At 35.1% G+C, this 64,067-nt stretch overlaps 1 protein-coding gene and 1 long non-coding RNA gene across 2 annotated transcripts in view; both read right to left on the reverse strand.

Annotated features, from left to right (window-relative positions):
* Window positions 1-20,071, reverse strand: part of LOC132154425 (leucine-rich repeat and immunoglobulin-like domain-containing nogo receptor-interacting protein 3) — a 51,829-nt gene extending 31,758 nt beyond the window's left edge. The window contains exon 1 of the mRNA XM_059562968.1: window positions 19,626-20,071. The gene's annotated coding sequence lies outside the window, so the exon portion shown is untranslated. The remainder of the gene's footprint in view (window positions 1-19,625) is intronic.
* An 11,356-nt stretch (window positions 20,072-31,427) lies between these two features.
* On the reverse strand, window positions 31,428-59,225 carry LOC132154094 (uncharacterized). The gene is made up of 3 exons (XR_009437061.1): window positions 59,154-59,225; window positions 39,710-39,917; window positions 31,428-31,724 (listed from the first exon to the last, which is right to left on the reverse strand). It is a non-coding gene; the product is annotated as an uncharacterized LOC132154094 (long non-coding RNA).
* Window positions 59,226-64,067: the final 4,842 nt, after the last annotated feature.

Consider the following 64,067-nt stretch of genomic DNA (forward strand, 5'->3'; position numbering starts at 1 on the left):
TTCAGACAGGATCTGTTTCTTGAAGACTGCCTTGTCACTGCGCTGTCCGTTCGTAGATTGGCATTTGGGAATGAGATGGTAATGTCAGCATGAACTTTGATCTGAAGCGCTCCGTCTGTCTGATTCATGCAGAGACGGCTGAGGTCAAAGGTCAATCGTTTAGAGTACTGACATCAGTGTTGGATAAAGCATTGCATTTTTATGCACAACATTTGCTACACGTGTAATTTTTCAACACATCTACTTTTGTTTGATGTTACTCAAGACCGTCTAAACACAAAAACTGCTTCTCAGAGTAAATGCATGACATTTAGTCACAAACAAACACATTTAGAATCACGCAAAAAGTTTTGCATTTAGAAGCTGAATGCAAAATTAAGTGAGTGATTCCTGAAACCATTCATGACGATGCTATATGAGGAGAAACTATTAAAAAAATTAAAAAACTTAAAAAAAGATTCAGCAACTAGAATTAAGCTCAAATAAAAGGAAAAAAATATATATATAAAAAACTAAAACTTAGAAAAACACTAACTAAAATAGAAATGTTGCCTTGGCAAATAACTAAAATAATTGAGTTTAAGTGATAAAATCGCTAAAACTAAAAAATGCTACTTAAAATAAAATATTTAATAAATAGAAAAACAATTTTTAAATTACAAAAGCACATAATATAAATACTAAAACCTAAGATTAAAAAATAAAAGATGAAAATAACATTTTCAAATTAGTTCAAAATAATATTGGTAAAAAAAATAAAAATGAATATGAGATGAAAAACTTTAAATTAAACTTAAATCTTGCCTTGGCGACTAAATAAAATAAAGAAGTTAAAGTCATAGCACTTAAATTACTAAAACTAAAACTGAAATTAAAAAATAATATATATATCAAATAAGTAAATAAATGACGGAAGAAAAACTAAAATACTAAAATCTGAAATACAAAAAAAAACTGAAAACAGAAAAATAAAAGCTCATTCAAATTAATACAGGTATATGATGAAAATATAACATAAATGTTCATTAAAATATCAAAATGAATCAGTGTTGACCTTCCACTTTAGCAGGGATTCCCAAAAAAAGCTAATAATTCATGCAATTCTAAAAATCGAAATTAAAATAAATAATGCTTAAGTGAAAAATCAAAATGAAACACTTACTGAAAAAATTATATTTGATTTGTTATCTGCATTAATATTAACATGGATCAGAAAACCATGTTCATGTTTTGAAATATGAACTTTTTTTTTTACCATGTTACAAAACAGAAACAAATACCACAATAAACTCAAACCAGACTGAGGAGATAAACATTTGAAATAAAGATTTGAAAATAAAAAAAACTATAATATAATACAGCATGTGTCTTCTAAAGCCCAGGCTAATATTAGATTTTTAATATTTTTTAAAATATGAGGTTGGACAAAACCCATGTGTGCTTTTTCAATGCTTTTAAAGGATCTCTGCATAGACTTCACAAGCACATCTTTAAGTATCAATGCATGACTTGCATCTAAATGAATAAAACTCCATCTCCAGCAACAGATGCCAGAGTCGAAACGGCTCTCATCTACATGCTAGCGATGAGCAGCTAGAACCGCTCGAATCCTTCATCAGAGCATCAACAGATGGAGTTTAGAGATACGTCTGATTCCATCTTCAGCGCTGGAGATAAACTCCGATCCCATATCTGGATAACGTCCAGTGCACTACAGCTGCTGCACAAAAAGACCATTAGCCTTACAGCGTTTAGCCGTCCGTGCTGTTTGTGCTGAAACCTAATTAAATGCTGTAAACGAGCACTTATTTAAATGATGGGGTGGGCAGCAGAAAGCAGCACAAAGAAAGACTTCATTACCCGGGCATGTTGACAGGGGTCGTTTATCACCAAAGCAGTTCATTACCACTCGCAAACATGACTTTTAATCAAAAGAAATGATTTTAGAATAAATTAAAGAAAAATACTGGCTAATTATTCGCCATATAAACATGACACAGACATAAATAATGTTTATGCAACAAAGAAAGGCTGTTATGTTACAAAACGTAAGAAAAGACAGAATGCAATTAAAAAAAAGGGTTTGGATTTACTTGGAAATGACTTGCTGGCAATTTAAAATTGAATTAATTGAATTAAGCATGAAATTTGAAAGATATTTTTAATGCTTTAGTTACGTCTTGTATTGCACCTTATTATCTAAATGAAATACATTATAATAATTATAAATTCATTGTTACACCTTTAGAAAGTATAATGCAATAAAATGCATAACAAACAAACAATTTCAGATGTGCATTTTAGAAAAAGATGTAATGCATTACAACATACATTATGAAGAAGAGCTTAATAATGCATTACACATAACGGCATCAAGTAAATGCTTATGTTGGATGTACGTTTGTGCACAGACTGATAAAGAAAACGAATGCAAGAGGCTTGCATGAAAAAAAACTACATTTCCCATCATTCTCTGGCTGCATGATGCACTAGACTGCTCAAATACAGATAAAGCATCAAATGAGTCATCTATGTGCTTCATTCTGTTGCATTAGCAGCAAAGGGCCTCTTGATAAGAACTTGAACACTCAAGCAGAGCTTAAAAGAACAAATTTCCTGAGGATTTAAAGGCAGAAAAACTCACAGGAGCAACAACCTCACTAGAAACACAGCCATAGCTGAGGTCACACAGCGAGTGTTCAGGACTGACAGACTAACTAACTGATACAACAGATTTCATACAGCAGTTTACAGGAGGATTGGATACTGTCTGTATGAACGAATAACTAAAGTCAAAGCCCATTTTCGGTTCGGTTCGTCACTCTCGTTTGAAAACAAACTGAATCTGAACATGATAGAAGCTTGTTTCCAGCATGGAATAAAAAAATAAATTAAATTAAATAAAAAGTTAACTGCATCTTTTTATTTCTCATAATTCTGAGTTTATATCTTGTAATTCTGAGTTTATATCAGGATTCTGAATTAATATTATGATACTGAATTTATATCTTACAATTCTAAGTTTATATCTTGATTCTGAGCTTATATCTCTTAATTCTGAGTTTATATCTCATGATTCTGAGCTTATATCTCACGATTCTGAGCTTATATCTCACGATTCTGAGCTTATATCTCATGATTCTGAGCTTATATCTCATGATTCTGAGCTTATATCTCATGATTCTGAGCTTATATCTCACGATTCTGAGCTTATATCTCACGATTCTGAGCTTATATCTCACGATTCTGAGCTTATATCTCACGATTCTGAGCTTATATCTCACGATTCTGAGCTTATATCTCACGATTCTGAGCTTATATCTCACGATTCTGAGCTTATATCTCACGATTCTGAGCTTATATCTGACGATTCTGAGCTTATATCTCACGATTCTGAGTTTATATCTCATAATTCTGAGCTTATATCTCATAATTCTGAGCTTATATCTCACGATTCTGAGCTTATATCTCACGATTCTGAGCTTATATCTCACGATTCTGAGCTTATATCTCACGATTCTGAGCTTATATCTCATAATTCTGAGCTTATATCTCACGATTCTGATCTTATATCTCACGATTCTGAGCTTATATCTCACGATTCTGAGCTTATATCTCACGATTCTGAGCTTATATCTCACGATTCTGAGCTTATATCTCACGATTCTGAGCTTATATCTCACGATTCTGAGCTTATATCTCACGATTCTGAGCTTATATCTCACGATTCTGAGCTTATATCTCATAATTCTGAGCTTATATCTCATAATTCTGAGCTTATATCTCACGATTCTGAGCTTATATCTCACGATTCTGAGCTTATATCTCACGATTCTGAGCTTATATCTCATAATTCTGAGCTTATATCTCATGAGTCTGATCTTATATCTCACGATTCTGAGTTTATATCTCAAAATTCTGAGCTTATATCTCATGAGTCTGATCTTATATCTCATGATTCTGAGTATATATCTCATGATTCTGAGATTATATCTCACGATTCTGAGCTTATATCTCATGATTCTGAGTTTATATCTCAAAATTCTGAGCTTATATCTCATGAGTCTGATCTTATATCTCATGATTCTGAGTATATATCTCATGATTCTGAGCTTATATCTCACGATTCTGAGCTTATATCTCACGATTCTGAGCTTATATCTCATGATTCTGAGCTTATATCTCACGATTCTGAGATTATATCATGATTCTGAGTTTATATCTCAAAATTCTGAGCTTATATCTCATGATTCTGAGTATATATCTCATGATTCTGAGCTTATATCTCACGATTCTGAGTTTATATCTCATGATTCTGAGTTTATATCTCACGATTCTGAGTTTATATCATGATTCTGAGCTTATATCTCATGATTCTGAGCTTATATCTCACGATTCTGAGCGTATATCTCACGATTCTGAGCTTATATCTCATGATTCTGAGCTTATATCTCACGATTCTGAGTTTATATCATGATTCTGAGCTTATATCTCACGATTCTGAGTTTATATCATGATTCTGAGCTTATATCTCATGATTCTGAGTTTATATCATGATTCTGAGTATATATCCCATGATTCTGATCTTATATCTCATGAGTCTGATCTTATATCATAATTCTGAGCTTATATCTCATGATTCTGAGCTTATATCTCATGATTCTGAGCTTATATCTCATGAGTCTGATCTTATATCTCATGATTCTGAGTTTATATCATAATTCTGAGCTTATATCCCATGATTCTGATCTTATATCTCATGAGTCTGATCTTATATCTCATGATTCTGAGTTTATATCATAATTCTGAGCTTATATCACATGATTCTGATCTTATATCTCATGATTCTGAGTTTATATCATGATTTTGGGTTTATATCTCTTAATTCTGAGTTTATATCATGATTTTGGGTTTATATCATGATTCTGAGCTTATATCTCACGATTCTGAGTTTATATCATGATTCTGAGCTTATATCATGATTCTGAGCTTATATCTCATGATTCTGAGTATATATCTCAAGACTCTGAGCTTATATCTCATGATTCTGAGTTTATATCATGATTCTGAGTATATATCTCATGATTCTGAGCTTATATCTCATGATTCTGAGCTTATATCTCATGATTCTGAGCTTATATCTCATGAGTCTGATCTTATATCTCATGAGTCTGATCTTATATCTCATGAGTCTGATCTTATATCTCATGATTCTGAGTTTATATCTCATGATTCTGAGCTTATATCTCATGAGTCTGATCTTATATCTCATGATTCTGAGTTTATATCATAATTCTGAGCTTATATCTCATGATTCTGAGCTTATATCTCACGATTCTGAGCTTATATCTCACGATTCTGAGCTTATATCTCACGATTCTGAGCTTATATCTCACGATTCTGAGCTTATATCTCATGATTCTGAGTTTATATCATAATTCTGATCTTAAATCTCATGAGTCTGATCTTATATCTCATGATTCTGAGTTTATATCATAATTCTGAGCTTATATCCCATGAGTCTGATCTTATATCTCATGATTCTGAGTTTATATCATAATTCTGAGCTTATATCTCATGATTCTGAGCTTATATCTCATGATTCTGAGCTTATATCTCATGAGTCTGATCTTATATCTCATGAGTCTGATCTTATATCTCATGATTCTGAGTTTATATCTCATGATTCTGAGCTTATATCTCAAGATTCTGAGTTTATATCTCATGATTCTGAGCTTATATCTCATGATTCTGATCTTATATCTCATGAGTCTGATCTTATATCTCATGATTCTGAGTTTATATCATAATTCTGAGCTTATATCCCATGATTCTGATCTTATATCCCATGATTCTGATCTTATATCTCATGAGTCTGATCTTATATCTCTTAATTCTGAGTTTATATCATGATTTTGGGTTTATATCTCTTAATTCTGAGTTTATATCATGATTCTGAGTTTATATTCTGATTCTGATTCTGTTTATATCTCACAATTATAAATTTATATCTTGCAAAAAAATAACTCATGCTCATAATAATTTGGGATTCTGAAATAGAACTGACAGCCGTCTTCTGCTGCTGTGTGAATGCAGTACAAGAAAATCACAGAAATGTATGAAGCTCAAGGCCAAGAAAACAACAGATGGGAAACACAATAATGCAATCCGTTTGACTGGGTTAAAGACGACAGTGCTGCGATTGTCATCGGACAGCTCTGAGGAAAAAACAATGCATCTGCCGAAGCTAATTTACTGCTCAGCACAAAACTCATAAAGAGGAACAGGCTGGAAGAGAGATGGACTGATTGAAAGACGAGAAGAGAAAATGAGCAGATTCACAGAGAGATGGAGAGGAGCGGGCTGAGAAACAGAAAGCGTGAATCAGAGAATTAAAGCCGCTCGTCTCTTATTGAAACAATACAAGCTCAGCATCATTGATTACATCAGAGCTTCCCAAACTGTGGTTTGTGAGGGAACTGCCAGACTTTGTGAGTTACTGAAAAGCTAATACTGAATCAAATGATAAAAATGTCAAATCAAAAGAATTAATTCTAATATAAGAGCAAATCAAAAAATAAAACTTAAAAAAATACTTAATAAATGTTTATAAATAATAAAAATTAATAATAATTAATAAAAATACATAAAATTAATAAATAATAATAATATACTTTAAAATAAAAAACAATTAAAAATGAATACAAGTAAAACATTTAATAAACTACTTTTAAAACATTAGATACCTAAAAAAAATATAAACTAAAAATATATAATAAATAAACATAAAATAACTTAGCAAAATAAAACTTACAAAAAAGAATGAAGTCAAATTTAAATAAATGTTACGATTAAAACACTACAAATTTATTAAATACACAACATAAAATTTACAAATGATTTTAAAATAAAACTAAAATTGTTTTAATACTTTGTAATGTTTACAGTAATAACTAAAAATCCTTAAATTGTAAATGCAATTGAAAATAAAAAAAAAGTCCACAGTATTATAAATAAAACAAGAATACATACATAAATTCAAGATATACTAAGATATAAAGAGACTTAGATATTTTTACTGAAAAACAAGAGAAAAAGTCTGATTAGGAAATTAGAAATCCTTAGAACTGTTGTCTAGAACAAAACACTATTATAAAAACCCCATAGTGTCTATAAACAGCACAGAAGTGTCAATGTCTTGGGTTTGAGCTCATACTGTTCTCTTAAAGTTCCCGTTCTTCGTGATCCCATGTTTTAAACTTTAGTTAGTGTGCAATGTTGTTGTTAGAGTATAAATAATATCTGTAAAATTCTAAAGCTCAAAGTTCAATGCCAAGCGAGATATTTTATTTAACAGAATTCGCCTACAAAAAAACGACCCATTTGGACTACATCCCTCTAGTTCCTGCAGTAATGACGTCACTAAAACAGTTTTTTGACTAAGCTCCGCCCACATGAATACACAAACAGGGGGCGTGGTCTTGTTGCGCTCCGACGGAGAAGAGGAAGAGCTGCGTTTGTGTTTGTCGCCATGTCGTCGAAACGCTGTTATTTTCATCTCGGAGTCCAATCACCTTTGTTTGGGCTTCCCAGGGACGCTGTACTTAGAGATCAATGGTTACAATTTATGTTTAACTCGGTTCCCGAAAATTATAATCCACATGTGCAGCACATTTTGCTGAGGACAGCTTCCTCAATCTCAGTTTAATGCCGGATTCGCACAAAGATTATTCTTGAAAGATGGAGCAGTTCCCTCTTTGTCTGGAGAAGGTGTTGTTTATGGACCACTACAGGTAAGTGTATTTTATTATTTAAGTTGGTGCATTTAACAGTTTCTGTAACTTATTACACAAAGGGCAACGCTGTTTAGCTTTGTTAACTAGATGTTAGGGCTGTGCAAAAAAACGAATGCGATTTTCATGCGCATCTCGTCGTCAGTAAAATGAAGAGACATGCCTGAATTCGACCGGAGTTTACAAACACACAGCGAGAGGAGACACTCGAAAACCACACAGCGGTCGTCAGCGATCGTGAGTCAGAATCAAATCGTCCTCCATCACTGGGTCACACAAAAGGCCACTTCCTGTCACAGACAACACGTTCACTCCTGACACGACCGTCACACAGTTCCAGCAGGTTCAGGATTCAAATGCACAAATCCCAGTTCCATTACAGCTGGAATAACTTTCCTATCCTTTCCGATCTCACAAATCCTTCACAGCCGGGATGAAACCTGCTCTGCCTCTGGAGGTGACAGGCAGAACCATCATGTGCATCAGCGCTGGCTTTGTTCTATTATTCAAAGCATATGCATCACATCAATACAGAAACTTCTTCATCAGACCCAATCTAGCAGAAGATCCAGGGACTCCCAAAGCTATTTCTTTGAATAAACACTCATAAATATTTAAGCGTGCATGCCGACACTTTAAATAAAGACAGAGTTTGAGTAAATAACACGGATGCCTCTTTAGTCTTTAGTAGAGTCGTCAGGCGTGTGACTGAACCTCACATACAAGCAGAGATGCATGAACACACACGCTCACACATGACAGGAGCCAAACCACATCAGTCAGAGAGAGAAACACACAGTTAGAGGAGGAAAACACACACACTGCTGCATGGATGAACCTTGCATCATGAGTTGCATCATGTGCTCGAATGTGCATTAAAGCAGACTCACACTCAGATCTGCTCCGGCTCTGATATAAACTCATGAATGCAAAAAATATCCCAGTATAGATTCAATGCACATGCACTGAAAATTACACTGGTGCAGGATTTACATCGAAAAATTTTCACTTAGAAATGACTACTATATTTCACAAAGTAGTAATGCATTAAATAAATGAGACCTTATGAAGTAGAAAGACTGAAATAATATTTAAACATAAACGTAAAACATACTGCAATAATAAAAAGTGATAATTAAGAAACAGTAAGATACTATTATATAGTTTAATCGGCTAATTATGCCGACTGATTTCATGATAAGTAACGTTTATTTTTATTTTCGTTATTTTAGTTCATCAAATTAAAAAAAAAATGCAAATGAGATTTTGTTTCCCTCTTTATAGAATTTGTTTAGAAATAGAAAAAGTGGAATCAATCCCTGATTTGAATAGTTTTATTTTTAATTCATGTAATTGTCTTGTTACTTTATTACTAATTTAGTAATAAATTTATTCAATTACTGTGTTTATATTGTGGATATACGTGCATGTACATGGATTCTTTGACAAATGTTATACATTTTTTATATATTTTATTTTAGTTCAATTTTATTTTATTTCAAGCAATGGAAAGATTTTAAATTTTATTTTTTAAACTAATACTGAATTACATTTTTTGTATTTTTATTCATTTATTTCAGTTTTTTATTTTTTATAACATATGACTTTTTCTTTCAGTTAAAGTTTATTTTATTTCAAGTAATATTTTATGGTTTTAGCTTCAGTTAACCAAAAACACACACACACAGACACACACACACACAGACACACACACACACAGACACACACACACACAGACACACACACAGACACACACACACACACACACACACACACAGACACACACACACACACACACACAGACACACACACACACACAGACACACAGACACACAGACACACAGACACACAGACACACAGACACACACACACACACACACACACAGACACACACACTCTTCTCTTTCCCAGGGAAACACCAGTCTGCTCCAGATCCTCTCTTCCTTCTTCTGTGAGTCATGAAATTATGATGGGACTCAAAACCAAAATCTGATTCGTCCCCTTCATGCATGAATACTTCAGTGCTTTTCCTCTCAAAATTATAATCATGGAGTCCGTTCATCGTGCCATTTGGGATATTTCAGTGCAGAGAGCGTCACATCTGCCCTCTTCCCAAAGCATGTCTAATTCTATATCTTTATCAAGGCTGCATTTATTTGAATAAAAATACAGTAAAAACAGTGAAATTGTGAAATATTATTATAATTTAAAATACCTGCTTTCTGTGTGAATATATTGAAAAAAATAATTTATTTCTGTGATGCGCAGCTGTATTTTCAGCTTCATTACTCCAGTTTCATGATCTTCAGAAATCATTAACATATTTAAACTACCACCACATCCAAGTTTGGGGTAAAAATAAGTAAATAATAAAAAATAAACTTACATTGATCAAAAGTGAAAGACATTTATAATGTCACAGAATATTTCTATTTCAAATAAATGTTGTTATTTTGAACTTTCTATTCATCTGTGAATCATGAAAAATAAAATGCATCACAGTTTCCACACAAATATTGTGCAGCACGACTGTTTTCAACACTGATAATAATCAGAAATGTTTCTTGAGCAGTAAATCATCATATTATTCTGATTTCTGAAGATCATGTGACACTGAAGATGGAGGAATGATGCTGAAAATACAGCGGAGCATCACAGAAATAAATTACACTTTAACACAGATTCACACAGAAAACAGCTGATATAGATTATAATAATATTTCACAATTTTTACTGTATTTTTGATCAAACAAAAGCAGCCTGTGTGAGCAGACTTCTGCAAACTGCAAAAAGTTTTCATTTTGATTAATTTTGAATCGATTCATTGAAACGGGCAGTTTGAACTGACTCAATCAATGAATCAATTACCAACTCTAACACTGCAAAACAATTAAGGATCATGAAACTAGTATAACGACACACACCTTAGGAAAATTAACAGGCAAAAATAAAAAACATAATCAAATTGATACATTATTAACAGTGTTGCTTCATTTTGCAAATGCATGATGAGATGCACAATCCGACCTCAATGTCCCGCTCTGGTTCTTCTGAGCTCGTCTCACGAGTGTAAAAGTATAAAACACAGCCTTATTTTAGATTTTAAAAGAGACCTTTCACTCTAATGTGCTTAAAGGAGAAAACCAGCGCCCATAAATCATTCTGTCATTATTGAGTCACTCTCACATCTTTCCAGACCGGTGTGACTTTCTTCCCTCAGCGAACATACAATGAAATTCAATGCAGTCTGGAGTGATTTAAAGACTTAAATAAATAAACAAACAATGCAATAGTGTCAGGGAATGTTGCAATATATAAAAGTACAAATCATGCAATAAATAAGGCATGCAATACATTCACTTATTTTTACATGTAACATTAATAAAATACCACCTACACCTTAAAATGAAATACGAAATGAAACCCACCTTGAAATAAACTAAGGGAGACAATATAAAACAAATGTATATATAATGAAATGTTGGAATCAATAAATGTAAACCTTATGAAAAGTGGGTACAGATAAGTAAACTGGATGTGAAATGTATTTATTAATGTAACATTATAAATGAACAGATATACGCCTTGAAATGAAAAGCGTCGCTGCCTCGAGGGATATGAAGATATGAAAGCATCTGCAGCTCCAAAAAAACTTCAGAGAACGAGTTAAAAGGAAGAAATTGCGACAGAAAACTTTTAAAAATTTAATGCATCTCATGCCTAATATATTTCATCTTACAATTCATTGTGCTCTTTCATATTCAATTATAGTATTACTATTATATTGTTTAAAGAGTATTTCAAGATGTATTTTACATGCTTAAAAATATATTTCATGTCTTACGTATGGATGGGTAGAATGAATGGAAAGATAGATGATGGATAGAACGATGTATAGATGGATGGTAGAACAATAGATGGATAAATGCATGGATAGAATGATGGCTGGATGGATAAACTTCATGTCCCAGAATGCATTGCTCTTCTGCTCTAAACCTCATCATGAACCCTGAACATCTGATTCAGATCTAAATCACATTTCATCCCATCAGATGCACAGAATCCAACGCTGCCATTAAATCATTCTCTGCACAAGTATTACATCTTTTTAAAGATGCATGTGAGAGATGAAGTTTCTTTGCATATTCTTAGAGATTCTGTCTCATTTATTAAATATCAGGGTTTTTTAGATTCTGAAACAGATGTGAGGCGTACAGTAAATGACCCTCTTCCTCTGCCCGGCTGTAAATCTGCACACAATCTCACTCTGTTATATGACTCTTATCAATATTGCATTTTAATTAATGAGTTGCAGATCAAAAGCGCAGCTGGCGTGCAGAACTCGATCGATGCAGAGGAAATTACAGACCCGTGTTCACGTATGGCTTAAATCCAGGGTTTATGTCTGCAAGATTTATTAAATTGATTAAAGTTTGATTACTGTCCTAAAATAGCTCGGACAGTGTTCAAATGGCTGGTATTTTGGGCTCATTTCAAAATGACTTGCCATTTTTTCATGAGACTGTACCGAATATGTCTGGTATCTCGAGACTCCGTGTTATTTTTTGGATGCTGTGATTGTTTTGTTGAGCTTCTGGGATGTTGCAAACTATATTTGGAGAGGAGCATTTTGCTAAATTTATGCACCAGCATATTCACTATTCTTCAATATGTAATTGAATCCGTCAAGTTTGAATGACAACCAGCATATTAATATTGAAGTTGAGATAACATTTAACATTTGTAAAATTTTAAGAACATTTTTATTGTTGTGCAAACAAAAAAAACTGAATTGCAAGACCTAAACTTAGAATTGTGAGAAAAATATGGAAATATTAAAACAGCGAGAAAGTCTGCATATCTAGCAATTCTGACTTTTTTCTCGCAATTCTGATTTTTAAGATATTCAGAATTGCGACTTACAGTGAATTCAGGCTATCAATTTTTACCTATCATGTGTTCCCGGGGGGAATCGAACCCCCAACCTTGCGCTTGATATGGCAATGCTCTACCGCTTGAGCTACAGGAACACTATATACTTTACAGATATCATTGAATCTGTGAATCATGAAAAATCATGAAATCAAAAAAAATAAAATGCATCACAGTTTCCACAAAAATATTGTGCAGCACAACTGTTTTCAACATTGCTAATAATCAGAAATGTTCCTTGAGCAGTAAATCATCATATTATCCTGATTTCTGAAGATCATGTGACACTGAAGACTGGAGGAATGATGCTGAAAATACAGCGGAGCATCACAGAAATACATTACACTTTAACACAGATTCACACAGAAAACAGATGTTTTGAATGGAAAAAAAATATTGTTTTTCTGTTTTTACAGTATCTTTAATTAAATAAATGCAGCACTGGTTTCACCAAAAATGAATGCATATGCTGATTCTCTGCAGTTCTTGCTTGTAAAAAAAGCAGATGGGTGATATTTTAACAGTCATTGTTTGACTCATTAATCTGTCACTCAAAGTGGCTGTGAAGCATTTTGTCACGAATGTTTCTGCACTTTCTGAAGAGCTCTATGCATCTGTGCTGTGCTCTGAGAAATGCATGTGAGGGTCAAACCCTCAGCTAGAAGCTGTAGTGTAGACAATGAGTGTGTGTGTGTTGCACATGTTGTGAGTCGTTTTCGAGCTGTTTTAATAGAGATTCATCAAAGATGGCATACAGTGAATTACTATAGCAACAGAAGTGTTGGGTGTAATGAAAGCTGACTGGCACAGAGATCCTGGCGCCGCTCCATCATACAGAATAATCTTCTACAAGATACACTGTTACCTGCCTAACAGTGAGCATAGATTCAAGCTCCAGCTCAACCTTGACCCAATAAACATGATGACTGTCTGTATATAGTTCATATAAGGGATTTCAACCACAAAATTACTTTTTTTTCATACTTATGACTTATTTTTTCCTGCAGAGCACAATGCATAAAAACTAAACTAAATGTAATGGAATGATGCAATAAGTTAATAAAATGTTGCAACAAAATATAAAAAGTACACCGAAATGTAAGCATATTTCAATTTATCGTTCTATCCATCATCCATCATTCTATGTATGCATTTATCCATCTTTTGTTCTACCATCTATCCATGCATCCATCATTCTATCCATCCATCGTTCTATCCATTTATCGTTCTATCCATCATCCATCATTCTATGTATGCATTTATCCATCTATTGTTCTACCGTCTATCCATCCATCGTTCTATCCATTTATTGTTCTATCCATTACCCACCTTTCCATCCATCCATCCATCCATCATTCTATCTATGCATTTATACATCTTACATTCTATCATCTATCCATCCGTGCATTCAACCATCATTCTATCCATCATCTATCTTTCCATTCATTCTACACATCCATCGTTCTATCCATTTATCCTTCTATCCATCATCCATCATTCTATGTATGCATTTATCCATCTTTTGTTCTACCATCTATCCATGCATCCATCATTCTATCCATCATCTATCTTTCCACTCATTCTACCCATCCATCGTTCTATCCATTTATTGCTTTATCCATCATCTATTTTTTCATTCAATATACTCATCCATCATTCTATCCATTTATCAATCTATCCATCATCTATCTTTTCATTCATTCAACCCATCCATCATTGTATCCATTTATCGTTCTTTCCATCATCCAATGTATGCCATCTATTGTTCTACCGTCTATCTATCCATCGTTCTATCCATTTATTAATTTATCCATCATCTATTTTTTCATTCAATATACTCATCCATCGTTCTGTCCATTTATTGTTCTATCCATCTTCCACCTTTCCGATTCGCTAACCACTAGGCCACAACTTCCCCCTATCATTTATACATCCATGCATCCATCCATCCACCGTTCTATCCATTTATCGCTTTATCCATTATCCACCTTTCCATCCATCATTCTATGCATTTATACATCTAACATTCTATCATCTATCCATCCATGCATCCATGCATTTTTCTATCCATTTATCATTCTATCCATCATCTATCTTTCCATTCATTCTACCCATCCATCGTTCTATCTATTTATCATTCAATCCATCATCCAATGTATGCATTTATCCATCTATTGTTCTACCATCTATCCATCCATCGTTCTATCCATCATCTATCTTTCCATTCATTCTACCCATCCATCATTCTATCCATCTCTCCATCCATCCATCCATCCATCATTCTATAATCTATTCATCCATCATTCTATCCATCCATTTATATATCAATTGTTCTATACATTTATCCATCTACTGTTCTATCCATAACTCATCTTTCCATCCATCTATCATTCTATCTATCTATCGTTCTAAAATATCCATTAATCTACCATCTATAGTTCTATCATCCATCTATCCATCTAAGTATCTATTGTTCTATCAATCAATTTATTCATCAATCTATCATCCATCTCTCCAATCAACAGTCTATTCATCCATATATCCATCTATCAATCAATCTATATATCCATCTATCTAAAACACTTTGCTTATCTAGTTAAAATCTAGTGATATGAACTTCCTTACATTGTAATTCAGATTCAGAAGCTTTCTCAATTCAGTTCTGAACTCCAAACTGGCTGATGTACAGTAACTCATGAACAGAGACACAAAGTGACTCTAGATGACTTTGAGAGATGGATTGAAGTTAGCAGATCCAAACTAATTAGCTCAGAGAATTTCCTCAGCACTTAAACGAATCACTAATGTAATTAACTCATAAACAAGTACAGCCCAGAGACGAACGATGATTAGAGTTTTCACCCACAAGGTCAGTTCATATTTGTCCCCGGTTTTAGGGGGAAACCTGTTGGATTTCCTGCGTTAAACAGACATGCGTCTATATATATCTCCATAATGAAGTTAATCAGCTTTAGTCTACATTTATATGACTGCAATTCAATCCAGCCTTCAATAAAACATCTGTCTTTCTCTTTTTTCATCTTTCACATCTGCTGTGTTGAGCAAAAGATGGAAAACTTTCCTTTAAAGCAATGAGATCTCTACTGCTCTTCAAAGATGCATTTCTTTGAGAAAAATACAGTAAAAACGCAGTATTATTGTGAAATAGGAGTACAATTTAAAATAGCTGTTTTCTATGTGAATATACAGTGGATAGAGAATAGAATCTCTCCATTTGTGTGCCATTGAGAAGGTGTTTAGCCACACCTGATTGAATGTACAAGACATTTTTAGGAGGGACTGAACTTTTTTTTTGTTTGTTTTTTTTTCCTGACATGATGGTGTTAACTCTCGCTCTCGGATGCACTGAGTAAATACAGCTGGATAAAACTAAAACAGTGTCCGTCTTCATTTCAGGCTGCAAAGAAACATAATGTGGTTATTTTAAAAGGAGCTGGTTCTTTTCTATATCCTCTGTATGTTAGAATGTAATGTATTTCTGTGATGCACCGCTGTATTTTCAGCATCATTACTCCAGTCTTCAGTGCCACATGATCTTCAGAAATCATGAAAATAGTTTTTTCAAAATGACTTATGATTCACAAAGCCGGTCTCTCTTCGTCTCATCAGTCAGATATCAGACAGTCTTTGTCTCATAATAGAAATCTCATAATTCTACATGTCTGTTTTATTATTCTGGCATGAATTCTAATGGGAGGAGGATGTCAGAAGTGCAGTTTAACACTGCAGTAGCTACAGAATCACAATCATTTACAAGCAGTTTTTAATATTTTTTAATAAATTATAATAAAAAAAGAGAATTTTTTTTAATAAAAATGGAAAATTAAAATGAATGAATCAATAAATTAACTAAAAAGTTGTTTAAAATATTTAACAAATATTATTTAAAAAATAAAATACTTTATTCATTTACATGCATGTCATCGGAAAACAACTGACATTAGAGAAATATTATCATGTGAATGTGTTAATAAAATAAATAATAAAATTAAAAAAAATGTAAAATACATTTTAAAATTTTACTAAAACAATTTACAATACTTAAATATTATTTAAAAAATAAAATAAAATATTTGATTTGTTAACATGCATGTCATCTGACAAAAACTGACATTAGAGAAATATTATCATATGAATGTGCTGTAAATTATTGAAATATCAGTGGGACATTTTAGCTTGAAGAGGTTTGGTTGCCAAAAATGTTTTGGGAATCCCTGTTCTAGAGCAAAACAAGACCTCATGTGTTCTTGCAAGATCTCAACAAAGTCTCAAACTGTTCTCAGATTTGCCAAGCTACTGAAGTTTGCAATCAAAAGCCATCAAACTCAAACATTTCTCTCAATCAAATGATCTGAGCAGCTCTCCTTATTAATGCTGTAGCACTATACTCTTATTTTAGAAACTATTGCCACATTTGGAACTGTTTTATTAGGAGAATCTTAACTAAGAACTCAATTAAGTTCCCTGAGCTTTAAAAAAGCAGCCAACAGCTCCCTCTGAGACCATTGAAAGAACCAAGACGAATAAAACCACTACTGTTTGCTCTGATTATGTCAACAGGGTACTAATGAAAGAGGAAACCACCAAAAACATTTCCTGTCGCTACTCTGTTTCTTTGTCAAACGAGTTCTTCCTCATCATGCTATAAAATCAAACTGTATAAACAGATGGCAGCGCCACTTTGGGTTCATTAGAGGAAACGTTAGAGAAGCTTTCATTAGCGCTGATGCCAAACGGGCGAACCGTTGGATACAGGAACCCTGCCTTTCCGTTTTAGGACGCCAAGACGGGGGAAATACATCAGAAATGGACAAGATGCACAACATTAAAGATGTAAAATGTGTGATAAGTGTGTTTTATCACTTATTTGAGGAATCATTGATGGTGTTGTTTAGGGTTTGTGGTTTGTTTGTTTGAGCAACTGTAGATAACACGCTCATTTAGATTCAACAGGCGCCTATAACGTATGCAAATGAGCGCTTAATCAAAAGCAAGCATCCGACTGAAAATCCTCTGAAGACTAATCAGCACAAACAATGCATTTATTAGAATTCGCTGGTTTTAGTCATAATCGCCAACCTGGTGGACCGGCTCAATCAGTAATAATCAAGATAATTCTGTTCGATTCCTTTGGTATGTCGCTTGATTACGGCATTAATTAACTGTCTAGTGTGAACGAACAAACCTCGTCTGATCCACCTTCAAATGCACACAGAAACAGACAGGCTAACATGCATGCCATGTATATTATTCTAGCTTGACTTCTCTTTCTATCTCTCCGTCCCCCATCTTTCTCGCGCTCTCGATTAGAGATTGTAGGCTGTTTAAAACCCTCATGGCCCTGGGCAACACGGTAACGCGCCTGTCAAAAACACTATCCATTAAAATGACCGGGCTTGTGAATGGGAAAGGCAGATAACACGTTGCACACACACACACACACACACATACACATACATAAGCACACATATCTGTGTTGGCATGATTTTAATGCACAGAATAGGCATGCACATATTTCTGTGAATCATTGATTGCAACTTTTTGCATAAAGTGCACACATATTGAAAGCTACTGTATGGTCCTAAATCTAGTATTGCACACGTAATTCATGGAGAACTCAAATCGAGATCTGCTAGTGACTAAAGACTTTTTCTGATTCTATAAAATAAATAGACTCCGGTAACCTCATATGCATTAGAGCTGCACGATAACGGTTAAATCAGAATCAGAATCAGTTAATTACAATTATGTTTAAATGGTTATTCACAATTATTTTGTGAATGGTAATTCCGATTAATAATTAAAATGTTGTTATTACATTTTATTTATAAGTATTATTGCTGTCACACAAACTCAAATTAAGAGATGGTAACTTGCATGATTTGTTTGCAGGTTTAAGAGGCATCAATTTGACTTAAATTAAAATTTCTATGCGTTTTGGTCACCCATTCACATGGAGGCATGAAAATGCAAACTTTTTAAAAGGGGGTTTCAAAGATCAAGTTGTGCGTCTGTGTAAACTTCAAAAACTGGTGTTTATCTTTTATTACTCTCTGTAAATCAGAGCAAAAATGATGCAAGGCCCTTCCTCCGCATTATTTGTTGCTGTCAATGCATTGCCATTTACACAATACAATCTGGTCATGTGCGCCAAGCAACGACCTTCAGTCTTGTAGCATGCATTTGGCTTTATTCATATTTCCAGAAATGAGTCAACCTGTTTGTATGATACAAATGCTACTTATCTTTTATCGTTGCAAATCAGTGCAAAACTGATGCAAATACCTTCCTACGCATTATTTCTTGCTGTCATTGCACTGCCATTTACACAGGTGAAATTTTGAGTCAATGCAATCTAATTATGAAATGTGCACAGGACGAGGACCTTTTGTCTTGTAGCATGCATTGGCTTTTATATCTAGAAATAGGATTTTTTTTTCGTGTGATACAAACCATACAGAAAACTGATTTCAAACACATTTACTAGCACACTCTTCTCAAACAAGACTGTAGTTCTATTCAAAAGCACAATAATGATGGTGGGACCGCAGACAGGACTGAAAGAGAGACAGATATTGATACAGAAAGACTATAAAGCAAGGAACACGAGTCCCTGGAGCTCAGCCCTTCAAAGTGCCTCGCGGATACAGTGTCTTAAAATAAAAAACGCTGGCTCACTTCATCCAAACTAAACTTTCAAAGCTTCCAGGGTTAAAGCGACGGGCTCCAGCAAAACTAACGTTACATAAGCGGAGTGCATGCAACCCACGCGCTCCACAGGTTGCGCGCGGCTCCAGGGTTGACCTGTTCCCGTGTGTGTGTGTGTGTGTGTGTGTGTGTGTGTGTGTGTGTGTGTGTGTGTGTGTGAAGTTCACTCACCCAGGTCTGGAGTGTGACGGCTGCGTCCTCATCTGTCTGTCCGTGAGCGTGCACGTCTCTCCTCGTCTCCTGCTCGCCGTCACCTCCTCGCGTCTGTCCATAAGTCACACGAGCGCGTCCATACGCGTCCTTAAGCCTGAGAGAGCGTGTGTGTGTGTGTGTGTGTGTGTATGTGTTTACCTCTCTGGCATCAGAAACGCCGACACACACACTCTCCTCCTTCTCCTCGCGCGCACGATCAGAGATGCTCTTCCAGAGAGTGTCGGCGCGTGCGCACTCGTTCGCTCGCGTGCATGTGTGTGTGTGTGAGAGACAGACAGAACACACACTGACGCTGTCTCGGGTCTCTCTGTGCTGTCCTCGTCTCTGTCTCCGTCTATCTGCTGAGTGCTCACGCTGCTGTTTGGTTTTTCAGCTCACCCCTCGGGGAGCGACGCGCAAGTGCGCACTGGAGCAAAAACGCAGCGTGGGTAAGGGATCGTGGACAATTCCATTCAACTCGATTCAACACTGATCTGTGAGGCGCTTTTCACGGTGCATATCGTTTCAAAGAAGCTTTAATGTGTTGCTAGGCCGTTGCTATGACATTATGGTTGTTTTTAGCATGCTGCTATGTTTTTTATACAGTAGGAAAATCAAAAGAGCCGATCCCTAAATCTAAAATCTACAATATTCTGGAATATGAGGGAAAGAAGACAGTGTGTTCAGTGTGTCCTGCTGTTTATGGGTTCAAGGTCACCCTCATTTTCACAACCCATGTTTTATTTTTATTTTTTTGGGGGTTGTAGCTGCTGTATTTTTTTAATGTCATTGGCATTGAATTAAATATGGTGTCAAAAGGGCTCATTACAGGGTCAAGGGAATTCCTTCTTATGCATGTTTCTGATATGATTGTGATTACCCACTGACTAACATTGTAATTTCTGTCCATATAATGTAAGACAATGTGAACTGAAACCATTCTTCAATATCATTTTTTTTTATGTTCAACAGAAGAAAGTAAGTCATACAGGTTCTGAACGACATAAGAGTGTGCAAATGATGACAGATTTTTAATTTTTGGGAGAAATATCACTTTAATGTTAACTAGTCAACTGTATTTAGCCATGGTTTTAGTCTATTGTTATGCAGATTTTTTTAAGTATTGCCAATAGTTAACAGCAATTTAATGCTGATTAACTTGATTAATCTAATAAAAGATGCAGAAAACTTCAAAATGAGGAAAATTTGCCAGCTTGACAATTCACTGCAGACTCTCATTCATTTTTGTCCTGTTTCAGACTGAAATGCATCACACCGCAGACACAGAATGGGTTGCAAATATTTTTTTCATGCTGAATTTAAAACGTTCTGTTGTTTTTCACCAGCATGCACATGAATGCATGTTTTGAAGGGGTCATAACGTGCTGTAAAAGTGTCAGGGATTGTGTAGGGAGAATGTGTGTGAGTGAGTGCATGTCTCAGATTTTGTGTATGTAACGGTGGCACAGAATGAGTCTCTGACGGAGGTGGACGAGCGCCGCTTCACTGTCTGCCTCTGTGTCTCGCTGTGTTAACATTGTAATTGCATTTCACTTCATCTGCCACTAAAAGCATGCTGTGTGTATGCGTGCGGCCCGATCCTCCTCTGTAACTCTATTCAAATCATTTCAAAAGGCAACCAAACGTTAAGTAAAAGCTTTAACTCTGTCTTCATCATTTACTGACCTGACTAGGTAAAGAAATAGTTCATGCAAAAATTAAAATGTATTTACCTTCATGCCATTCCTTCTTTCTTCTGTGGAACACAAAAGGAGATATTTAGCAGAATGTCAAAGCTGCTCTTTTTCAAAGTCATATTTCAGCCAATGTTTGTTTACATAGTGCTTTATAAGATAAGTAATAAACAGAAAAACACAATTGCTAAATTCTTTAGTTTCAAATGCAATTTCAGCTAAGATAATTTACTGTCATAAAGTTTCAGCACATTTTATGAAGGTAAACTTAAGATGTTTTTAGGATCAATTAAAGACAATTGAGGTAACAAATTGAATGTAATAATAAATTAACATGGTCTTGAAATGTTTTGTATGAGAAAATGCTTTAAAGAACAGATTTCTTTTTAATATGAAGTCTTGTTTTCTGAGAAATTAAAACAAGAACAGATACTAGTAGGCTCAGAAAAATACCTTTAATTCAAAGGGAAAGGGTTTTTTATTCATTCAATTTGCATCTCCAGTAAATATACATTGATTTAAGGAGGTTTGCATATTTGTATAAAACAAAATAATAAAAAAAAACAGGAAGCTATTGCATGCAACATCTTATGCCACGATTTTATGAATTTAAGACTTTCTGCTGTGATTTAAAATCTTTTAAGGACTTACCTTGTGAAAGCGGGAATTAAGACTTTTAGAAACCCTGTTTGAGTGCAATTATTTAACAACCTCGCTCAATATTTTTTAAAGTGCATCAGCTAAACAGAACTTTCCCTTAACTTTAGTAGAATAAGTCAAAAGCAGAATGAATGGTACAGTATTGTGCTTGCAACATAACATCATGGGTTCAAACTCACAAATTAATAAATGTAAAAATCTCCGTAAAAAATAAATGTAAAAGAAGAATGTAAAGTTCAGGTTTCATGAGTAAATCATGACAGATTTTGGATGAATTATTCTAGAGGCTCATCTCCTGCAGTTCCTCGATAACTCAAGTGTGTCGTATTAAAACATCTTTGTTTTCCTGAGTGCTTTATGAAGTGAATTAATGAATGCATTAAAGCCAATCTCCCCAAACAAGCCACCCATCAAACAGACAAACAACTCAATCGGGTTTGTGCAAACTAAATAAACTGTTCAACTGAGTGAAAGAATGAGCCAATTACAGATCTCGTTATTGTGCACATCATTTATCTTCTGTGCAACTTTCTAGTCAGATATTCTGCATCCTTGTTTCATCCCAGAATTTGTAGTTGCATGTGGCTTTCGATTTGCAATTGATTTTTTAAGAAACAAAACAATGTTTCTTTCAATGTTTTTTTCCTTTTGGATTTTGGGCTTTTTATAATGTTTTGTTTCAAACTAGTGGAAAGAAAACAACTAAAATATACATGTAAGTGTTTATTGTATATCTTTAAAGAGTTTTTTTTTTATCACGTAAACCAAAACTTATCCCCCCCCCCCCCTACATTCTGAAGGGTTTTACAGAGGGGTTTGTTCATATGACATTTTATTCCTAAATAAATAATATTTATTTTCTGTCTGTTGACAGAATGTGTGATTTACGGAGTGATAAAAACCAGCTAACGAAAACAAGAATATTTCCAGTTTTTAAAATGTTTTGGAAACACTTTTTTTATTACTTATGCAAATGTTAAGGGAATGTTCCATTGTATCATTTTGCAAACGTTATTGGAACGTTACATTATAATTTCCTCTGAACATTCTAAAAGACAACGTTACATTTAAAAAACCTTGGATGAACATTCAACGACTAAAATGTTTCAGGAAATGAACATTCTCTCTCAGCTGGGTATCCAAAATCCCCTCTGTAAAAACCTTTAATATGTCAGTGAAATCAAATTCTTACAAACACACAGCTTTAGTCTTCTCCAGATGTTCACTGATGGACTGGATTACTTGTGGATTATTGTGATGTTTTTATCAGCTCTCATTCTGACGGCACCCATTCACTGCAGAGCATCCATTGATGAGACACTGAAGCTATGCTACATTTCTACAAACCTGATGAAGAAACAAACTCATCCTAATCTTGGATGGTCTGAAGGTGAGTAAATTTGCACCTAATTTTCATTTTTGGGTGAGCTATTCCTTTAAATGCTTTACCCTATTCACCTGTAGTGTCTTGCCTGAAATAGGTTGACATAAAGTGCGCTTCATGTGTGTGTAATTGAGGTGAAGCCAGATGGCTCTGCTCAAGGCTCTCTCTCTCTCTCTCTCATCCGTGCCTCTCCATCCAGAATCTCTCTCAGCATAACAAGAGCGAAACGCACTCGAGCAGTAAATATAGGTCACGGTGGCATTGAAGCTTCTCTCTCAGCGCTGACACACAATAACAGCCGCACTATTGACTTCTCCATCCAGCACTGCTTTTATCCGTGTCCTCAGACATCTTGAACATTTCTGTGATAGAAAACTCGGGAAACAATGGGAAAACTCTGTAATACAGGGGTGTTACGGGTTAGAGAGATAGATACAGCCCAAAAAATATTTGACCTAAATTTAAGATTTATGTAGTTGAAATGCATATACAATTCCCATGCATTTGCACTGCACACAATTTTAACAAAACTAAGTAACATAAACGTAATATGATGCATATTTATCAGTCATGCATAAATTAAATTGCACTCCAAAAATTTTTTTTTTTTTAAATAATAATAATTAAATAAATTAATAAATAAATACAATTAATGGTATGGTTTATTTATATTATTTAAATAAGAATATATATTTTTTAAATGCATTTATCAGATTGCTTAGAATCGGCATTGTAAAAACAATTTAATTTATTTAGTTAAAAAGTATGAACAGATATCGCTAGATGTTGAACAAGCAATATTCAAGTAATTATGATAAATAAAACATTAATTTTATTAGTACTATTGTACAAATCTTACCTCTTTATGTTGTTTAGGTATGACAAATATTCATTACAATAAATGTATTAGTTTGTTTCAGTGTTATTTTAGTATCATTGAGATACTATTAGAATCATTAATATTGTGATTTTTTTTATATTATATTTTGGTATTTATTTTTATTAAGTTTTAGTAATTTTATTGTGTTTTTGTCATTTTTAGTAGTTTTTTTAGTTTTATATATATATATTTATATGTGTCTAAAGAGTTTAATCTATTTTTATTTCATCTTAAGTTTAGTCAAATTTAACTAAATTAAAATAAAAATGTTGCTTTGGCAAGTAGCTCAAATGAGTTTTCATATCTTAATTCATTTAAGTTTCAACATTTATTTTAAGTAATGTATTTTTCTTTGAACTGTTTTAATTTTAGTTTTAGTTAACTACAATAACCCTGATTTGTTCATGTTAAAACTGTTAAATCCAAGTGGACGAAAATGTTATCAAATATATAAATCTGAAACTTATGCATGGATAAATAAATAAATAAATATATATATTTTTTGAGTGTTAAGTCACCTTTTCTAGATGACAGCATAATATAGAATGCAGATATGAGGGTCTTTATAAGCCACTTTACAGAAAATTAAGTTTCTACAATATTTAGTAGTAGTTTATAAGTGGTGACTGTCAGTTTATGTAAATATGACAGGAATTTTCCTCTCAGGTGTTCTGGATTCAGACTGGAGCTTGTGTAAATCCCGTGGCAAAACAGAGAAAACAAATAGAGACATCATTAGCGTAGCTGCTATTCCAACCAAGTAAAATTAATTAGTTTAACCCAAGCTAAAGAATAAGAATGCACATTTGATCAGATAAAGAGAGATGTGTTTTTAATCTAGATTTAATCATAGAGAGTGTGTCTGAACCCCGAACATTATCAGGAAGGCTATTCTAGAGTTTGGGAGCCAAATGCAAAAAAGCTCTACCTCCTTTAGTGGACTTTGTTATCCTAGGAACTACCAAAAGTCCAGCAAACTGTGGTCTACTGGATTCTTTGTAGTGTTTTTTGGTCTAATAAGTGATATCTCTGTCTTATCTGAATTTAATAAGAGAAAATTATTGGTCATCCAATCTTTTACATTTTTAACACACTTTGTTAGTTTAGATAATTTAGAAGTTTCATCTGGTCTCGTTGAGATATATAGCTGAGTATCATCAGCATAACAGTGGAAACTAATCCCGTATTTTCTAATAATATTACCAAGGGGCAACATGTATACTGAAAATAGAAGGGGACCTAGGACGGATCCTTGTGGCACTCCATATTTTACTGATGATAAATGAGATGACATCCCATTTAAGTAAACAAAATGGTAGCGATCGGACAGGTAGGATCTAAACCATCTTAGAGCCTGCCCTTGAATACCTGTATAGTTTTGTTATCGATCTATGAGTATGTCATGATCTATGGTGTCGAACACAGCACTTAGATCAAGTAAGACTAGAAATGAGATGCAGCCTTGATCTGACGCAAGAAGCAGGTCATTTGTAATTTTAACAAGTGCAGTTTCTGTGCTATGGTGGGGCCTAAAACCTGACTGAAATTCTTCATACAGATCATTTTTATGCAGGAAGGTGCTCAATTGAGCAGACACAACTTTTTCTAAAATTTTAGACATAAATGGAAGATTTGAAATAGGCCTATAATTTGCCAGTTCACTTGGATCTATTTGTGGTTTCTTAATAAGAGGCTTGATAACCGCCAGCTTGAATGGTTTTGGGACGTGACCTAAAGATAACGAAGAGTTAATGATATTGAGAAGCGGTTCTTCGGCTACAGGTAACAGCTCTTTCAGTAATTTAGTGGGTACAGGATCTAATAAACATGTTGTTGGTTTAGATACAGTGATAAGTTTATTTAGCTCTTCCTGTCCTATATTTGTAAAGCACTGCAGTTTATCTTTGGGTGCGATGGATGAAACTGAAGTGTTAGACGCTGTAGAATCTACATTCGCTATTGTATTTCTAATGTTATCTATTTTATCAGTGAAGAAATTCATAAAGTCATTACTATTTAACGTTGGTGGAATATTTGAATCAGGTGGCGTCTGGTAATTTGTTAATTTAGCCACTGTGCTAAATAAAAACCTTGGATAGTTTTGGTTATTTTCAATGAGTTTGTGGATATGCTCTGCCCGAGCAGTTTTTAGAGCCTGTCTATAGCTGGACATACTGTTTTTCCATGCAATTTTAAAAACTTCCAAGTTAGTTTTTCTCCATTTGCGTTCAAGACTACGAGTTACTTTCTTGAGAGAGTGAGTATTACTGTTATACCATGGCACAGTACGTTTTCTCTAACTGAACTTAAAAAAAACTAAATAGATAGACAAAAAAATATGTATTCAACATAAATATCAAAAACTGAATTTATTAAAAATAATTTTCAATTATTAAAATGAACTGAAAATAAATGAACTGAAATAAAATATATAAATAGATGAAAAACATTAACAACTATCTGAGAAAAAGGTATATTACTTACTACTAAAACTACTAATACTGAAATAAAAAAACTAAATAATTTTTTATTTATTAAAATAAAGATAAAATGAAACATGAATATAACAGGAAAGCTTCAAAACTTTTGAATCTAACTGAAATAAAATAACCATTTACATATCAAACATTTATATTCATAACAGCTAAATAAACAGGAAGGACAAAACCCACATGGAAAAAACCTATATAAACATATATGTTTCAATATAGGTTTTGATATAGGTTTTTAATATATGTGACATATATAAAATTTGCCGGTTTCCTATATTATATGTACAGTACATATATGCACACATACATATATATATATACACATATATGTACACATATACATGTGCATACATATACCTATATAGGTACATATATGCACGTATATATGCACCTATATGTTCACCTATAATAGTCAAATTAAAATCCATAGCTGCTAGGCAACATAAATAAAAGTCCAAAATATAGAAATGTACATTATGTATTTACAAGAACAATCAAATAGTACAAGAACAAAAATAAGACAAAAAACTGAACAGAAAAAAAATGAATCCTTATTATTCTTTGAAGGTCTATCATGATGCGCCTCATCATCCTCCTCCTCCTCCCATAGACAGTAAAAGAAATGGACACAGCGACCCCCAGAGGTGGGTAGAGTACCCAAAAACTGTACTCAAGTAAAAGTACTTCTAGAAATATTTACTCAAGTAAAAGTAAAAGTACTAGTCTTGAATAGTTACTTGAGTAAGAGTAAAAGAGTATCGGATAAAAAATCTACTCTAGTAGTTAGTTACTAGTTACTTTGGGTCATATATACTGAGCCTATTTTTATTTAGATATATAGATAAAATGTATGTAATGTATGCATGCGTGTATAAATGTATATATTTCATCAGCCTTTACTCCAATTTATGTAATTTATTATAAAACCCAGTCTGTTTACTTAAGTAACAGATTTAGGTGTCATGCCATAACATATTTTTAATACGACTGACTTTACATTAAATGTGAATTTAACATCGAAAGTAAAGTGATATAAATATTGCTACTAATCTTTCATTGTTCAGAAAGAGAGCAAATAACATTTACATTATTAAAGATCATTTTCACTGACAGTCTAGATTTCAATCACTCTGAGAAACTCCCATTAAAATCACTGAAACTGTTAACACTGTGAAATCAATATCTTAATTAAAGATTCGTACACACATCTGCACTTTGTTGTTTCTGAAGAGAGAATTCGCCAGAAAGAGGTATTCAGTCAGTGAGCGAGTGAAGGAAGCACCGGCATTTTAGCGATGACTCATCGGAACACCTCTGATTGGTCAATGCGTTCCAGAGCTCAACAGAATCTTGTGTGATTGGTTATAATGCGCAGTGCTGTAAAAACGCATCTATCTTAGTGATGGGAAGTTCGATTCTTTTCCACAGAATCAGTTCAGAATCAAATACCAAAAGAATAAGTTCGGTTCAGACGCGCTGTGAGTCAGTCGGCTTCACGCTGAATCACGCATGCGCAGTATCATCAGCTCCTCTGTTCTCAAAACGGACACGTCCGAAAGAAACGGTTTTGGTTCAGTGTCTTGACTCGAGAACGAGAACTGCTCCAGCAGTGGGCGTGTTCGTTCGTCATCTGGCTCGGCTCGTGTTCATCTTGATCTTCAGTTCGGTCTACACAGCAGTTCAGTCAGTGTACTGTTTGAGTAAATGAATTACTCTGGGATATTGGTTTATTCTGACTCAGAGGGAGTGTCAGTCACGTTAAAAAAGTTAACATCTTAAGTAATTTGTGGATTAATGCTTATTGGAGACGTGAACCGTTTCAAACGATTTGGTGAACTGGTTCAACCGGTTCACTAAGAAGAGCCGGTTAAATTGAACGATTCGTTCACGAATCGGACATCACTAATCTATCTCTGGCAGCGCCAGCAAGCAAACACAGATCTGAATTTAGCAGCTGATGATATGACTTGCTGAACGTATTCGTACCGGTGTGACTGTATAAAAAAATAATAAAATCTTAATCGGCTATGTTTTGTCTTTTGGAAGCTGCATTGGAAGCTGCATTCAACTTGACTCCCCTCTGTTATAAGCCACACACGTACAACAAACTAATATCACAGTGGTATCGTGTACTGTAATCGAATGTAGCCCAAGTTATTACCTGTTAAACAGTAGACAGCACACGCGGTGTTCATCTAATAAGGATCTCCATCGCTAGCAAATAATAGCCTTTGCAGATTTGCTTTCAATTCAGTGCAGTTCCAGCCACGTTTTCAACGCTGCTGCTGTTCTTAAACGTTACAACTCCGAGTGAACCACTTCAGACGCTCAGCGCGTGCGGCAGGGAACTGAACGACTCATTCAAACTGATTCATGAACCAATTCACTCGTTTGCCAATTGGTTTGATCAAGCCTTTGAACAGAATTGACTCAAAAGAATGAATCATTCGCGAATGGGCAACGCTCATTGCCCAGAGAAAAGTAGACGGCGCGTTTGGAATAAACTGAAGCATTTATAACATTTATTGCATTAAGATAAAGTAACGAGAGGAGCGTCGCCCACAGTAACGAAGTAAAAGTACAGATTTTCCCCAAAAATTTACTCAAGTAAGAGTATAAAGTACCCATCTTTAAATATACTCCGAAAAGTATTAGTTACCCCAAAAAATTACTCAAGTAAATGTAACGAAGTAAATGTAACTCGTTACTACCCACCTCTGGAAATAAATAATGGACAAATGGAGTCTTTAAACGCCTCAGATGTAAAGTTATTCGCTGTCAAAGTGACGCCAAAATGAATGGGAGTCAATGGGATGCTAACACAAGTGAAGTTCTGCTACAAGATGGCAGCTCGCGGCCGACTTCAACTTCCGGTCGACTTCCTTCCCGCCTGCCTCCTCCTCTTCCTCTTCCTTCCTGCACTATCCAATGACGTTTGATAGGGTGTCCGAGATAGTAATTTTTTTCCTTTTTTGTCAGCGAACAAATCTTTTAGCATTTTCGTACATTTCGGCGAATCCGTACATTTTCTGAAAATATGGCGTCATCAGCCCACGTCTCGCCCCTAGTCAAACACCACTACATCACGTAACAGCAACAAAAACATGAACAAACACTGAACAATTGTATTTTTTATTAACTAACATTAACATGGATTAATAAATGTATTGTTCCATGTTCGCTTGTATACCACGCGCAAGGTTTATCAGAAAAATCCATGTCTTCTTCTCCGTTTTAAGTGTATCTCTGTGGCAGAATTACAGCGCCACATGCTGGTCTGGCATGTATACTACATCGGTTTCCTATGGACGCGGATATTTCTTGAGACGAGGAAAAAAAGATCGGGGGTCCGTCTCGCGGAGTAAAGAGTACAATATTTGCCTCTCAAATGTATGTACTTGAGTAAAGTCATGAGTACTCCCCAAAAATGATACTCGAGTAAAGTACAGATCCCTCAAAATTGTACTTAAGTACTGTACTCAAGTAAATGTACTGCGTTACTGTCCGGCTCTGTATATCATGTTAATATATTGCCATAGTTAAATTCCATAACATGCCAATTATATATGATACCAATTTCACATGTTCGCACATACATAAGTTCTTGCATAACTTTTTTTGTTAATTCTTAGTTTTTGCCTTGATAATAGAAAATATGAGCTAGGCATCATGTATGACAGTCAAAAATGTCGATATGAGCTACAAAATGACCAGATCCTGCCATTAGCTATATAGAAGACATATCTTGTATGTATAGGGCTTATATGTGGATATGAAGAAGCAATACAGGAGACCTATATTTCCTGTATATGCACATATATGCACCTCAGTTTTGCCTATATGCAGCATATATGTGCATATACACTGCATATAGGTTTCATATATGCGCATATATCCACATATAGGTTCTTTCCATGTGGGAACACTTGCTATATATTTAAGTTTTTTTATGTCAAAAGGTTACACAACCCCCAATTCTCAACAGAAGCAACACCAACAGGTTAAAGGTCAATCATTCTTAAACTCTATGATCTAAACTAAACAGAATTAAGGCTTGTTCACACCAGAAACATGAACTACAATGATAAAGTTTTACAAATCATTCTAATGCTATAAGTCCACACTACAACTAGGTTATAATGATAACAACAGAGGAACGATATCATTAGAATCACTCTTAGAATGATTTTTCACAGCCAATCAGAATATTGAATAATTAAAGCAGCAGGCGACAAAACTGCAGTGTGCTTATTATAAAAAGAAGCACTGCTGTGCATTAGTGTGGAGGCTAATATAATGCATTTATTTAATAAAAAATGCAGTTAAAAATAGTGAAATATTATTAAGGAGTAAAACAGCTGTTTTCTATGTGAATATATAATAAACTGTAATTTATTTAAATGATGCACAGCTGTATTTTCAGCATCATTCTTCCAGTCTTCAGTGTCACATGATCTTCAGAAATCATGAAAATATGCTGATTTACTGCTTGAGAAACATTTCTGATTATCAATGCTGAGCACAATATTTTTGAGGAAACTGTGATACATTTTATTTTTCGAGAACAGCATTTATTTAAAATAGAAACATTTTGTAACATTATAAACGTCTTCGCTGACACTTTTGATCATGATGAATAAAAGTATCAATTTCTTTAAATAATCTAATGTAGACTAACCATGTAATATTGATCTATCAGATTTCCTGCAGATGTTGATGTAGGTCAGTGTTTCTCTGTCTTTAGCAGCGCTGAAGAGCCTGAGGCTGCTGCTGCTTCACTTTATACATTTCTCTTTCAGTCTGGTTCTTTCTCTCTGTCCAGTAGATTTTAACAGGGTCAGACGGATGATTCCTTGGGCTCCGGGGTCAGAGGGTTTATTGATTCACAGCGATGCCGCAGGGGAAGCTAACAGTTCAGGATGACACCGTCAGCTCGGCCAAATGTGCTGATCGCAGGTTAAATACACACTGTAAAAAAAAAAAATTATATATATATATCTATATATATATATATATATCTCATAGGTCTTATCTGTGGTGTAAGAAACCTTGACCAGCATGACATAAAAAGATCAAATAAGTGTTGTCTATAGGCAGGGCTGTACACGAGAGCTCACACTGTACATAATATTAGCAGTTAAATATAACTATAAAAAATGTAATATATAATTGATAATAATAAATGTATTATTGCACTTTATTTAGTTTTTACCTTTAGTCATTTATATATTTATGCATTTATTCATTATGGCAATGAGGGGGTGTGGCTAATCTAGTGGACTTTAAAGGGGACATTGAATGATTATTTTTTTGCATTTAGAAATATTTCATAATTCAGAAATAATTCCTGAGCTCTACTGAACAAATGGAACAAATTATTTTGATGGTTTCTTTTAACCGTTCTGACTGGGAGTCACAAACTGAAGTCTAGTGACCTTTTGACCTCACAGTGTAAATGCATCATCCAGTGTAATGAATGTTGCTGTGCTCTGACCGCAGTGTTTCTTATTCTGTGGGGGATCTGCCTGTGGCCTGAAACACACACACACACACACACACACACACATTCAGTCTGGTACACATTTACACATATGTAAATCATTTATAATTGATTTTAGATTACCTAAAATTTACATTAATAGCATTTCATTCGCTTTATTGGTTGGAATTCATGAAAGTAATCAAAACTTATGTTGCTTTAGAGACAGAACAAAAAGCAGAAGGTGCCGACATAATGGAAAGTACATATTTTCTAGATAACGTTTTGCATATATTCTACAAATTTTTTCACTGTATAAATGTAAAATATCTAAACTGTCTTTCCTGTATATGACAGCAAAAAAGCATTATATTTGGGGTCCGTGGCTCAAAAAAAGATTGAAAAACCCCTGGTTTAGGCCACAAAATGCACACATGATACACAAACTTAAACTAAAAACCTTGTTCCACCCTGAATGACGGTATTCAGAGATCAGCCAATCACAACACAGCTCATTTACATACAGAAGCATTACAACCCGAATTCCGGAAAAGTTGGGACGTTTTTTAAATTTTAATAAAATGAAAACTAAAAGACTTTCAAATCACATGAGCCAATATTTTATTCACAATAGAACATAGATAACATAGCAAATGTTTAAACTGAGAAAGTTTACAATTTTATGCACAAAATGAGCTCATTTCAATTTTGATTTCTGCTACAGGTCTCAAAATAGTTGGGACGGGGCATGTTTACCATGGTGTAGCATCTCCTTTTCTTTTCAAAACAGTTTGAAGACGTCTGGGCATTGAGGCTATGAGTTGCTGGAGTTTTGCTGTTGGAATTTGGTCCCATTCTTGCCTTATATAGATTTCCAGCTGCTGAAGAGTTCGTGGTCGTCTTTGACGTATTTTTCATTTAATGATGCGCCAAATGTTCTCTATAGGTGAAAGATCTGGACTGCAGGCAGGCCAGGTTAGCACCCGGACTCTTCTATGACGAAGCCATGCTGTTGTTATAGCTGCAGTATGTGGTTTTGCATTGTCCTGCTGAAATAAACAAGGCCTTCCCTGAAATAGACGTTGTTTGGAGGGAAGCATATGTTGCTCTAAAACCTTTATATACCTTTCAGCATTCACAGAGCCTTCCAAAACATGCAAGCTGCCCATACCGTATGCACTTATGCACCCCCATACCATCAGAGATGCTGGCTTTTGAACTGAACGCTGATAACATGCTGGAAGGTCTCCCTCCTCTTTAGCCCGGAGGACACGGCGTCCGTGATTTCCAACAAGAATGTCAAATTTGGACTCGTCTGACCATAAAACACTATTCCACTTTGAAATAGTCCATTTTAAATGAGCCTTGGCCCACAGGACACGACGGCGCTTCTGGACCATGTTCACATATGGCTTCCTTTTTGCATGATAGAGCTTTAGTTGGCATCTGCTGATGGCACGGCGGATTGTGTTTACCGACAGTGGTTTCTGAAAGTATTCCTGGGCCCATTTAGTAATGTCATTGACACAATCATGCCGATGAGTGATGCAGTGTCGTCTGAGAGCCCGAAGACCACGGGCATCCAATAAAGGTCTCCGGCCTTGTCCCTTACGCACAGAGATTTCTCCAGTTTCTCTGAATCTTTTGATGATGTTATGCACTGTAGATGATGAGATTTGCAAAGCCTTTGCAATTTGACGTTGAGGAACATTGTTTTTAAAGTTTTCCACAATTTTTTTACGCAGTCTTTCACAGATTGGAGAGCCTCTGCCCATCTTTACTTCTGAGAGACTCTGCTTCTCTAAGACAAAGCTTTTATAGCTAATCATGTTACAGACCTGATATCAATTAACTTAATTAATCACTAGATGTTCTCCCAGCTGAATCTTTTCAAAACTGCTTGCTTTTTTAGCCATTTGTTGCCCCCGTGCCAACTTTTTTGAGACCTGTAGCAGGCATTAAATTTTAAATGAGCTAATTAAGTGGATAAAAGTGTAAAATTTCTCAGTTTAAACATTTGCTATGTTATCTATGTTCTATTGTGAATAAAATATTGGCTCATGTGATTTGAAATTCCTTTAGTTTTCATTTTATTAAAATTTAAAAAACGTCCCAACTTTTCCGGAATTCGGGTTGTAGTTACAGGTGCAAAAACAGCTCTGGAGACTAAATGATCAACACTGGGAGCCTGCTCGGACTCTAAAGCAGTACGCAGCCTTTTGCTCCTCATTACCGTAGTTAAAACAAAGCAAATCGGTCTTATTTTCAATAATGTGTTTTATAATAAAGCACATTCACTGTGTCGGGCCGATGGAGTCGCTGGTCAATGTTCAGCCTAATGAAGCTGTCAGCGATGATCTATTTTGCTATAGATTAACAGAAGAGAAGGGATTTGTTTAGGCTTCAGAATATAAGTAGTAGGTAATTATCTGACGTGTCACGGCTGGCCGTTCATTCACAGGACTGAGGGGTTTTTGGGTGGATTATAAACATGCAAAGTGATGTCACTCACCGACATTCGTCGCATCCTTATTTTTTGCGATTTTGATGCTGCAATGAGACCTTTAACTCATTACTAAAAGCCTGTGATTCTAATTACACGATGAGCACAAATGTCTTGCACGCTCATCTCAAGCCTCATAACGCAGAGCCAAAGTGTCAGCACTTCACATTAGTCCTGTATGTAAAGACGTCTTCACACCAGCCTGCATGCAACATGATTCAAATTACAGTAATTATTTGTGACCCTGGACCACAAAACCAAGTGTCACTTTTTCTGAATAAATCATCTCTCCATTGATGTATGGTTTGTTAGGGGGACAATATTTGAAAACGGTTTAAAAATGGTGTTTAAAAGTTCTGAGCAATGCATATTACTAATCAAAAATGATATGTTATGATTGATATTGTGTTTGTTTGGTGAAAACCTTTGCTAGTGTAAAGAATGACTTAATTTGAGTGTGTTTTGAAAGTTTTAGTGCATTTTGGATGTGAAATGAACTGCTGTTGTAAGATGAAAGATGGTTAGAACTGTGTAAAGAGTTTTGAAAAAGGGACTTTATTCAGAAAATAAACTCAGACTTTTTATTTTTAGTTTAATTTTAGGTTAAGTTTTACTCAATTTTATTACATTTTTAAAATATATTTCTATTTAGCATTTTATTTCAGTTTCAGCAGTTTTAGTAAAAAATATTTTTTATTTCTAATTTACTTTTAAGTTTAAGTTGAGGTTTTTAATCAGTATTTATACTTATTTTTTTCAGCTTTCACTTTTTATTTCTATAGCACTTCATAAAATACAGATTGTTTCAATACAGCTTTAAACAGGAAAATAATCTTTATTTCAAAATTATTCACTTTGTGTGAATATCATTGTTTGGAATTATTTCTACTATTACACTATTTATTCATATTTAGAATTAGATTTTATTTTTATATTTTAGTCTTAAATGTCAATGTAATTTTTAATAGTTTTTTATATTTTTATTTCTATTTAGCTGTAAATTATATTTATTTTAGGTTTAGTAATTATAGCTTTTAAACTTTTTAAAATTTTTATTCTTATTTCCATTAGTTGCTAAGACAATATTTCTAATTTACATATAAGTAGAGGTTTTGAGTTAAATTTTAATATTTTATTTCAACTTTATTTCAAGATTATTCAAATTGCACGAAAATCTGTGTTGTTTTGTATAATTTATATACTATTCTAGTATTTATTAACATTTAGAATTAGCCAATATTTTCATTTAAATTTTAGTTTAAAGTTTAGTAATTTTTTGTCATTTTTTATATTTCCATTTACTTTCACTCATTTATTTGTTTCACCTCAATCTTTTTTTTTTACATTTAATTTCAGTTAGTTACTAAGAAAACATATTTCTATTTAAGCTGAGATTTTATAACCAATATTTGTGTTTTATTTCAGCTTTATTTCAAGATTTTTCAAATCGCATTAATATATGTGTTATTTTAGTATTATTTATAAACTATTATAGTATTTATTAACATTTAGAAATAGCTTTTATTGTCATTTTTAAGTCAAATTAAAAGTACCCAAAAAATTATTTTATTTCAGTTAGTTTAGTAAGTTAATTTACATTAAAGTCTTTTAAATAGAACTTCATTTCAATGAATGCAAACAGTTTTTAGTCATTTTTGTAGTAGTTTTAGTGAACACCGCATTGCTACAACACCTTCAATATTTATATCCCATCTTAAGAGTCTCGATGTCGCATTTAAATATCAGATTATATGAAATGGAAATAGAAGGAAGTAAAAGAACAGCTCAGATGATTCATGTTTTTATATTAACTTCACTGATTGATTTGCTCTGGAGCTGATGTATTTTTCATTTTGTGACTCCCGTCAGAAACACACAAGATTAAGATTTCGAGCGGTTCCTCCGAGAGTCTGTGCTGACATTTCAGACTGAAATTACTGAGTTTAGAGCGAAATGATGAAATTGATTTACAACCTGATAATGTGTCTGTATCAGAGGCGTTCAGTAGCACCAGACTTTTATCCTCCAGCACCAAAACAAAAAGACTAACATCTAAACCTTCTTAAATCAAGTCTTTTTTTTATGTGACTTAGAATAAGAAAAAATAATTTTTTTGGACCCAATGGCAGATATTTGAGGATGAAAAAGATTTTTTACAGTCAAGATGATTTATAAACTTACCCACGGCTAAACTGATGATGCTGAATACTTCTTCTTCAGCCGCTCAAGTGGATGCTGTAAAAGTAAACAGTATAATATAAATCCACTATAAATACAATAAAACATATCGTTGTCAAACTTTAGCATCTCTAAGAGTTCCTTGCTTTGTGTGTTTCTGAAGTTTGTACAGATAAGGGTCACACATTCAGCTCATAGACCTGAATACAGAGCTGAATTACCTAGATTTATTCCTCAAATCAAAGTGCTGGATAAATATATCATCAGTGCACATAAAAAAACACAAGCTCAGATAATGATGTGCACAAGTCACATGAAACTCTCATTAATGCAAATTAATGAATTAACGTTAATTAAACACAATGTTCAGTGAAAAAAAAAAAAACGAATGCATGACTGTTGCACCACACCCGAACTACATTACCCATGAGTCACTGCATCACAATCACCCTGCCACACCTGCACCTCATTCATCAGCCAATTTCCTTGCCACACCTGCACCTCATTTACACACACACATAAAAGCAGCACACTCACTCTCACTCACTGCGAAGTCTTGTTTAGCCAGTCTGACATTTCCGAGCATTTTCCCTGTGTTTGTTATTCCTGTGTTTTGACCTTTGGACTGTTTTCCGACTCTGATTCTTCGCTGCCTGTCCCGATCTCTGCTTGTTTCTGGTTACGATTCTGGTTATCCCTGACACACCTGACGCCATTTCTGATCTCTGGCTGTATTACCATTCTGTTGAATAAATTCTGCATATGGATCCGAAGGCCTCCGACTCCTTGTTACAGCAGTGATACTTAAATAACACTGAATTGAATTATTGACATTATTTAAAGCTGAAATTAAATTAGTTTCATAACTGATGTTATTATTTTCCTGTAAAATTAACTAAAACTAAAACCATAAAATTGATTTCAGATATTTCTAATATTCATTTAGTTTATCTAAAATTATTGAATCAATGAATACAATATAAACATATTAACCACTTGAGCTGTTATTTTGATTTTTTGAGAATTAGGCATATGCAATATTGGACCCACCGGTGGGTCCCCAGAGTTGATGTGGTTAAAAAAAGAATAAAAATGACAAAAACACGACAAAATGACAAAAAAATTTAACAAAAATTTATATGAAACCAGAAAATATAAAAATAAACTAATTCAAAATTTGTATAAAAATTTACAGAATCTCATTAATATTAAATTACCATAGAATTTAATTGATCTGAATAATGACACTTAAACTTGTTTCAAAATTGATTAATTTTGCTAAATTAACACCCTTATTTCCCTGTTTATTAATGTGAAGCTGGTTAGAAACCATCTTTACAGTATAAAGCATTGTACAGTATAAATAAATGTGACTTGATTATTTCATATCATGTCATTATTGCCGTAATAATAAAGAGAAATCCTGCACTGTTTACAGCGTCTTATTATTTATTTTATTGGCTGAAGCCCAAAACAGATTCACAGCAGGCTGGTGTGAAATTCTGACATTATGCAAGCAGATTATTCTCATCGCTCATCTCATGCATATTAATTATGTATATAAGCTTGCGAGACGAAATCTCAATGGAGTCCTTCGTTATGTTATAAGCTGTAATTATATGTTTAAATTTCCCATTGCTCTTCTTGCAATGCCTTTAAAGATGAGAGCATTTCTGTGAGAAGACCATTTACTGTCACATTAATATTAATTATGTGACTGTCTGCATGAATTCCACGAATCCTGGCACTGTTAAGTGTCACATTGCATGCAAAAAAAGAAAAAGAAAAAGACAAAAAAAAATGCATAAAGAAAATGAAGACTATTTAAGGGGGAAAGTCCTGTTGCATTATATTAATGAGAATTTTCTGGATTTAATTGTCATTAAAAAAAAATTTTTGTTTTAAAGTTTTTGTAAAATATATGACCTGGACATAAAAGAAAAAAAATAGAAAACTAAAATGGCAATAAATACAAATGAACCATAAATAGTAATATTTCAAATAAACAAATACTAATACAAAAATGACAGAAGTCATTATTTAAATATTAATATTAATAAAATAAAAATAATAATAATTATTATTATAATATATTTTTCCAGTCAATAAGTTGAAGCAGTAAAAGTACTCATTTGAAATAAAATAAAAACTAAAACCGAAATAAAAATAAAAATAAAACCCTAAATAGTAATATTTAAAATAAACTAAAACTAATAAAAATGACAAAAGCAGCTGAAATAAAAATAAAGTAAAATATAAATATTGTATATTATTATTATTATTATATCATTTTTCCAGTCATTTAGTTGAAGCAGTATAATTACTTATTTTAAATAAAATAAAAACTAAAACTAAAATAAAAATAAACTATCCCTAAATAGTAATGTTTAAAATAAACTAAAACTAATAAAAATGACAAAAGCATCTGAAATAAAAATAAAATAAAATATAAATATATTTTTTTCTAGTCATTTAGTTGAAGCAGTAAAATTACTTATTTTAAATCAAATAAAAACTAAAACTGAAATAAAAATAAATTACCCCTAAATAATAAAACTATTAAAAATGACAAAAGCAGTTGAAATAAAAATTAAAGAATATATATATATTATATAATATTATTATTAGTTTGCCAGTCAGTAAGTTGAAGCAGTAAAATTACCAATTAAAAAAAATTAATTTAAAGTAAAATTAAAATTAAAACTGAAAGAATCAAAATTCTACATCCTCATAAAAAAAAATGCAATAGTTTATAAATAATATTAAAATAACACACAGCTGTTGGACACTTACAAAGCAGACGGGTCTCTCATTGGTCGATGAAGCCGTCAATCATAGGCTGACTTTGATGGACTGATGATGACATTTGCAGGAAGTGGAGAGAAAAATGGCCTTTCCTCTGTCTCTGTCAGCGGCTCCCGCTCTGAGGGACAGAGGCATTATGGGAAATAACTTCAATGGAGACAGATGGGCCGGAGGTTCATCGTTTTTCAAGATGAACCTGCGAGCAGAGATCAATAAAAGAGCAGAGCTTTACAGATGACAGTGAAAAGAAGTGATCAAGGATTGAATATACTCAAAAACTTTAAAAGGCTAATAAATGATGATATCATAAAAGAATTAAAGTTCTTTAGTGTGACAGAATGAGTAAGTTTCTCTCGCTCGTTTACAGCTAATTGATATTCTGACTCGTTTAATGAACGTCGTTCATCATAATAATACACAAGCGGCCGGGACGGACTAATGTTCTCCAGCTGAAAGGTCACAGCTCTGCAGTAAAGGTCACACGCTCTCTTATGTTTGAGGTAATCTAGCAGACGCTCGAGTGCAGATCTTCAGAGCCTTTCTAAAGTCTCACATTATTAACCTTCTGCTGTTTGCATGGCGGCCAAAAATGTTGATTTCATTTCAACGCAATGGATGTACAATATTTAAGTTTGATAATGTTTTTTTATTCAATATTTTGTATTTTTAAGGGGTTTTATGCTACTAAATAATATTTATGGAACTGTTGGGATTCATTTATTACCTGTTAACCGCCTTTTGAGTGTAGACCTGTAAATTTTCAACTTAAACGTCATAAATGTCTTGGTCTCTTTTTAAGGAAGATAGTTGGCAGATTGTTAAGTTCAAGTGGAACTAAGAAAAAAGTTATAGAAGTTTAAGTTTATTATGAAAAATGAAATAGAATCATCATATTATTCTGATTTCTGAAGATCATGTGACACTGAAGACTGGAGGAATTATGCTGAAAATACAGCGGAGCATCACAGAAATAAATTACACTTTAACACAGATTCACATAGAAAATGGTTATTTTAAATTCTAATAATATTTAATATTTTTACTCTATTTTTGATCAAATAAATGCAACCTCACTGAACTACATTTGCTTTCACTTATAAATTACAAAAGTGCATTGACTTGTGATTGTCATTCACGATTGTCCAAATCAAACAGTCCATGAAAACATCCTAAAATATTAAAGAGGATTCTTTCCCATTTATCCATCCCAAAGTTTCCTCATTTTCCATCTCTTATGATAGCAAAAGGCATGGAAAACCACATAAACACCTCTCCATCCACATCTCAGTTTCTATGCCTCCATTCCTGCACTTCGTGGAGCGACGCGGTCCACAGAAGAATGGTTTGGTGTCATGAGGCTGAAATGGAGGAGAATAATCCCCTTTTCAATCTCCATCATCTTCAGCCCTGTTTATCCCTTCATCCACCGCGAGCAGGTGAAAGTCGAGCCAAGGACAGCCGGCCGCTCAGCAGAGGACCGGAGAACTGTGTGACGCAGCCGTAATAACCACTTGATCCCGCTGCTCCCCGAAAACAAACAGCTGAACGATAGAGGGATGAAACGGATGGGTAAAAGATTGGTTTTTAATTATCGCATCTGTGTATCCATGTGCTGGGTATATATATATATATATATATATATATATATACATAATTTCTTTTTTGTTTTTTACATTTTCAATAGTTTTTCAAAAACCTTAAACCATAACAGGCATGTGCGTAACTTGAAATACAATAAAATTAACCAGAATAAAATCAAGTATATACGTTTGCTTGATTTCAGCTGGTTAATAAAGGCAAAATTTTACAGTTCTTAAATAATATAACTAAAACTGAAATTAAAAGGAATAAAAACTATACGGATTTTAAAAACTAAATTAATAAAAATTACAAAACTAAATCAAAAACTGTAAAAATAATCTTTTTAGTTTTTGTGAAAACTAAACAGCACTGGTGCACAGTCTGCCATTCAGTCTATATGCAAACATAATAGCTGGATGATCTGTTATTTTTGCCAAAATGGTCTGTATACAACAGAAAACAATGCATGTAATTCACTGCGTCCTCAATTCAACCTTACAAAAAGATGAGAAATATCAACACACACACACACACTCGGGCAGAAGCAGAGGGAAGACTATGACCTCTAATCACTATGTCACGCTCTAATGAATGACCTTCATACACACACACACACACATACACACATACCAACACAGAGGACTCATTCCTGTCTGAAATCATCACGTCACGCTCTCAGCCTACATTAAAAAGCCACACTTAACACTTATTGTTTTCCAATAATTAGATTTTACAAAACAGAGGTAAAAACCAATATCAAGAAGAGAAATCTCAGGGTGTTTGAGCATTACGCATCACAACAGATCACGAATGTTCTCCAGTTCTGATGCTGCAGAAACACGAGTGTGTCGGAGGAGAATAGACTTGTTTTCAGAGATGACATTTCCTTGATGAAGTCCACCACCACTGTGTTTCAATCAGGTCCTGATGCCAGATATTGGTGTACAGAACCATTTCATGCACATCTATTCATTAATTAGATAAGTAGCCATTAAATTAGTATGACAATGTACAATCAGCCCGTCATTAACACATAATAAAAGCCTTCAGGATGAAATAAGCGCTCTTTGCATGTGGGAAAATATTATAAAATAACCGACTGACTGTACATCACTGTACACAGCTGATCATGTTAATACAGTCAGAATAAAAATCTATATAAATTGTATATATATATATATATTTTTTTTTTTTTTACTGTACGTATAAATATCCCTATAAAATGTAACAGTCATTTTAAACGAATATTTAATTACGATAAATAATTATATTTTATTTAAATATATATTAAATACATAAATAAAATATATTCACATATTAATATATTTTATTTTAAATTTAAAAAGATAGATTTTTAAATTATTTAATTAAAAAAATTCTATTAAAATATAGTCCGAATTAAACAGTATACTGTTTATTATACTGTTTATTACTGTTTATTATCTGCTTTAAATTGCCGATTAATTCTAAATATTTTGAAATGGCTATTTTAATACCCCTTTAGCTGTAACAATTTTAAATATAACGATATTGAATATTTGTTATATTTAAAAATATAATTTTAAAATAAATTATTTTAATTTAATGTTTGGTATACCATGGTTTACTATAAATAGAAAATTATACATTTATTTTAATACATATTAAATATATAAATATATGAATAATTTATAAACAGTACCAGATATGCAATCTCTATAAATAAGTAAAATGTTTGCAATCAAATAAATTAATTTAAATGAAATTTAAAAATACTAAATATAGTTATATTTAAAATAGTTACAGCTAAAGGGTGTTTATTAGAAATTACATGTAGCCAAATTCACAATGTCTTATTGCTTATCGAAAAGGCATATGTTATTACACTAATGTTTAAAGCCACTGGAATACTAGACTGTCCAATAAGAATTAATTTTTTAAAAATGTATTATTTGTTAAATTATATATTTTATAATTATTTTATTTAACAAATATTGATTTAAGATGATTAAATATCGACCATATAGAATATTTTTAGCTGATGGAATAGTTTCGTAGTGTGAGACAGACAGAATTTCCCTTGCATGTTTGCTGGTGTTGAAGTGAAAATGTCTCCCTCACCTTCACAAAAAAATCAATGCAAATGGACTGAACACACAATTCGAATGTGACGGTACACAAGAAATCCCCCACAAGAAGTGTTTGTCCTACATATGACTGCCAACGAAAACAAACCAATGCTAACAAAGCCATCAGATGCACACAGTAGTGCATTAACACTCAACACCAGTGGAGTCAGATCCTCTCTGACAGACAGTAGGGTAAAGCAACCTCACATCACGTATGACTAAATGATGTCAGAGAAAAGCCCAGAGGATGTGGACTGAGTCATAAAAGGCCAGAAATAGCAGCGTACAGATACTGAGACATCCTAAATGACAGCAAATCTGTGCCTGACTTGAAGCCAGTTCCACATCGCAGCCAGAACCTCCAGTAAGTGGCCGTCGATCCACATTAAGAGCTCCGAATGTTCATGCAATGTAAATCAGGACATAAATCCCACGTCACGCACACGTTCATCACTGGCTCTTCTAGCAGATCTGACGCTCTCTGTGTGCCTGTGAGAGGGAGATAAAGAAGTGTGGGACTGGCTGTTTGTCAGAGTGTGTGTTTATTATTGCCAATTGGCAATTAATCACAATGGGCAATGGATTTGAGCGGGTGAAGCCTGGCAGGACCGCAGCTGGAAGCAGAGGAGGAGGAGAGATAAAGAAAATACGGACAGCAGGAGGAACGTTATTACTGCGAGACAATTCAGTGAGAGAAACAGTTACATAGCAGGCCTTCAGAAGCTGAGAGACACAGACAGACAGACAGAGGGACAACAGACAGAGACACATAAACAGAGAGACAGGCAGATGGACACAAAAACAAAGACACATAGAGAGAGAGACAGAGACGGGCAGAGAGATGGACAGATGGACACACGGACAGAGACACATAGAAAGAGAGACAGACAGAGATGGACAGAGAGATGGACAGATGGACACACGGATAGAGAGACAGACAGAGATGGACAGAGACGGACAGAGAGATGGACAGATGGACACACAAACAAAGACACATAGACAGAGAAACAGACAGAGATGAACAGAGAGACAGACAGATGGACACACAAACAAAGACACATAGACAGAGAGACAGACAGACAGAGATGGACAGAGAGACGGACAGATGGACACACAGACAAAGACACATAGACAGAGAGACAGACAGACATGGACAGAGAGATGGACAGATGGACACACGGACAGAGACACATAGAAAGAGAGACAGACAGAGATGGACAGAGAGATGGACACACGGACAGAGACACATAGACAGAGAGACAGACAGAGATGGACAGATGGACACACAAACAAAGACACATAGACAGAGAAACAGACAGAGATGAACAGAGAGAGACAGACAGATAGACACACAAACAAAGACACATAGACAGAGAGACAGACAGAGATGGACAGAGAGATGGACTGATGGACACACAAACAAAGACAGAGAGACAGACAAAGACGGACAGAGAGACAGACAGATGGACACACAAACAAAGACACATAGACAGAGAGACAGACAGAGATGGACAGAGAGATGGACAGATGGACACACAAACAAAGACACATAGACAGAGAGACAGACAGACAGAGATGGACAGAGAGACGGACAGATGGACACACAGACAAAGACACATAGACAGAGAGACAGACAGACATGGACAGAGAGATGGACAGATGGACACACGGACAGAGACACATAGAAAGAGAGACAGACAGAGATGGACAGAGAGATGGACAGATGGACACACGGACAGAGACACATAGACAGAGAGACAGACAGAGATGGACAGATGGACACACAAACAAAGACACATAGACAGAGAAACAGACAGAGATGAACAGAGAGATGGACTGATGGACACACAAACAAAGACAGAAATACAGACAAAGACGGACAGAGAGACAGACAGATGGACACACAAACAAAGACACATAGACAGAGAGACAGACAGAGATGGACAGAGAAGTGGACAGATGGACACATGGACAGAGACACATAGACAGAGAGACAGACAGAGATGGACAGAGAGATGGACAGATGGACACACGGACAGAGACACATAGACAGAGAGACGGACAGATGGACACACAAACAAAGACACATAGACAGAGAGACAGACAGAGATGGACAGAGAGATGGACACACGGACAGAGACACATAGACAGAGAGACAGACAGAGATGGACAGAAAGATGGACAGATGGACACACAAACAAAGACACATAGACAGAGAGACAGACAGATGGACACACAAACAAAGACACATAGACAGAGAGACAGACAGAGATGGACAGATGGACACACAAACAAAGACACATAGACAGAGAGACAGCCAGAGACGGGCAGAGAGATGGACACACAAACAGAGACACATAGACAGAGAGACAGACAGAGATGGACAGAGAGATGGACAAATGGACACACAAACAAAGACACATAGACAGAGAGACGGACAGAGACGTACAGAGATGGACAGATGGACACACAAACAAAGACACATAGACAGACAGAGACGGACAGAGAGATGGACAGATGGACACACCAACAAAGACACATACACAGAGAGACAGACAGAGATGGACAGATGGACACATGGACAGAGACACATAGACAGAGAGACAGACAGAGATGGACAGAGAGATGGACAGATGGACACACGGACAGAGACACATAGACAGAGAGACGGACAGAGAGACGGACAGATGGACACACAAACAAAGACACATAGACAGAGAGACAGACAGAGATGGACAGATGGACACACAAACAAAGACACATAGACAGAGAGACAGCCAGAGACGGGCAGAGAGATGGACACACAAACAGAGACACATAGACAGAGAGACAGACAGAGATGGACAGAGAGATGGACAGATGGACACACAAACAAAGACACATAGACCGAGAGATGGACAGAGACGTACAGAGATGGACAGATGGACACACAAACAAAGACACATAGACAGACAGAGACGGACAGAGAGATGGACAGATGGTCAGATGAACACACCAACAAAGACACATAGACAGACAGAGATGGACAGAGAGATGGACAGATGGACACACAAACAAAGACACATAGACAGAGAGACAGACAGAGAGACGGACAGATGGACACACAAACAAAGACACATAGACAGACAGATATGGACAGAGAGATGGACAGATGGACACAAAAACAAAGACACATAGACAGAGAGACAGACAGACAGAGATGGACAGAGAGACGGACAGATGGACACACAGACAGATGGACACATAGACAGAGAGACAGACAGACATGGACAGAGAGATGGACAGATGGACACACAAACAAAGACACATAGACAGAGAGACAGACAGAGATGGACAGAGAGATGGACAGATGGACACACAAACAAAGACACATAGACAGAGAGACAGACAGACATGGACAGACAGATGGACAGATGGACACACAAACAAAGACACATAGACAGAGAGACAGACAGAGATGAACAGAGAGACGGACAGATGGATACACAAACAAAGACACATAGACAGAGAGAAAGACAGAGATGGACAGAGAGACGGACAGAGATGGACAGATGGACACATGGACAGAGACACATAGACAGAGAGACAGACAGAGATGGACAGAGAGATGGACAGATGGACACACGGACAGAGACACATAGACAGAGAGACGGACAGAGAGACGGACAGATGGACACAAAAACAAAGACACATAGACAGAGAGACAGACAGAGAGGGACAGATGGACACACAAACAAAGACACATAGACAGAGAGACAGCCAGAGACGGGCAGAGAGATGGACACACAAACAGAGACACATAGACAGAGAGACAGACAGAGATGGACAGAGAGATGGACAGATGGACACACAAACAAAGACACATAGACAGAGAGATGGACAGAGACGTACAGAGATGGACAGATGGACACACAAACAAAGACACATAGACAGACAGAGACGGACAGAGAGATGGACAGATGGTCAGATGAACACACCAACAAAGACACATAGACAGACAGAGACGGACAGAGAGATGGACAGATGGACACACAAACAAAGACACATAGACAGAGAGACAGACAGAGAGACGGACAGATGGACACACAAACAAAGACACATAGACAGACAGATATGGACAGAGAGATGGACAGATGGACACAAAAACAAAGACACATAGACAGAGAGACAGACAGACAGAGAGACGGACAGATGGACACACAGACAGATGGACACATAGACAGAGAGACAGACAGACATGGACAGAGAGATGGACAGATGGACACACAAACAAAGGCACATAGACAGAGAGACAGACAGAGATGGACAGAGAGATGGACAGATGGACACACAAACAAAGACACATAGACAGAGAGACAGACAGACATGGACAGACAGATGGACAGATGGACACACAAACAAAGACACATAGACAGAGAGACAGACAGAGATGAACAGAGAGACGGACAGATGGATACACAAACAAAGACACATAGACAGAGAGAAAGACAGAGATGGACAGAGAGACGGACAGATGGACACACAAACAAAGACACATAGACAGAGAGACAGACAGAGACAGACAGAGAGATGGACAGATGGACAGATGGACACACAGACAAAGACACATAGACAGAGAGACGGACAGACATGGACAGACAGATGGACACACAAACAAAGACACATAGACAGAGAAACAGACAGAGATGAACAGAGAGACGGACAGATGGACACACAGACAAAGACACACAGACAGAGAGACAGACAGAGACGGACAGAGAGACGGACAGATGGACACACAAACAAAGACACATAGACAGAGAGACAGACAGAGATGGACAGAGAGACGGACAGATGGACACACAGACAAAGACACACAGACAGAGAGACAGACAGAGATGGACAGAGACGGACAGAGAGATGGACAGATGGACACACAAACAAAGACACATAGACAGAGAGACAGACAGAGATGGACAGAGAGATGGACACACAAATAAAGACACCTAGACAGAGAGATGGACAGAGAGACGGACAGATGGACACACAGACAGAGAGACAAACAGAGACGGACAGAGAGATGGACAGATGGACACACAAACAAAGACACATAGACAGAGAGACAGACAGAGATGGACAGAGAGATGGACAGATGGACACACAAACAAAGACACATAGACAGAGAGACAGACAGACAGAGATGGACAGAGAGACGGACAGATGGACACACAGACAAAGACACATAGACAGAGAGACAGACAGACATGGACAGACAGATGGACAGATGGACACACAAACAAAAACACATAGACAGAGAGACAGACAGAGATGAACAGAGAGACGGACAGATGGACACACAAACAAAGACACATAGACAGAGAGACAGACAGAGATGGACAGAGAGACAGACAGATGGACACACAGACAAAGACACACAGACAGAGAGACAGACAGAGATGGACAGAGACGGACAGAGAGATGGACAGATGGACACACAAACAAAGACACATAGACAGAGAGACAGACAGAGATGGACAGATGGACACACAAATAAAGACACATAGACAGAGAGACAGACAGAGATGGACAGAGAGACGGACAGATGGACACACAGACAGAGAGACAGACAGAGACGGACAGAGAGATGGACAGATGGACACACAAACAAAGACACATAGACAGAGAGACAGACAGAGATGGACAGAGAGATGGACAGATGGACACACAAAGACACATAGACAGAGAGACAGACAGATGAACAGAGAGACGGACAGATGGACACACAAACAGAGACACACAGACAGAGAGACAGACAGAGATGGACACACAAACAGAGAGACGGACAGATGGACACACAAACAGAGACACACAGACAGAGAGACGGACAGATGGACACACAAACAGAGACACATAGACAGAGAGACAGACAGAGATGGACACACAAACAGAGAGACGGACAGATGGACACACAAACAGAGACACACAGACAGAGAGACGGACAGATGGACACACAAACAGAGACACATAAACAGAGAGACAGACAGAGATGGACACACAGACAGAGAGACGGACAGATGGACACACAAACAGATTACATAGACAGAGAGACAGACAGAGATGGACACACAGACAGAGAGACGGACAGATGGACACACAAACAGATTACATAGACAGAGAGACAGACAGAGATGGACACACAGACAGAGAGACGGACACAGACAGAGCAAAGGTCAACTATTTGATTCTCAGGAAATGCATGAACTGATAAAATAAAACTTTGAATTCAAGTTTCCTTAGATAAAACGTGTGCCAAATGCATAAACGTGATTTTTTTTTTCATATTAAGAAGGCTTGAGGTTTCATCAGTATCAGCAATAGTACTAGTGATATTTGACAAATCCTATCAAAACACAACTAATGATAAAATGCAGGTGTACCAGACTAAGAACACCAGAGAATATACTCAAGGTCAAAAATACACATCTGCAGATATGAGACACTCATTTCCATTATTCTTTGATCAGTCGTCTGTCAGCAGAAAAGAGACGAATGCTCGACTCCTGCTGACAGAAAACACACCATACACTCCTTTGGACACCTGGAGAAACGTTTCAGTGTGCTGTGCTAAGTTTAGTGCACACTAACATGCAAACACAATATTCAGGGAACTGCTAAATCTTAAATACACGCCTCTGACATAATCCTCAGTCTGAGTTTTTATTTATATTACAGGAAATTATATCATATTTTTATATGTTTTGAAAAAATAAATCTATAAGGAGTGTTATTTTAGTATTATTTATATTTAATTATAGTTTTTAGTAATATTTTGAGGTTTTTTGTTTGTTATGTGGTTTTGTAAGTTTTTTATTATTATTTAAAAATATGATTGATTTGGTTTGTAATATAATAATATATAGTTATAATATAAAATAATTATTAATTATTTACGTGCAGAAATAAAATTACAATAACAATATTTATATAAAATCTCTTAAGAGATATGCTGGTTTTATTTTGTCCAAAAATTGTGTGACTATATATATATATATCAATGACTATAAATAATAATAATAAAATTAATATTACTATTACTATTATACTAAGATATTTTACCATTTTAACTATTAATATTACTTTTACTATTACTGTTTAGGTTTGTATTATTTATTAAGATTAGGTTCTATTACTATTTATTTTTATTTAAGTTTTTATTTTATTTCTACTTCGTAATTTTATTGTTTCAACTTCAATGGAAATCAAAAATGCTTTAATTTTTCGTCTAATTTTAAAATTGTATTTTAACTTTTTTCAGTTAACAAAAATATTTAAATATTTTAAATGAACAAAAATGCTTTAATAGTTGTAGTTATTTCTAAATTGAATGATATATTACTATTATACTATGTAATTATACTTATATTTTGGTTTATTTTCAGTTGTAGTTTAGTTCTTATAACTTAAAGGAAAATTAGAAATGCTGTCTTGGTAACTAGCTAAAATAAGTTTTTCATCTAATATTTATATTTTATTTTTTAGCTAAAATTGCACTCCATCGTCAGCAGGATTTTGAGTTCCTTGTGAGTCGGTTAGCTGGTCAATCCTCGATCAGGTGTTTGATTTGAGCTCAAATACAGATGGGATTTCACAGCACAATCACTCAAACTGGGGGAAAGAGCGAAGCTTTATCTCAGAAACACACACACACACACACACACACACACACATCAACAAATCCAAGCTGAGTCCATGTGTGGCCACACAGCAGGAGAAACTAGAAGAGAAATGCAGTCCATCCTCGTGTCCATTGATTTTCAGAGAGGAACTGAAGCTGTCGGACGTCTTGTGTAGAAATACATTAATTCACCAGACGAAGACCATCTTGGAGCAAGCGGGAGATTTCAGGAGATTTCACAGCAACACCAAACAGAATTCAGAATAATGACTGACAAACATCCAAACACACAGATGCCTTTATTGTTATTCTGACTTGCTTTCTGGACAACACAACTTATTTTTCTCATGATCGCAACATTACAAAAGAGTTATACTGGCATTATCTCACGAAAACAGGACTAAAATATTTTTATTTTATAATAAAAAAATTTAAAAGGTATATACTTTATTGAATAAATATGATAAAATTGTTTTATTTTATTTTACTGTATTTTAAATTCTAACCATAAATATATCAAATTTATATTTTGATAATATTTTATTTCATTGTATTTAAAAAATATATAAATATATATTCTAACATTTTTATTTAATATATATATATATAAAATATATATATAATTATTATTATTAAAATAAATAAATGACTTAAATTTTTATTTATTTTCATTTTATTTTTATTCAGCATCAAACTTACTAAACCTGAAATAAATAATAAATGAATGCTAAATTTAAATATTTTTTTTTTTAATTAATAAAAATGTCAAGCACATAACAAAATTACTAAAACAAACTAATTGAAAAAAAAATCCCATTCAAAATATTAACACATTCTATAACAGCATATAAATAACACTAAAATAACAATGAAAAAAATAAATAATAAAAAAACAGGATTTCCTCCATTATTTCATGAAAACAAGAAAGGAAATTCAGTGATGCATCTAGATAACTTACTAGAACTAATCAGCACCGTCCTTGCACAGCTTCATTATACATATTATTTTATTGCAGCTCCTAGCTACTGTAAATAATATGAAATGAAATGCACTGAATATGATCAACAGCCTTAAGAAATGAACTATATTTGACCTTTTTAATAGAGATTGTAAAGAATAATGCAATGAAGCCTGAACAGTCAGACTGATAGAAATAAATTCTGCTCGGAAAGAAAAATTTGATTGAATATTACAACATAATCCAAAACACGGGCTAATGTTGGAGAGATATGAGCGGTTTTATTAAAAGAGGGCAGGCTGGTAATTGTCTTAGCAGCTCATGAATGTTCTGGTGGCACAACGTCTGCTTCATCTGCAGTTTTATGATGTTCACAGTGGAAAATGGGGATATCGTCATTATCTGAGCTGGTATTAGTGAGGAGAAAGTCATTTTCCTTCACAGAAGTGTGTTATACAGTCATCTCATTAGACTGAACATTAGCGTCTGTCCTGCTGCTTCTGTTTCTCATTTACTTTTCTTGCTTTTTGTGTCTGTGACAAGGTTTAGAATCATATACTAGAAATATCTATGCACACTAAATATCCTGCAGAAGTGGTGTTAGTAGTATGCTAGTATACGATTTTAAATATATATATATATATATATATATACATAAAGTAGTAGATAAAATATAAATATCAGACGAAAAACTTAAAATTAGAAAACAGATTTTTGTTAATTAAATAAAATATCGAATATTAGATAAAATGCAAATATTAAATGAAAACTTAAAATTCGAAAATTGAAATGAAAATTAGATATGTGCTAAAATTGCTAAAAAAAAAATATAAGTTTAAAATAAAATATTAAACATGACATAAAATATAAATATTAGAATAATAGAAATCTTAAATGAAAATTTTAAATGTTACCATGGGAACTAAAATATACCAAAATAAAAATTTCAACAAAAAAAAAATGTAATTCTAAAAATTAAAAGCACAAAGCAAATGACCAAAAAATAGAATTTAATAAATGTAAAATATTAAAAAAGCTAATTCAAAATAACCCTAACCCTATCGAAGCCATAATGTTAATATCAAAATATGCTCTACTATATTAGCATATAAATGAATGAAAAAGGTTTTTAAACTTTGATGATTACCTCTAGAATTGGTAAAACAAAACAACCATCCAATCTGAAAATTTGTAAAATCGCATCTCTACATGCACATCTCATATAAACATGCAGTGACAATCACGTGAAACACATGCTAGTCATTATGCAGTATATAGTGCGCAGTATATGCTAGTCTTTCTCTCTGTTGAAAGCAGGGCTGATAATGTCCTTTCAGCCGCGCCGCTGGCCGCTGACTGCTGATTGCAGATAATTACACCTATTTGAGAGCAGCTTTTCAAATTCAGCTGCAGTGGAGCATTTCTGCGATCTGTCGCTTAAGAGCCGTGTTGATATAACAGTCCTTTCATGCAGCTCGCGTTTGTTTCACCAGCATCTCGAGCGTCTGCAGAACGAGGCTTAATTTCATCTGGCATTAAAGTGATAGTTCACCCAAAAACAAACATTTTCCTTTTTCTTTAGTAGAACAGTAAAGAGGATTTTTAGCTGAAACCGTGCTCTTTAGTGATTCATACAATTCAAGTCAATGGCTACCGTCACTTTAAGAGTCAAAGAACCATATACAGGCTACACAAAATTAACCCCCGTGACTCCTGACGATATATCGAGGTCTTATGAAGAGAAATGATCAGTCTGTGCAAGAAACTGAACATTATTTACAGCCTCAGGCAGACATTGAAATACGATTCTTTTCTGTAAACGGATTCATTCGGACAGTTTGATTCAATGAATTGATTCATTTCACTAGTTCATTTACATAATCACACAATGACGTCATGTATATGCAATTATATTACTAAAGTACCCAATGATGATGTGAAACGTGGATGTTTTATGTGTCTAAAGCATTTAAAGGGAATAAACCTATATGCATCAGCTCACCTACATACATAAACAACGAGAAACCATAAAAACGTTAATTTTAAAACCCTTCATTCAAGTGTTGGGCTCATCGGTGGCTCATCGGTCTTCGGTCCGAGTCGAACGGTTTCCTCAGTTCAGTGACTGTTAATTCTGAACTGAAGCGATGAATGATTCATTCATCGCAGGATCTGATTCACCGCTGTTTCGGATCATTTCCAGTCGGAGTGACTGTCAGGCGTCTGAAAGTGAGTTCTGATTCAGTAACTTGTAGATCTGTGCTGCTCGAGACACAACTGATTCACATGATTCAGTCCGATTCGATGAACCGATTCAACTAGTTCACTAAAAAGAATCAGTTCAAAAGAATGATTCGTTTCGTGAACAGGACATCACTCCTGAGGCTCTGGATTACAGCTAATAATGGTGTATGATGTTTAGTTTCTTGCACAGACTGATCATTTCTCTTCATAAGACCTCGATATATCATAAGGAGTCACAAGGATTCATTTTGGGTTGCCTGTGTATAATTTTTTGACTCTCAAAGTGACGGTAGCCGCTAACTTGCATTTTATGAATCACCAAGGACCAAGATTTCAGCTAAAAACTTTCTTTACTGTTCTGCTGAAGAAGAAAAAAAAAGTCACCTACATCTGGAATGTCCTGAGGGTAAATGAACACATAATGTTAATTTTTTGGTGAACAATCTCGCCTGTTTGAGCACTGGCGAATGTAAATGCGCACAAGGCTTTGTTATTGGCTGCATTAGTTGGGTCGGGTTTTTCGCAGTCGGTTTATAAAGATTTAGAGGCTCATGGATGAACATGCAGGAGTCTGAGCAGATGGTTCATGTGAGCTGATGTAATGAACCATGAGGACTCCAAACAGGGCTGTACTCACTTAAGGGTCTACAGATTATGGCTGTGTCCCAAATGGCGCTGATGTGGACTTATGATCCTCACTGAAGTGCACGAGTCTAAAGGGTGCACCGTTTGTCACTTTAACACTCAGGAGGCGGCGAGCATCACAGTTTGTGACCACGATCCATCGTTTTGTGAAGTGACGCACACATGACTATTACCCAGCAGGCCATGCGGGATAATGTCACTAATAGACTCAGAGGATGGCCATAAGGGCCACTCAGAGAGGTGTCATAAGCTCCTGATGAGAAGCCTGTATTTTTGTGACCAAAACCTACGACAGCATCACATGAGGCCAACCCCAGAATGCACACTGCTCAGGATCAAAAGCTTTTCATTCTAATTACAATAGAGTACACTTCTGCTCATACAGTTAGTTTCCAAGAAGGCAACATGATGCATTAAGAGCCTTTTTAAATTTTTGCATAATATCTTATGCAGCTTCTTAAGGGCAGTAGTAAATTAAAAAAGAAACAGTTAATGAAAAAACTCATCAGGTTTATAGAAATGTAGCATTGCATCAGTGTCTCATCAATGGATGCTCTGCAGTGAATGGGTGCCGTCAGAACGAGAGTCTGATAAAAACATCACAATAATCCACAGCACTCCGGTCCATCAGTGAACATCTGGAGAAGACTAAAGATGAAACAAATCCAGCATTAAGATGTTTTTACACTCACTCACACACACTGTACCTCAGTGACAGCTATCTCACTCTGAGAAACACACACACACACACACACACACACACTCACACACACACACACACACACTCACACTACGAATAATATAATCCAATCATGCAGCTGAACGTTTCTCTTTACACTTCATTGTTTGGTTTGTTCTTGCTGACATGATTTAATTGTGACACACCTGCAGCTCAAAGCCATGAAAACACAAGCTCAAGGACTCTTCCAGCAAAAAACCATCACAATGACATTCAGAAACACTCATGCATGCTTCTCAAACACATCTGTCATCTCGCTCTGCTCTACAGACTCTCGTCTGACTGACAGCTGCTGCAGATGGATTCAATTGGTGAGCTTATCAATACAGAGAGACTGACTGTGTGGTGTGAAATGAGCTATCGATTACAGACCCAGAGGACATAATAATGCCCCGACGGGAGCCAGAGGCAGAGAGAAGGAAAAAACAACGGCTGACGACAGGCAATAACATCTCAAACCTGGAGGATCTGAAGTGATTTATAGAACAGATGCTCAAGTGTGTTTACAGCTGAATCCTTTACCTGAAGAACAGGGACTTCCTGTATTCATGGCTGTTAAAATAAATAAATCATATTCCATCAATTATATTACATTCCTGAAAATTTTGAGGGGAAATGCATTAAAAAAAAATCCAAGATTTTTATAATTTTTACTATGTGCAAAATATATATATATATAGGGGGGGCCGGATTTGGAAATGTAGCATGCACTCTTAGAAAAAAAAGGTACAAAAGCTGTCAGTTTTAAAGCCATCCATCCCAGTGACAGCTTTTGTACCTTTTTTTCTGAGACTGTCTGTAGCATATTGCGCATCCTGAAAAGATGCAATGTGGCCCATATTTTAAGCAGACAGTGAAAAGAGCACAGTGGGATAACCATCTCAAATTATTAAACAAGTCCAAACACAGGACATCCATCAGCATTCATCAGCATTCATCACCTTGCACCCCTTGTACTTGTGCTGCCTGCTAAAAAACAGCCTGGAATGCCCAGAAACAGAAGCCAGGCTGCAGTCCAAGCAGAGAAAAGTGCAGATATCGATGGAGCAATTTGCTGAGAGATTGTAGGGTGGTCTCGAGGGGCCAGGATGTATTAATTACCATCTCTTCATCTGTGGCCTGCCGTGCTCCCCGTGTGAGGTGCATCCATGAATCAGAATACTGTCAGGACGGTTAATGCTTGTAATTGACTGGTTGATAAGAGTCCTGAGCTCTCTGCATCTGACGCAAAGCCACTCCGATACGCAGATGAATTTAATATGCACGCCAGCGACTCTGGAGAGATTTAGCCGGTCGACAAGGTCATGGAGAGTAGCTCAGCCTTCCTGAAATCCTCTCTTTCTCTCTCTCTCACACACACACACACACACATCAAAGGGTACTTTGAAGGGACATAGACATGTCAGTTGAACTGGGATTGGGTCTGATTCTAGTGAACGACTTCAGACCTGATATGTGTCAAATGCTTGAGCTCCACATAAAGGGTTTAGAGACGCTTCATGCTGTAAGATGATGATTAAGTCATTTCAAAGTCAAAGAAATTCAGAAGTTATTAGTAAAATTAAATATTAGTGTCATTATCAGAGCAGTGGAAAGAATTTAGCCTTTTACTGTCATGCATTCAATTTCTAATCCGATATTTCATCTTTTCTGAGGGGAACTGGATATCTCTGATGGTTTGGAATGGCACACTACATACTATTTTTGAAAATACGTAGTATGCAGTATGTACGCTGTGCACAGTATGCAAATTTAAAGTTTGCAGAAATGTGCATGTATGCATTTGCCAAAATATGCATACTGCAGCATAAAGTATACAAAATGGGCACACAGTATACAGTTGTTCAGTATGCACAGACTAATATGTGTGTTGCAATATGTTTATTGCAGTGTAAAGCATATATACTGTGCACAGTATCCAATTTTCAGTTTGCAGAAATGTATATGCTTGTATTTGCCAAAATGTGTAGTGATCAAAATGCATAATGTAGTGTAAAGTATAAATACTTTGTATAGTATGCATTTCTTCAGTATGCATAAACTAATTTCACATATCTGCCAACATGATCTGCTAACAATATGTATACTGCAGTATGAAGTATCTATACTGTGCACAGTATACAAATTTTCAGTATGCAGAAATGTGCAGTGAACAGTATGTATACTCCAGTATAAAGTATACACACTGGGCACTAAGTATGCAATCATTCAGTATACTGTACATAGACTAATGTGGATGTATGCATTTGTCAAAAACATGTATTGCAATATGTATATTACAGTATAAAGCATTATATACTGTGCAACTTTGTTTAGTATGCAGAAATGTGCATGTATGTGTTGGTCTCCATCACAGCCTCTCTGTAAGCGTGCAGAGATTTCATATTCTGCATTTTATTTTATAACTTCTGTTTCAACTAGAGCGAGAGATGAGCAGAAAAAATAAGTGCAAAACTAAACAATAACGGCAGAAAGATGTGCGTCAAAGAGAGGCTGTTCTCCAGAAGGCTCTGTGAAGAGGAAATGAGTGTCATCTGAACAGCTCTCAGGAAATATGAAGGGTGTCTAGACGATATAGAAACACATGCGCTCTGAAAATATCGTCTCGTCTGTATTACAAACAATATCTGATTGTATAGATCTGACAGACAGATCTCTGTGACGTACTTATATACTAACAGAGAAAGTTAATTAGTGGTGTATGATAAGTCAAGCATCATTACGGCTCATACTTAATCATTTAAACAAAATGTACAAATTCATAGCAAAACATGACATATATCAAATGTTCTTTCAGCTCATGTTTATTAACAAAGTAAAAAAATGTATGCTTGTTTTAATGTTTTAGTTCACATTAGCTAATGCACTACCAAACGAGCGATACATTTGTTACAGTATTTATGAATGAATTAGTATGTTAACATTTACTATGATGAATAAAAAAAATTTTCGTTGATAGTTCATAAGGAAGTTTATGTAAAGTGTTACTATTTTAATGACCTTTAATAAACCTGATATCAATCATGACATTGAGTTTTGCACAAATCATTCCTATTTTCTTTAAAAGATGAGGATTTATATTCTACAGTAAGTGAGAGCTCATGATGGGACGCAGGTCGAACTGCATCATCTCTCCGACAGGTTATAGTTTTTAAAGCAGGCCTGCATGTCTGAATCACATCGCATATAAAGTCAAAATGCATCTTCTTAACATACGTTGTACCAATAATATTCCTCACACACAGTGTGCTGAAGAGCGCCCGGCGAGAGCCTGACAATGTAATCTATGATTTTGAGCAAATCCACTGATGACAACACGACCAAACTCCCACTGGTCCAGATGCAATTTAAAATCTGCCAACCAAAGTCAAACAGTCAGGAGCCCACTTCAAGATGTTTAACGCCCTGATTTCTCCGCTTGTTACTGCTGTAGATGCATTCGTAAAACAGTCACGTCGTCTGCTCGTTCAACCTCATGTAGCGGATGCTGAGAATTACTCACCACTGCTGTGAACTTTCAAACACCCGCAAGACTGTTTCATCAGCCCACCGCTGCTGTGTGAGGCGTATTCATCTGGATACAGCACTTTAAGATTGTTCCTTCATCATGACATCTGATGCACAGGAGGATGAACAGTTCTAGCACTGTTCAAGCATGTGAGGGAAAAACTGTATGTAAGGGTAAAGTAATATCTGATCTGAAAAGATTGGGGTGAGTTTGTTTCTTAATCAGGTTTGGAGAAATGTAGCACTGCATCAGTGTCTCATCAATGGATGCTCTGCAGTGAATGGGTGCCGTCAGAATGAGAGTCTGATAAAAACATCACAATAATCCACAGCACTCCAGTCCATCAGTGAACATCTGGAGAAGACAAAAGATGAAACACATCCAGCATTAAGATGATTTTAACTCAAACACATAGAGTCTATAATCCATAATAACACTTCCTCCAGTGAAAAAGTGTTCTGGTCTGAATCAGGAGAGAAATCTGCACAGATCAAGCAGCGTTTAAACAGCTCTAAACAAAATATGAGAGAGACAACAGCAGATGCACTTTTTCACTGGAGGATACTATTTCCAATGCATGATGAAAATAAAGTGGCTGGAGAAGCTCTGGAAAAGTAAATAGTTTTGATTTCATAGTCTTCACCTTCTTTTGTCATTAGAATCAGCAGTCGTGTTTTCTGTTGGCTGTACACTAAAATCAATAATAAACGTTCAAACATGTAATACAATGTTTCCTGTGATTTACACTGCATTAAAAACTGCATGAACATACCTCGCTTCTGATGTGATGCATCAGGGAAACTCCGCCTCTGATCTGCATCAAGTAACGTTACTGAGATTCAGAGCGTGTTGAGGTTTAATTGGTGAATCTGGAGCAGGTAAACAAACCCGAGGTTGTAATTTCTACATCAGCAGGGGAAGATTTTCAGAGCCTTTTGATTTCATTCTTGGCTTACCGTTTAATGGATGCAAACACACACTGCTCATTCACTGCAGACAACCTCTAAACACACACATTTTTCACACATAATTTTAAGTTTAACTTCTCGTAACTTGGCACATATTCCTAAAAACGCTGAAAAAAAGCTAAATGCATTGCATTTTATTTTAAAAAACAATGCAAGAGGGCGTCTTGTATAAACCTTACAAATGACAAAAAAATATATATCTTAATATTTGTTCAAAACTTTCACAATATTCAATATATACATGCATTTGCTCTTGTAAAATGTAAAAAGGTGATTTTTGCGTCTCCAGCTAATACAGGGTTTCTGCAGGTTTTATAAGGGGACTGTAAATTTAAGACCCTTTTAAGACCAAATTAAGGAATAAATTGATGGGATTGTTCTCTTAATATAAATGTCACACAATGAGCTGTCTTAGCAACACTTCAAAGTTTGAAAATACAGGAAAAGTAATTTTCATACACCACTGGCAAATATTTGTTGTTGTTGTTTTAAGCACAAACTCAGTTTCTCAGAAAACAAGACTTAATTGATTAATTTTTTGTCTCAAGTTGATGTATCATGATTGATGTATGTTAAGGTATTTGTACTGAAAAAAAAAAAAAAAAAAAATATATATATATATATATATATATATATATATATATATATATATATATTTAGGCTTTACAGGCTTAAATAGTGGAGGGGCAAATTGCTACTTTTTAAGAGCTGTAGAAACCATGTAATAGAACAGCTATCGCTATAAATCATTTACTGCAAAATCAAAAGTTAAAAAATTACAATAATGTAGACAAGGTGACCAATTAAGGCCCCCCCCCCCCACCAAAAAAAATGAACAGAACAAAAAACATGAAAGCATTAATGATAAAATATGAAAATGGTACCAAAAAAATGTGAAGAAACATGTGATAACATCGCTTATCTTCAATGTATGAAACCTTGATTCTGTTGAAAAACCTAAACGTCTGGGGGATATCTATATCTTAAAATGCTTTCTATGTAGGCAGCACACTAGGTGTCACTAACAGAAGTACATTAGTGAGCTGACAGTCATCCCAGAGTCGATCTCACACGTCTCAGGACTGAGAGATTATTGAGTGTCTGTGACTTTCCATCGTTCTGGCTGTTCCTGTAACTCCACACAAACTTTACTCAATTTTCACACACACACACACACTCACACTCGAGTGAATCACTTAACACACAGCCTCGCTCATTCTTCATATTTTTCCACTTACAATGTAGTACTAAGCAGTGATGTGATCAGATGGGAATACCAAGGTACTTTGATAGAAACCATGGTACTAAAATATTTGCAATAATTATCATGATTCAAAATCATGGTACAAAATGATACGTGTTCACAGGAGGTTATGTCCAGGTCACATTTCACGACAAAATAACAAAAACATGAAAAAAAAAAAAATAAAAATAAAAAAAATATATATATACATTTTTTATTATTATTATTAATAATTTATGAATAATTAAACAGATATAAATAATAAGTAAATAAAAAACAGGCTTCATTTAAAAAAAAAGAAGGGATTTTGGGAATATACTCTCTTGTGAGATTAAACCCAAAAAACATTTTTTTTAATTTGAATTTTTTTATTTAGTATCATCATCTGTGGGTTTCTCCTTGTGTTCTTTTAAACGACACACCTCTCCTCGTCTCTTAAAATCCATCTTTGCAGTCGGTGAATTTTAGTGACGTTTCTGTGATGTTGAATATTGACCTAAATCTTCAACGAGCGGATGAAATATGAATCAGAGCAGAAGCCCGTATTCCTTCAAACTCCAGCGGTCTGAGAAATAAAGTCACAGAATCAGTTTCACCTCCACTTCTGTTTCTCTATTTCAAATAAAAGCTGTTCTTTTAAACTTTCTATTCACCTGTGAATCTTGAAAAATAAAATGCAGCACAACTGTTTTCAACATTGATAATAATCAGAAATGTTTCTCGAGCATCATCATATTATTCTGATTTCTGAAGATCATGTGATACTGAAGACTGGAGGAATGATGCTGAAAATACAGCGGAGCATCACAGAAATAAATTACACTTTAACACAGATTCACACAGAGAACAGCAATAACAAATTGTAAAAATATTTTACTGTTTTTATTGTATTTTTAATTAAATAAATACAGCCCTGGTGAGCAGATATACTAAATAGTCAGCTTGCTAGGCTCTTTTATACAAGCACACTGTTTCTTTAAAACCAACTGAATTATAGAAGCTTTTCTTTTTCGAAATGTCTAAAATATCTATTCATTCTCTCACACTGTGCATGTCAGTCACAGTCGAGTCTGAAGTGACACACACACACACACACACACACACACACACACATCTATGAGCTCTCAGAAGTCAGTTCATAAGGAGAGCTGCTGGAGACGTTGCCATGGTTACACTGATGTACTGTATTCCTGCATCTGAAACACCTTGATAAAAATTTCAACAGGAAACTCAGAGAACTTTTCTTTTCTGAATCAACTCCCAGGAACGCATGTGAGCATATTTGTACACCGCTAGCATTTATTCTGTCCGTGTACGCGGCTGAAAACATGGTTTACATCCTACTCAAACATGTGTGTGTGTGTGTGTGTGTGTGTGTGTGTGTGTGTGTGTGTGTGTGTGTGTGTGATGGACAGGCTCTTGAACAAAAGCAGACATATAAACAACACACATCTGCCTGAGGCTCATGCAACATGTCATATTTGCATTTGAACCACAATACAGGAAAATGTGAGTAATGTTTGCCTGTGCAAAACTCACCAGCATGATGCATTCTGGGTAACTTCTGGTCTCTAGATATGACTTGGGTTCTTCCTATAATGTGCATCTGTAGGATTCTAAACCTGTTTTATGGTTGAAAATGGTGCATCTGACCAAGTGATTAAAAGATATTGAGCAAAAATGATGGTAGAAACAAGCAGCATTTAACACACAAATACAGACATCTGATCATATTCGTGTATTTATACGAGAAACAAATCAAGAGAAAGGTCATTATGTTGTGTTTGCTTTCTACTACATCCAAAATGTGTCTCCAGGAAGCCATAGAGTCGTACCTCTCGCCCTTGCCAAAGATCACAGCACAGTCTTGTGTCCTGGGACGAGCTCGGGTTTATTGTGTCCTTTACGAGGAACAGACATCTCAGTGTATAAAGCAGCACAGAGCGGTGTATTTAGGGCGTACAGAGGCCCAGGGCGACGTTAGCACACTTTCTTACCCTTCTCTAAAGGCTGACAGCGGCTCAGAAAGGTCTCCAACACTTTTAAGACTCAAGATCATTTGATGTTGTGTTGGTGGAGAGGCTATAACTGATGAACGCTTGGAAATAGACTTAATATGTATTTTACTCACACATATTTACTATAGGTCAGAAATCTGGGGTATTATTATTCTTTTTTTAAGAAATCGATACTTTTATTCATCAAGGATGCATTAAACTGATAAAAAGTGTCAGTGAAGACATGTTACAAAAGATTCCGATTTCAAATAAACGCTGTTCTTTTGAACTTTCTGTTCATCTGTGAATCTTAAAACACAGCAAATGTATCGGTTTTCAACATTGATAATATTCAGAAATGTTTATTAAGCAGTAAATCATCATATTATTCTGATTTCTGAAGATCATGTGACACTGAAGACTGGAGGAATGATGCTGAAAATCAATTAAGCTATTCTTACTAATTTAGAGCTTAGACTAGTTGTCACAGTTTTAATTTTGTCATTTACTTATGTATATAAAATAATTTATCATAGATTTTTTTTTATCACTGACAATATTTTATTACTTATTGTTAAAATGTATTTTTACCATGTGTGTGAGTATATACATAAGTTACTGTTTATGTGTATACATGCAATTATTATATATTATACAATATTATAATTTTTAAAGAGCTTATGGAAATTAATGGAAATTA

Source organism: Carassius carassius, chromosome 12 (genome assembly GCF_963082965.1).
Source record: "Carassius carassius chromosome 12, fCarCar2.1, whole genome shotgun sequence".
In the NCBI taxonomy this organism is placed as follows: domain Eukaryota; kingdom Metazoa; phylum Chordata; class Actinopteri; order Cypriniformes; family Cyprinidae; genus Carassius; species Carassius carassius.